This window comes from Panthera tigris, chromosome B4 (genome assembly GCF_018350195.1).
Source record: "Panthera tigris isolate Pti1 chromosome B4, P.tigris_Pti1_mat1.1, whole genome shotgun sequence".
Lineage (NCBI taxonomy): Eukaryota > Metazoa > Chordata > Mammalia > Carnivora > Felidae > Panthera > Panthera tigris.
The window spans coordinates 81304064-81376152 of NC_056666.1; the positions used below are offsets into that span (position 1 = coordinate 81304064).

The 72089-nt window shown below is 37.4% G+C and overlaps 4 protein-coding genes and 1 pseudogene across 4 annotated transcripts; 4 read left to right on the forward strand and 1 right to left on the reverse strand.

The window, feature by feature from the left end:
* The first annotated feature begins 3620 nt into the window (after positions 1-3620).
* On the forward strand, positions 3621-4532 carry LOC102969459 (annotated as a pseudogene).
* A 16897-nt stretch (positions 4533-21429) lies between these two features.
* Positions 21430-22359, forward strand: LOC102969747 (olfactory receptor 6C4). Its single transcript, XM_015537241.2, has one exon. The coding sequence runs from the start codon at positions 21433-21435 to the stop codon at positions 22357-22359; it is 927 nt and encodes a 308-aa protein (XP_015392727.2). The 5' UTR covers positions 21430-21432.
* Positions 22360-31927: 9568 nt separating this feature from the next.
* Positions 31928-33814, reverse strand: LOC102970030 (olfactory receptor 6C2-like). The gene is made up of 2 exons (XM_007081581.2): positions 32905-33814; positions 31928-31989 (listed from the first exon to the last, which is right to left on the reverse strand). Exons 1-2 carry the CDS (start codon positions 33812-33814, stop codon positions 31928-31930), a joined length of 972 nt encoding a protein of 323 aa, XP_007081643.2.
* A 6501-nt stretch (positions 33815-40315) lies between these two features.
* Positions 40316-41242, forward strand: LOC102953584 (olfactory receptor 2AP1-like). Its single transcript, XM_015537242.1, is given in 3 exon segments — positions 40316-40941; positions 40943-41103; positions 41106-41242. Coding segments are annotated over 3 exon segments (924 nt in total).
* A 21963-nt stretch (positions 41243-63205) lies between these two features.
* LOC102953878 (olfactory receptor 6C4-like) lies at positions 63206-64135 on the forward strand. Its single transcript, XM_007081452.2, has one exon. It carries the CDS (start codon positions 63206-63208, stop codon positions 64133-64135), a length of 930 nt encoding a protein of 309 aa, XP_007081514.2.
* Positions 64136-72089: the final 7954 nt, after the last annotated feature.

Genomic DNA, 72089 nt, shown 5'->3' on the forward strand with positions numbered 1-72089 from the left:
CGAGCACTGGGTGTTGTATGGAAACCAATATGACAATAAATTTCATTTTAAAAAAAAAGATTAATTATTTACTCTTAGGTACAGATGAAATAGCCTGGTGTAATTATGGGCGATTATGAAAAAAAGTGACCATTTATCTTCCTGATGCCTAAAATTGCCTCAATACATTGAGGTCCTTAATTGAATATTTAAATCCTAAAATGTAAATAGATTGGTGATGTAAACTTTAGATTACACTTTAAGCATAATTAATCAATCAATGTCAAGGACAAAATGCATGGTCTCATCCATCCAATAAAAACTTGCTGATTATCTGCTATGTTCCAGGCAAAGCTCTAGTCCTGGATCTACAGTGGTTTACAAAATAGATATGGTCTGTGTTCTCATGGAACTTGCCGTCAATTAGGGGATAGGGATAAAAAGTAAAAGAATCTAAAATTACCAATTATACTTTAATTATACTCTAAATTAAATAAACATATCTTTTGTTTTAGCAGTGGGGACAGAATATAAATAGAATTTCACAGGAAGGCATCTTTTTTTTTTCAATATATGAAATTTATTGTCAAATTGGTTTCCATACAACACCCAGTGCTCATCCCAACAGGTGCCCTCCTCAATACCCATCACCCACCCTCCCCTCCCTCCCACCCCCCATCAATCCTCAGTATGTTCTCAGTTTTTAAGAGTCTCTTACGCTTTGGCTCTCTTCCACTCTAAACTCTTTTTTTTTTTCCTTCCCCTCCCCCATGGACTTCTGTTAAGTTTCTCAGGATCCACATAAGAGTGAAAACATATGGTATCTGTCTTTCTCTGTATGGCTTATTTCACTTAGCATCACACTCTCCAGTTCCATCCACGTTGCTACAAAAGGGCCATATTTCGTTCTTTCTCATTGCCATGTAGTACTCCATTGTGTATATAAACCACAATTTCTTTTTTTTTTTCAACGTTTTTTTTGTTTTGTTTTGTTTTTTTGTTTTTTTTGTTTTTTTTTTGGGGGGGACAGAGAGAGACAGAGCATGAACGGGGGAGGGGCAGAGAGAGAGGGAGACACAGAATCGGAAACAGGCTCCAGGCTCCGAGCCATCAGGCCAGAGCCTGACGCGGGGCTCGAACTCACGGACCGCGAGATCGTGACCTGGCTGAAGTCGGACGCTTCACCGACTGCGCCACACAGGCGCCCCTAAACCACAATTTCTTTATCCATTCATCAGTTGATGGACATTTAGGTTCTTTCCATAATTTGGCTATTGTTGAGAGTGCTGCTATAAACATTGGGGTACAAGTGCCCCTATGCATCAGTACTCATGTATCCCTTGGGTAAATTCCTAGCAGTGCTATTGCTGGGTCATAGGGTAGGTCTATTTTTAATTTTTTGAGGAACCTCCACACTGTTTTCCAGAGTGGCTGCACCAATTTGCATTCCCACCAACAGTGCAAGAGGGTTCCTGTTTCTCCACATCCTCTCCAGCATCTATAGTCTCCTGATTTGTTCATTTTGGCCACTCTGACTGGCGTGAGGTGATATCTGAGTGTGGTTTTGATTTGTATTTCCCTGATAAGGAGTGACGTTGAACATCTTTTCATGTGCCTGTTGGCCATCTGGATGTCTTCTTTAGAGAAGTGTCTATTCATATTTTCTGCCCATTTCTTCACTGGGTTATTTGTTTTTGGGTGTGGAGTTTGGTGAGCTCTTTATAGATTTTAAAGGGCTAGGGATACTAGCCCTTTGTCTGATATGTCATTGGCAAATATCTTTTCCCATTCCGTTGGTTGCCTTTTAGTTTTGTAGATTGTTTCCTTTGCTGTGCAGAAGCTTTTTATCTTCATAAGGTCCCAGTAATTCATTTTTGCTTTTAATTCCCTTGTCTTTGGGGATGTGTTGAGTAAGAGATTGCTATGGCTGAGGTCAGAGAGGTCTTTTCCTGCTTTCTCCTCTAGGGTTTTGATGGTTTCCTGTCTCACATTCAGGTCCTTTATCCATTGTGAGTTTATTTTTGTGAATGGTGTGAGAAAGTGGTCTAGTTTCAACCTTCTGCATGTTGCTGTCCAGTTCTCCCAGCACCATTTGTTAGAGACTGTCTTTTTCCATTGGATGTTCTTTCCTGCTTTGTCAAAGATGAGTTGGCCATACGTTTGTGGGTCTAGTTCTGGGGTTTCTGTTCTATTCCATTGGTCTATGTGTCTGTTTTTGTGCCAATACCATGCTGTCTTGATGATGACAGCTTTGTAATAGAGGCTAAAGTCTGGGATTGTGATGCCTCCTGCTTTGGTCTTCTTCTTCAAAATTAGTTTGGCTATTCGGGGCCTTTTGTGGTTCCATATGAATTTTAGGATTGCTTGTTCTAGTTTCGAGAAGAATGTTGGTGCAATTTTGATTGGGATTGCATTGAATGTGTAGATAGCTTTGGGTAGTATTGACATTTTGACAATATTTATTCTTCCAATCCATGAGCACGGAATGTCTTTCCATTTCTTTATATCTTCTTCAATTACCTTCATAAGCTTTCTATAGTTTTCAGCATACAGATCTTTTACATCTTTGGTTAGATTTAATCCTAGGTATTTTATGCTTCTTGGTGCAATTGTGAATGGGATCAGTTTCTTTATTTGTCTTTCTGTTGCTTCATTAGGAAGGCATCTTTGAAGGGGTTATATTTAAGCTGGCACCTGAAAAATAAAATCCAGCCATTCAAGAATGCATTCAGAGCATTTCAAGAAGAGAGAAACCATTGCAAAATCCCTGGGATGGGAAAAACTTGACATCTTCAGGAAACTGAAGAAGACTAGTACAGCTGGATAAGCAAGAGATGAATTAGAATTACACAGCCATGAGATCATGAAGGACCATATAAACCAAAGTAAGGAGTTTGAATTTTATCCCACAGGAAACAGAACCCTATTGAGTGGCTTTAAACACAGAAGGGGATCTCATGCATTTTTTCTTTAAGAAAGCTCTATGCCCAATGTGGGGCTTGAACTCATGACTCCAAGATCAAGAGTCACATGCTCTACTGGTTGAGCCAGCCAAGTACACCTCATGTATTGTTTTAATTCTTTAATGTCTACTTGCTTATTTTGAGAGGGGGTTGGGGGAGGGAGGAAAGAGAGAATCCCAGGTAGGCTCCATGCTGGCTGTCAGCCCAGAGCCCAAAGCAGGACTCAATCCCACGAACCTTGAGATCATGACCTGAACCAAAATCAAGAGTTGGACACTTAAACAGACTGAGCCACCCAGGTGCCCCATGTATTATTTTAAAAGATCATTCTGGTTCTATCTCTAGAATGGACTTGCAAGAGTGTTTTTGTGTAGTTTAGAAAGAGAAGAGAGCAGAAAGGCATTAAATACTTTAGATGAGAATTTGGATTACTACAGTGAGTAGAAAGCAGAGGCTGAAAGATTTAACTTCAGAACTTTAACCAGTCAACCCTGTTTGCCTCACATGGAACTAAGATGACAAGCATATCTTCATTAACAGGTGGCACATAAAATAAAATCCTGGCTCAGCTAACATTTTCAACTCAACCCACTGCTAACTTGTGCTGACAGTCTCTCTCTCTGATCTAATTTCTCTCTTATTTTCATACACAGACCAAGCCATAGTCAGGAATCCGTGATGAAAAATTATACAGCAATAACAACATTCATCCTGGTGGGACTAACAGATGACCCAAATCTACAGATTCTGCTTTTTATTTTTTTGTTTCTAATTTACTTGTTAAGTGTTGTAGGGGATCTGACCATCATCACTCTCACCTTGGTGGATTCCCACCTTAAAAGTCCCATGTATTTTTTTCCTCTGGAATTTCTCCATCTTGGAAGTGTCATTTACAACTGTTTGCATTCCCAGATTCCTCTACACAATGGCATCTGGGGACAATAACGTTACCTACAGTGCATGTGCCACTCAATTATTTTTTGTTACTGTCTTGGGTGTAACTGAGTTTTTTCTCCTGACAACCATGTCCTATGACCACTATGTTGCCATCTGCAAACCCCTGCATTACATAACCTTCATGAATAACAGGGTCTGCATCAAGTTCCTGATTAGAACCTGCATCATTGCTCTGATCATTGTCATCCCACCATTTGGCATGGGCTTGAGCTCAAGTTTTGTGACTCCAATGTCATATATCACTTTGGCTGTGATGCTACTTCCATCCTGAAGATTACCTGCTCAGACACAGAGTTTATAGAGCAATTTGTCTTGGTCCTGGCTGTGCTGACACTCATTTTCACCTTGGTGTGTGTAATTCTGTCCTACACATACATCATCAGGACCATTCTCAGATTCCCTTCTGCCCAGCAAAGGAAAAAGGCTTTTTCTACTTGTTCTCCCCATATAATTGTGGTTTCTATTACTTATGGAAGATGCATCTTTATCTATATCAAACCTCATGCAAAAGAAGGGGTTGCTATTAATAAGGTGGTGTCAGTGCTTACCACCTCCATTGCCCCAGTGATGAATCCCTTCATTTCTACTCTGAGGAACAAGCAAGTAGTACAAGCTTTCAAAGACATGATCTGAAAGGTTACATCTATCTCAAATAACTAAAGGACTAGTGAGGACAGAATGACAAATTATAGAAGAATTCTTGACCTCTGTTTTATTTTTCCCTAATTGTATATTGTTCATAGTTATATATATACAGCCCCATTCTGCTACACCTAGTGCCCACTATTGATACACACATTAATTTTTTAGTTCAATCTATTCTGAGAAACACATGGGAATAATTCTGCAGTAAATATTTATAACAATACACCTGCTTTTACTTATAGGACTAAGAAATTTGACAGCATCAATTACTATCATATGAGTGCTCAGCTACCCCTCTTGTACTGATATGTCCTGATCTGAGTGCCTAATTTCTTAGGAACATCAGTGATGAGAATCTAGGTCTAAAGGAATGACCCTGCTATCACTCTATTGGATAATACTCATTACTCTGTCTCTCTCACTTTTCAGGGAGATATAAATGTAGGCTAAAATTTTCCTCTAAAACCATTTGCTTAAAAGTTGTACAACTTTTTATAAAAACCCAGCCTTTTTTCAAAATAGAATTTCATATTCTTATCATCTGTGTGTCTCTGTGTATGTCTGTGTGCATTTGTTTTCCTTTTTGGAATGTCATCTTAACAGGCTTAAAAAGATTAATGGGACAGATAAAATGTAAGTGACAGCTTAAACTTGCATTCTATTCTGTTATCCAAGTTATTCACTGTAATGATTTTTTTTACATTCAAAAACAATCCAATCTCAAACACAAAAGCTTACAAAATTAACCAATGAATAAAGAATAATTTTTAAGTGCCCAGTTTTGGCCTTTCAAGTTGGTGCCTCTTCCCCACTACCCCTTTCTTTCATCATAATTTTCTACTGTTCATCTGATGCTCTAGGAAGACATACGCTGTACCAGGAATCAGAAAGTCCAAGTTGCAACTAGGCTTTTACTACCACCAATTCAGACACATCTTCTAACTTTCCTCATCCCTTTCAATGTCAGGAAGGGACAAAGTAGGGAGTAAGGTAGCTAGAAAACAGGCAAGAAATTCCAGGGATACTTAGGAGTAGAGGGATATTCCAAGCTGATTTAGAAGACGAAGAAACTGGTATATGGATCAGCAGTCTTGATGCCAGAGGTAAAGAATTAATGAGTCTTTTCTTATACTAAAAATTACATGGGGGGAAATGAATCTTCATTCCCTCAATCCTACTCACACTCTGTCCACTGGAAATCACTGGATACAGAAAATGCTTTTTAAAATAAAATGAGAAAGAAAGACTTGTGGGAATTCTGAGCAGTGGGCTAAGCAAAGCTTGATTATTAAATGAGATTAGCAAGCTAAAAGAGTAATTAAAGGACATATTTAGTTTGCTAAGGATAGATAAAAACAAAGGGTATAGCTGAAGATAATGATTTTTCTTATCTTTTTCACCAAACTTTGAGAATGAATAACCCCCTAACCATATGACATATTTGTTGTTATTATTTTATTAATTGATCTCTACTGCTCTAGACACTAGGCCCTCTCTTTCACTAAACACTAAACTCCATAAAGTCAAAGATTGTGTCTACTTTTACTTACCAACAGTATTTTGAATGGAGTTAAATTTTACTCCATGCACCTCTTCCATTGAGCTGAAGATAGCCTCAGCCATTGTCCCCCTAACCCCAACCCAGGTAATACAAAGGTCCTTGGTCTTACCAAGGCCATGGAGAAGCTCTTCTAGGCAATAACCAAGAAAATATCCACTGGCCCCACCTGCATGTCCTTTCATGTTCACTAGCTCTTCTGTTTCCATGCCATGCTTGTAACTGGAAATCTTTGGGAAAGAAAGGGCCTAGGAATCTTAGGCCTAGGATCTAGTACCATGTAGTGAATCCCATTGAGTTGTAGCCGCCAGGGAGGAATGCATAGGCTGCCTTCTATGTGGAGTACCCACAAAATCTATTTAGTCTTTTTTTAATCTTTGTACTATATTCTCAGTAGGTTCAGGCTTTCAGAAATAAAAGTTATAAAACCCTTAATTCATTATCTCAAAAGTTATCTTGCCACACACAATTCATCTTTCCACATCCTATCCAAGACTCTTCTCCACCCAGTACAAACACACAAGTCTTAGCTCTGTGGTATTAGTGATTAGTGATTCTCTCTAAGACATAATTAAACTAGATCTTATCCATGTCAGTAGTAAGGTGGAGGAAAGAACACATAATTCAAGATTGTTATGGAAGTAAGAAAGTATATATTTAAAGTTCATAACACTTATTAGGTACTTCAAATGGTGAAAACACATGTGGAATGAAATAAGTTAAAGGAAAGAGAGGAATCCTTCCATATTCCTGCCATATGATTATGTGGCCTTTTCTAATTAATGACAGTTAAGTGTATCACATGGGCACCACATAGTCCTCCCTGCTCCCTTTGTGTACAAGAAACTTTTGCTCAATCCCAGATGTACCACTTGCATCTTATGATGTACTGCTGTCAGGCCTGCTCAATATTATAACATGGTTGGTCTGTCCAAACTCAGTTCTTGATTGGTAATTCCAGAAGCACGACCACTTGCTATCCCATGGTCATATGCTCTGCACCTAGAAAGGTCAATTAGCACACCAGGAGTTTTTTTCAAAAAATGTGTAACTCTCCAGTGAAGATGGTTTAGCCTTGTCTCTCAGAACCCCACAAACCTTTGTTATGATTCTCACACTGAACCCAGCATATGCTCTACATGGCATATTTTCCAGCTACTGAAGGCTTGATCTTTAATATTCCTTGCACTCTCACTATAAGAGATGGGAGCCTCTATGCAAGCTACTAGACAGGCCTTCAGGCTTTTTGAACACTTATTAATCATGCTCAGCTTTTTATTATCTTCTTCTAAAATGCCAATAGCACTTAGCAATAGCCATCCATATTAATTTTTCTCTTGTTGCATAACAAATTACCACAATTTTTATAAGTTAAAACAGCACACTTTTTTTAAGTTTACTTATTTATTTATTTTGGGAGTGAGAGATCAAGCATGAGTGGGAGAGGGGTAGAGAGAGAGGAAGAATCCCAAACAGGCTCTAGGCTGTCATCACAGAGGCCAATGCACAGCTCAAACCCATGAAATGGTGAAATCATGACCTGAGCCAAAATCAAGAGTCAGATGCTCAACTGATTGAGCCACCCAGGTGACCTAAAACAGGACACATTTATTATCTCACAGTTTCTATGGGTCAGAAGTCTGAACACAGCTTAGCTAGGTCTTCTGTTCAAAGTCTCATAAGGCTATAATCAAGGCATCAGCCAGGCTGCCCTCTTTCCTGGAGATTACAGTTCTCTTCCAAGTACCTATGGTTATCAGCAGAATTCAGTTCCTTGCTGCTACTGACTGAGGCTCTCAGCCCCTGGAGACTACCTGCAGTTCCCTGCCATGTGACCCACTCCATAAGCAGTTCACGTCACAACAACTTGCTTCTTAAAGGCCAGCAGGAAAAGAATTTTGCTTCAGCCTGCTAAGATGGAGTCTTATATGATGTAACATAATCATGGGAGTGGCATCACATTACCATTGTCATATAACACAACCAAATCAGAGAAGTTACAGTCCCACTATATTTTTCACATTCTATTGGTTAGAATCAAGTAAATGATTTTATCTGTACTCAAAGGGAGGGAATTACACAAAGGCATGGACACCAGGAGGTGGAAATTATTGGGTGTCATACCAGGGACTGTTTTCCATATCATGTGTATTAGGTTCTCCAGAGAAACAGAAACAATAGGATGTGTATAAATAGACATTTATTTTAAGTAATTGGCTCATGCAATTGTGGAGGTATGGTAAGTCCAAAATCTGAAGGTTGGCCAGCAAGCCAGAGACTAAGGGTAGACTTGCAATTCAAGTCCAAAGGCAGTCTGCTAGTAGAATTCCTTCTTGCTCAGGGAGGTCAGTCTTTGTTCTATGAAGGCCTTCAACTGGCTGGATGAAATTCACCCACATTATGAAAGGTAATTTGCTTTACTCAAAGTCTACCAATTTAATTGTTAATCTCTTCCAAAAAACACATTCACAGATGGAACATGTGACTCCTGATCTCAGGGTCATGAGTTCAAGCCCCATACTGGACATAGAGTTTAATTAATAATAATAATAATAATAATAATAAATCTTTTCAAAAGTGGGCAAAGGGACTAAACATACATACCTCTAAAGAAGACATACCAATAGCCAACAGGTATAAGATAAGGTGTTACAACATTGCCAATAATCAAGGAAAATAACAGAAATAATCAAGAAAAGGTATTACAACATCACCAATAATCAAGGAAATGCAAATCAAAATCACAATGAGATATCAGCTCACACTTGGTAGGATGACTATTATGAAAAAGAACAAAAGTGTTGGTAAGAATGTGGAGAAATTGGAACTCCTGTACACTGTTGGTGGGAAGGTAAATTGGTGCAGCCACTATAAAGAATAGTATTTTTTGAGGTTCCTCAAAACATTAAAAATAGAATTACCATATAACTTAGAAATCCCACTTCTGGCTCTTTATCCAAAGCATTAGAAACAAGATCTCTGCTCTTCCATGTTCATTACAGCCTTATTCACCATAGGCAAGATACGAAAAAACCTGAATGTCCATTAATGATGAATGGTTAAAGAAAATGTGTTATACACATACAATAATATACTAGTTAGCCTTTAAAAATAAGGAAATCCTGCCAAATGGAACAACGTGGATGAACTTGGAGGATATTACCTAAGTGAAATAAGCCAGTCACAGAAGGACAAATACTGTGTAATCTCACTTATGTGAGGTATCTCAAATAATCAAACTCATAGAAGTAGAGAACTGAAGGTGCATATCAGAATTTAGGGGGTGGAGAAATGGGAGTTGTTCTTCAATGGGTATGAATTTTAATTTATGAAAATGAATAAGCTCTAGAGATCTACTATACAATGTAATGCCTATACTTAACAATACTGTATTATGCACTTAAAAATTTGTTAAGTGGGTAGATCTCCTGTTAAGTGAGCACTTAACACATTTTTCAAAAAACCAAAGGGATGAGGGGCGCCTGGGTGGCGCAGTCGGTTAAGCGTCCGACTTCAGCCAGGTCACGATCTCGCGGTCCGTGAGTTCGAGCCCCGCGTCGGGCTCTGGGCTGATGGCTCAGAGCCTGGAGCCTGTTTCCGATTCTGTGTCTCCCTCTCTCTCTGCCCCTCCCCCGTTCATGCTCTGTCTCTCTCTGTCCCAAAAATAAATAAAAAACGTTGAAAAAAAATTTAAAAAAAAAAAAAAAAAAAAAAAAAACCAAAGGGATGTAAGGAAACTTTTGGAAATGATGTATATGTTTTTTACCTTGGTTGTGGTATTAGTTTCATGGGGATATGCCTAAGTCCAAACACATCAAATTGTATACATTAAATATGTGCATTTATATACCAATTATACTTCAATAAAGCTGTTTTTAGAAAAGAAATAATTTCTGAAGTTGTATACACAGATTTATTTCCTTCTAAGATATGCTTCTTGTCAAGTACATACTCACCTGCTGCTTTGATATGGATGACTATATCTCTGGAAAACAGAGTATGGTAATTAACTAATTACAACTCTACCATGCAGTCTCCTTAATAAATGACCTTGAATGTAAAAAATGTGAAAAAAAATAGGAAAGCTTCTAGGTGAGAACTAGAAGAATATCTCCATGATCTTGGGATAAAGAATATTTTTTAAGTTGAAAACAAAGAGCACTAATTATAAAAGAAAAGTCTAGTAAGCTGGACTACTTTACCATTACATCAGTTTATAACCTGATGAAGTTCATTTGTCAAGAAACACTAGAGAGTAAAAAAGCAATGCAGAGAGTGAGAAAATATAGGCAAAATATACAACTTACAAAGGTCGCATAGACAATATATTTTAAATGCTTACAAATCAGTAAGAAGACAGATGACTTTAACACAACAGGCAACACATTTGAACAGCTCTTCACAAAAGAGGATATCCAAATGGTTAATACACATATGGATGAAGTATATCCATACAATGGAGTACTCTATAGCAATGAAAATAAACACCTTACTGCCACATGCAAAAACATGTATAAATCTCACAAATACAATGCTGAGTGAAAGAAACCAAACCTGAAAGAATGCATATCATAAGATATCCATTTGTAAAATGCTTAAAACGGGCAAGATTAATCAATGGTGTTAGAAGTCAGGATATGGGTTAACTTTGGGGAAAAGAGGGAGAGTGTTTTGTTTAGGTAAAGGGGAAACTTTCAGGATGTTAGTAAGTTCTGTTTCTTTATCTAGGTGGTGATTACACAGACAAGTCCACTTTGCAATAATTAACTACATTTTCAGCATTTTTCTTCTATATGTCATAATTAAATTTACTGGACAGATAAAGTTTATTTTAAAAGCCAAGGAATAAAATGAAAGAAAAAAGCCTGAAGGCCCAGATTATAAGCATTAATAAACGATGTATTTCTGGCAGAAAAAAAAAGTTCAGATGGAAATTAAACCACTTCAACATTTGGTACAGCAACTTATGGAAAGATCTTCAACTTGAGCTGAGTATCAGAGACCATATTTATGCACCGTAGAGCCAAGAAATGTGTTCAGCAAATTTTTCTAGGACAGATATGTTTGGTATGATTATAAAATTTAGGAATTTTCTAGCATTGTGCCTTGACAAGCTTCCAACAAGAGTTTTTGTGGATGTTAATATTTACCTTTCTAAATTGGATATGAAAGAGAATAGTTCTTTAAGCTGGAAAATGCTAATTCCTCCTGAAAATAATGTGCTTATGCAGTTACAATGAAGTAATGCTGTAATAAATGATGATTGATTTTGGTATTGATAAGTGTATTTATATAAATATATAAGTCACACAGAGAAAGACAAATACTGTTTGATCTCACTTTTATGTGGAATCTGAAGACACTGAATTCATAGACACAGAGAGTAGAATGCTAGTTGGCAGGGGCTAGGAGAGGGAGAATTGGGGGAGTATTCATCAAAGGGTACATGGTTTCAGGTATGGAAGATAAATAAGTCCTAGAGATCTACTATAGAGTACAATACCTCTAGTTAATAATACTGAAAAATTTGTTAAGACAGTAGATCTTATGTTAAATATTCTCAGCACACAGGAAGGAAAAAAACAGGGAAAAAGGGTACTTTTAGAGATGATAGTAAAGTTCATGGCATTGTTTATCATGACATTTTCACGAGTGTATACTTCAGACTCATCAAGATGATTACATACATATAGCATTTTTGTATGTCAATTATACCTCAACATAGGTAAATAAATAAATACATACATGCATACATACATACACAAAAATAAAGAAATAAATAAATTGTCACCTTAGAATCTATAGTGCATGAAGTATCCTTAAAACCTAAAGATTGGGGTGCCTGGGTGGCTCAGTTGGTTAAATGACTGACTTTGGCTCAGGTCATGATCTCTCTGCTCATGAGTTTGAGCCCCACATCGAGCTCTGTGCTGACAGCTCAGAGCTTGGAGCCTGCTTCGATTCGGTGTCTCCCTCTCTCTCTGCCCCTCCCCTGCTGGCTCTCTCTCTCTCTCTCTCAAAAATAAATACACATTAAGAAAAAAACTAAAGATTACTTCTAGTTCCAGCAAAGATGGAGTAGAAGCATTCTTCACAGATCTTACAACTAAAAAAACCTTCAGAGAGCACAACAAGCAAGCATAAGAAGACTGTGAAACGTGAAAGAAGAAGGAAGACTACCTAGGGACCTCAAGAATTGAGAAACACCACGACAGTGAGACCTCTGGGTATTCTATCACCTCTTGTATATCCCACACAGGGAAATTCAGAAGCTTTCAATCCAGAACCACCAACAAGCATAAAAATATAAAAATTCCTCAAAAAGGCTGTTTCTCCTAACCAAAGGACCAGGAAAAAGGTGGCCTAACAATGGAGAACCCTTGGAGAATAGCTGCCCTACTCCAGCCAAACAAAAACACACTTCAACCTCTGCAGCTTCAGAGGAACCAGACAGGGAGCTGATCTTCAACTCCACGTTCCCACCCTGCATAAGTGGTATTGCAGTGATTTCCTCTACCTAGCAATGATGCCAGGCCTGAGAAGATAGCTGACTGTCGCAGGTGGCTCTCTAATTCCTCCATCACCTACTGTCATCAGAGCCAAGAGAGGAGCAGGTGGTCCATCCCCTACACAATGAAAGCAGCTCACTCTGATTTCCCAGGCAGGATGCTGTCAGTGGGCTGAGTGGGAAGCTAATCTTTCATTCTCATCCCATGGAAATAGGCAATGCTTCCAATCCTTCTGCAGAGTAGTATCATCAGGTAGGTGGTGAGCCAGCCTCCACTCCCACCTGGAGGTGGTGTTATTTGAGGCTACACTCTACTTTCTTCCATCCTTGCAGTCACTGAGGTCTAATTGGGAACTGAAACTCCACACCCACCTAAGGGCAATAAGACCGAATGACTCAGTGCAAACCTGGTCTATTCAACACTCCTGTCCCCTACAGTGTAAGCGGGGCCAGTGTGGAGCTGAGCCTCCACTCCCATCTGGCATTAACAAGACAGAATGATGTTGTGTGAGGTAGAGGTAGAGGATACTCCACTGCCCCTTTCTCTGTGTGAGCAAGGCCCAGTGGGGAGCTGACCCTCCACCTCTACCTACCATCAATGATGTGGGATGAAGTGGTATGAGATGGACTAGTTGGCCCCTCTGGCCAGACTTCCCCTGGCCAGCAAAGATGAGCATGAAACTGGGAAGCCCGACCCTGCAGCAACAGTAGTGTGAGTCAGATCTGTGCTTGCCTCTCCCTGATGGTAGCAGGGCCTGGTTTAAGTATATACTCCCACTGACAAAAAGACAGTATGAATCAATGCCCTACTCTCAGTGTGAAGGTGTCACCAAGGCTGAGAAGGAAGCTGAACTTCCACCCCACCCATCTGCATGAGGCAACATGGGTAGAAAGTTCCACTTTTTTCAGGATGGTGTTGGCAGGGCTGAGCCAGAGACCAAACATACACACTCACCTGGTCTTGTGCTTCACCTCAACAGAGACTGGCTGCTGAAAAATATATATTACATAGGATTCTGAATATTGTAATTAAGTATCAAAAATATCAAAAGTACAATCCAAAATTGCTCATAACACAAAGAACCAAAAATACCACAACTTGAATGAAGAAAGATAATCAACAGATGCCAACACTGGGATGAATCAAATCTGGGGATTATCTAACATGAATTTTAAGGCAGCCATCATAAAAATGCTTCAATGCAGCTGTGGATTCTCTTTTAAAAAATGAAAACATAGATATCTCACAAAGAAATTAAAGTTATAAAATGAACTAAATGGAAATACAGAACTTAGAAATACAATAACAAATTTTGAACATTCACTGGATGACCTCATTAATATAGATGACTGAAGACAGATCAGTGAACTTGAAGACAGATCAGTAGCATTTACCCAATTGGAACAACAGAGAGTAAATACAATTTTTAAAAATAAAAAAAGCTTCAGGCATCCATGGGACAATTGGAAAAGAGCTAACATTGCTAAATTGGAATCCCAGAAGGAAATAAGAGAGCTGAGAAACGATTCTAAGAAATAATTATTGAACACTTCCCAAATTTGGAAAAACACATAAACCTGCAGATTCAAGTAGTCAAGCAGATTTAAAACAGAAGAAAGCTAAAGCAATGCACACTAAGACACATCACAATTGAATTTCTGGGTGCTAGTTATTTAGATGTGATATTTACTCCATCGTGGCACTTCTTTTTTGTGTACTTTTCTTCTGCATGCTAAATTTAAAAAGAAGATTTATTTTAAAAACAAAAGATTAAAGAGATTTTCACATGTAAAAAACTAAAAAATTAGCCACGAGAAGAACCAGACTATAATAAATTATAAAAGGTCAATGGACTATAATGGCAATATCCTGTCTATACTATAGTTTTGCAAGATGTTACTATCTTGGGAAACTAGTAAAGGGTACACCAGATTTCTCTGAGGTATCTCTCTATATTAGGGTGAAAATGGAAGAAATAACATGAAAGAAAGAATGGATAACAATTAAACTGGTAAATATATAGGTAAATCTAAGTGAACATCTGCAAAATCAGTAACAGTCATATACTATGGGGTTTTAACAATATATAGAACATAAAAATATAAAACAAAAATGTCACACTAATTAAGATATATGAAATGGAGATAAAGCCCTACATTCCTTTTGCTGACTGGGAGGAGGGTAAAGATAATAACTAACTATAGACTTTGATAATTTTTTGTGCCCCTAACAACTAGCCCTCAAAACTAACAGAATAAAAATTGGTAGACATGTAATGAAAAAATGGTTAAATCTATAATTATGGGGGAATTTTTTAAGCCATAAAATCAATAGTAGGACATGACAAAGAATATACAGATTTAAGGCACAAGATTAAAATCTTGACTTAATAAAAATATGGAAAGTATATTGTACCCAACAAATCCAGAATCCACTTTCTTTTCAAGAACAAACAACAACAAAAGAACAAACAGTACATTTTTATAATGAAAGGATCAAAACACAAATCTCAATAAATTTCAAAAGATTGGAAATATGGATTTGTTCTCTGCCCACAGTGTAATTAAGCCAGAAATCAATATCAAAAGTATAACCAGAAATTAGTAATACATTTGAATATTTTAAATGCACTACCAAATAACCTGGATATGTTTCCTGAACAAACCTCTCTAAAAACGCTGTAGCATGCATGTACAAAAATGCTCATTGCAACTTGTTCAAAATTTCCCTGAAACAGAAACAACCTAAATTTCTATCAGCAGTAAAATGGATAAATAAGGTGGGTTTTTTTATGTTTATTCATTTATTTTTGAGACACGAACAGCACAAGTGAGGGAGGAACAGAGATAGAAACCCAAGCAGGGTTGGCGCTGTCAGCACAGAGCCTGCTGCAGGCCTTGATCTCATGAAACGTGAGATCATGACCTGAGCCCAAATCAAGAGTCAGATGTTTAACCGACTGAGTCACCCAGGTGCTCCAAAAATGGATAAATAAGTTTTACAATAAATTCATACATTGTGGTACAATGCTGTTGCATGTGTTTATAAAGCATCTTTGATACTTCCTGGTGGGCATTAATAACATAAGTTTGTGTGGTGGTGTTATGTGTGCCTAAGGCAATGCCTGTGACTCCCAGGATTGTGAGCAAAGTAAGCACAATTAGCAGGAAAAGAGCATGTTGGTGTTGAGACTGAGGGAAGTTCTGTTGCCCAAAATAAAACATTGGCATAAAAGGTACACAGAGTACAGGTGATGTTAGGAGGAAGGCCTGAGAATGGGATATGACTGGGGTATATAACAATGAAACCAAAGACCTAACAGGAGTGACTATTTTGACAGAAACGTCTTGTACAGGAAGGTTTCTATTTATAAGGTGCCAGTAAGCCCAATGATCAGAACAAAGTAAGGGGTCTTAACTGCCAGAAGTTGAGCATAAATACAGTTGCTGATGGCAGTGACAGTCATTTGGAAAACCATGTATTAATCATGTAATTTTAGCAAGGTTTCTTTAAGTAAGCTTCCTTGCACTTAAAGCCTTTAGCCTGAGGCTGGCACGGGGGTAGAGTGAAGGGGGTGGGTAGTTTTACTGAATGCTTTTTCAAGAGCCCAACACAGTGAATTCTGAGAACTGAAGTGTGTGCCTTGGTTACTATCAATAATGCCTGGAAGTCTGAAGAGAATAAGAAGTGTCTTGTTGGTACCTTGTGTTGTGGCTTCAATGGTAACATGTCTATAAGGATAGACGAGTAATATTCCCTTATAAATGTACCACCACGGTCAGAGAATAGTAAGTATCTTCTGCAGAGGGTCAGCGACCCCATAAAATCTATTTGCCATTGGTTAACGGATAGTCCCCAGGGAATTAAGGCTCATCAATTATATAGACAGTGGCACATTTTCCCATATAAGGTACATTAGTCACTACGTTACCCATGGCAGAGGAGAGGGGAAGTCCCTTTCATTCTTCTCAGGACTTCAAGGCATTAGCTTCTCCATGGCCTGATATTTCATAAGCCTACCAGTCCAGAGTTAGTGGCATCAGATCTGAGGCTGTGCCAATATGTGTCTCAGAAATCAAAACCAATTTATCTACCTGTGTATTATAATGAGTCCCTGAAAACTAAATTTTAGTATGTGGAGAATATGTGTGGCCTTGATTTGCATTTTGATGATCTATGAGGCAAAAAATCCCTAAAGTTCTTTACTTGAAAGATAGGGGGGGAACACCTCAGATAAGGAATTATTATTGCTGCCATTAGTCAAACCAGATGACCATATCATTGGCAATGGCACTAAAGTCTATAAAAATGTGAGGAAGGGGCCAAGTGTTGGCCAGAACATTGTCTAATGCTAACATAACTGTGCTGACCCACAGGTTCCATCCTTGCTTGATTAGGGATGTCCCAGTTAGGGAATGGAATGCAGTAGCTCTTCAGTAGGTTCTACCATGCATGATGGTGGTGCTAACATCTATAAAGAATACAAACTCCCTTTCCTACTCACTAAATTAATCCCAATGGGGTTGTTAGGTAGCCAACGGATAGGAGAAAAGGGTGACCTCTTCAGGCACTGTTGCATCTAGCAAAGGACTGATAATGTGGAAACCACTTCCTCTTACAGGTGGGATATGCCAGAGGGCCCAAGTTGGCTCCATAAGTAGCATTTTCCTTTTAATAATGAAGCATCTATGCCAAGTTTGTGGAGTGCTGACTCAATGACCACAGGCACAATGGGCAACTGGGTCCAGAGAGTCACAAGCTCAGGACATGTGAAAGCATTTATCTCAAGAAGAGCACACAATGCAGCCAACAGTTGCCATCCCAATGGTGTGTAGGATTCGGCCAAGGAAAATAGTCTCTTGCCAAAAGTCCATGAACAACTTATGACCACCATAGCTGATCCAAAAACCCCAGAAGGAATGTGAGGAGGTTGTTGAAGCCTCTACAATGAAGGAGCTTTTGCGGGGGACACAAATGAGAGTGCCTAATGTATTGCAATTTAATTTTTTTAATGTTTATTGATTTTTGAGATAGAGCACAAGCAGGAGAGGGACAGAGAGAGAGGGAGACACAGAATCTGAAGCAGGCTCCAGGCACTGAGCTGTTACCATAGAGCCTGATGTGGGGCTCGAACCCATGAACCATGAGATCATGATCTGAGCTGAAGACAGACACTTAACCGACTGAACCACCCAGATGCCCCTGATTTATTGCAATTTAGACAGATTCTAGAGCCTTTTGTCATTGGATAGCCCATTCAAAGTAAGCCAATTTAGGGGCATCTGGATGGCTCAGTTGGTTAAGTGGCCAACTTCAGCTCAGGTCATGGTCATACAGTTCATGAGTTCAAGCCTCACGCCAGGCTCTGTGCTGACAGCTTGGAGCCTGAAGCCTGTTTCAAATTCTGTGTCCCCCCCCCACCTCTCTGCCCCCCCCCCCACACACACACACACTTGCACTCTGTCTCTCTCTCAAAAATAAATAAATTAAAAAAATATTTTTTTCAAAAAAACAAAGTAAGCCAATTTGTGAGTAACAGTATAATGAATCTAAATAAAAAATGTAAATGTAAAAGATGTTGTTTCTGAAACCCAAATAAACACAGTAAATGTTGAGTCTACTTTATTTTTTTTTTAATTTTTTTTAACGTTTTATTTATTTTTGAGACAGAGAGAGACAGAGCATGAACAGGGGAGGGTCAGCGAGAGGGAGACACAGAATCTGAAACAGGCTCCAGGCTCTGAGCGGTCAGCACAGAGCCCAACGCGGGGCTGGAACTCACGGACCGCGAGATCATGACCTGAGCGGAAGTCGGCCGCTTAACAGACTGAGCCACCCAGGCGCCCCTGTTGAGTCTACCTTAAAGTAGTAAGTGCCGATGTCAGTGAGAAGTCGGTTCCTTACTGCATCAGGTATGGATCATCCCTGAGCTGACAAGTAATGTCCAGAAATTTTACTTAAGTAAGCAGGACTTGAATTTTATAGGATGCAATGGCCCAACCCTGACTGGAGCTTGAATTTCCTTGCAGAAAGACATTATGTTATCAACCTAACACCATACCTGTGTTCTTGGAATAAGTTGGACGTAGTTAAGATGTGTAAAGGAATGAACATTGGCAAATGTCTCATGGGGAGGTGAGTGAAAATGTATCATTCCTTTAAAAGTAAAGAGCTATTCATAGAATACAACATATGAGCCAAATCTATAACAACAAAATATTTTCCAGTTGCTGATTCCTATTAATTTTAGTAAAATTAGTAATGCAGATCTTAATGAAAACTATGATGGCATTAAGGTTATGGTAATTCACTGCGAAGTGAATTCATTTATATCACATTTGACCACTGGCCAAATTGGGTTATTAAAGGGAGAAATAATAGAAGTGATGAGTAGGCCAGGCACACCAATCCTCAGGGGTCTCACTCCATGGCTCTCAGCTTCACAAACCTCATGTCTGTGGCAGATTCTCTCATGGAACCCTTATCGTGGTCTCTCTGGACCTTCTCTCCTCAGCCATATGTTTACAACTTGTTCTTAAAACTGTCAACAATTGCGGTTCATTTGCAGCTTTTGAACTTAAGTCCATAGGGCATGTTTAACTTCTTCAGGGAATTGATCCCCATGTGCCTGTTCTGAAAAGAGCAGATAAAACCTGCAGCATTCTGCCTAACACAGAAACTGCAAAGAAGCCCATATCCTGCCTTCTAAGAACTTCAAAATCATCTCTCTTAGAAAAGAAATATTAAGGAATTTTCCATCTATCAAAGTCCACTTTTCTAATTCTATCATTGCTGTAGTAGGGGGTTATTCATTTATTTGTTTTTCTTTTATTATACATGTGAAGGACTGTATTTCTCAGGAAGTATCATTTGATTCTGGTTTGCATTAATAGAATGGAAGGTAATATGCTTCCTAAGTTAAGCCCCAAAGACTTGGGTACTTTCATTAAGAGAAAAGTGGAATGCTTACATGTGGAATCTAAGAAACAAAACCAACAACAACAACAAACAGAAACAGACTTATAATCTACAAAAGAAACTGTAGATTACCAGAGTGGGGAGAGAATAGGGGGAGGAAGGTAAGAAAGGTAAAGGGTATTAAGTGGGACTAACTTCCAATAATAAATCACAGGGATGTAATGTACAGCATAGATGATAATAATGTTTTTAAGAACTTTCATGGTGGCAGACAGTAACTAGGCTATTTTGGTGATCATTTCATAATACATTAAAAAATTATCAAATCACTATGTTGCACACCTGAAAATAATGAATATTGTAGGTCAATTATTATTCAATTTCTTAAAATAAAGAAATAGCCACATATGGCCAGTGACTCCTGCAACAAAAAGAGAGAGTGAAGGGGAGAATGTTGACAGGAAGCCAATAGACAGCATGTCAAAATTTATACTACTCAAGACTCACAGGGCACATTTCACCCTTGACTTACCTCTTAGGATCAACAAAATAAACGTCCCACTACAGTCATTCAGATTGTCAAGGGTATGAGCACTGTATGTTTTTAAAGTCACTGATGTTATTATTCTATAAATGTGGATCATGAGGTCAATCAGTCACGAAAATCTGGATGAAAATGCAGTACTTGCCACAGACCAGAGGTTAGTACAAACAGGGAAGGGAGGGCTGTAGGGGAATCCAGGTCAATGTTTAATAATGCCTAGTGCCTCCAACAGCATAAGGAAGTATGGGGAGATTGATAAGAATGATTGTGAGGATATGATTTTTTTCTTACCCATATGCATGTGAATTAGAAGGGCCTTTTACATTGTCTTTGCTTCTGACTCAGAAAAATCTAAAAATGTATGCAGGATACCACTGCCAAAGTTTCCTTCCTTGGGGGTTACCAATTTATCTACAAAGGACTCATTGTCAGAAACAAAAAAGTCCCTCTTCCTTGTCTCTATACCAAGAAGAGAGAAACTGTCATCCTTAGTTTGCCACTAAGAAATCTTTAAGACTTTGAGCAAAATCCACACTGAGATGCTTCCTGTGGGTATCTCAAGATCTCTATTCTCAGAGATATATTCCAAATATACATGGCAGAGAAACATATAAGAAATGCTAATAAATATGATTTATTGACACCATAGCCTTGTTCATGTACCAAAATATGCTCACAATATGAGATATACTGAACCAAAGATCATAAGTCTTAAAGGTCTATTACAAATTTATGCTTCAAAAGAAATAGGGGTGCAGAATAAATCACTTATACATCAAAACCTTCAACCATATCCATGTGGGGAATTTCCTATTGGTTGCTGAATCAAGGAAGTCAGAGATTTGGACAATTATGGAGATGAGGATCTATGGAAGATAGCCAGAGAAGTGTCAAACGGTACAGAGAAGGGGAAAGAGCACAAGGAGGAGAAAAGGAATCACAAAAAAACAGAATCTGATAGAAAAACTTCCACCAAGAGTACAGAAGTATGAAAAACTAATGGAGTCAGAGGAAAGTGACTTAAATATGGAGATTTTGTAAACACTTGGGGATTAAAGGATAGGTTCAAAATATATTCTCCTGGGGGAAAAATGAGTAATTATTCTGTAACAGATTCTGTTAAGTGTCCAAAAACATATCAACTGGGGAATTAAAAAGACTTTAGGATTAAGGTCATTCACATCGAAGATATTGGGCTTCCATGGAGCCAAGGCCACTGCAATGTGATACTGGTTTGGGACAACTGAATAGAGAGTAATATATGACATGATTCATTACTATCAGCTTTGTCTCTCCTACCCTGAGAAAGCTCATTTTTCATCAGTCACCTTTTTCCTTCAGATCTCCAAAGTGTCAACAATGAAAAATAGGACGTTTACTGAGTTCATTCTGTTGGGCTTCACAAATCAACCTGAGGTCCAAATTGTGATATTCATCTTTCTGCTCCTCACCTACATGTTAAGTGTCCTAGGAAATCTGACTATCATCATTCTCACTCGGGTACACCCTCACCTCCAGACCCCCATGTATTTCTTCCTCCGGAATTTCTCCTTCTTAGAAATTTCCTTCACATCCATTTTTATTCCCAGATTTCTGACCAGTGTGACAACAGGAAATAAAGTCATCAGTTTTGCTGGATGCTTGATTCAATATTTTTTTGCTATATTCCTTGGGGCAACAGAGTTTTACCTCTTGGCTTCTATGTCCTACGACCGCTATGTTGCCATCTGCAAACCCCTGCATTACCTGACCATCATGAGCAACAGAGTCTGCATACAACTTGTGTTCTGCTCCTGGCTAGGAGGATTCCTAGCTATCTTACCCCCAATCATCCTGATGAGCCAGGTGGATTTCTGTGCCTCCAATGTTCTGAATCACTATTACTGTGACTATGGGCCCCTTCTGGAGCTTGCCTGCTCAGACACAAGCCTCCTAGAATTGATGGTCATCTTCTTGGCAGTTGTGACTCTGGTGGTTACTCTGGTGCTGGTGACATGTTCTTATACATACATTATCAGGACCATTTTGAGGATCCCTTCTGCCCAGCAGAGGACAAAGGCTTTTTCCACTTGTTCTTCCCACATGATCGTCATCTCCCTCTCTTATGGCAGCTGCATGTTTATGTACATTAATCCATCAGCAAAAGAAGAAGGCGCTTTCAACAAAGGAATAGCTGTGCTCATTACCTCAATTACTCCCTTATTAAACCCCTTCATTTACACTCTAAGAAATCAGCAAGTGAAGCAAGCATTCAAGGACACCGTCAAAAAGATTGTGAAGCTTTAAAAACAGAATACATTTCAATCAAAGGCATATATCCTAATTTCAAGGTATCTGCAGCCTAGTATGATAGAAAGGTATATAAACTGTATACTTACGTAATAAGCTTACAAAAAATAAAATAAAATTACGTGGTAAGGGCTATTAGAGAAAGATAAATGAGAATCCACAAAAAGAACAGTTAGAGAGAATTAACTATTTTCCAGAAATCACTTGAAATTCAAGAGGCAAAACATATTGCTTATTTAGAAGAGTGGAAAAATAAGAATTTAGAGGAAGAGAGGCCAAAATCTAGGATTGCCATTTTTCTTCATCATGAGGCCCTAGAAACTATGCTTCCATCAAAGTATCAATAATTTTTATTCTCCTCCCCTTTTCATTCACCTTTCGCTGTAGCCATTACAACTTTTATCCTTCCATAAAGGAAAACAAAAAGGATATACATTTGGTCCATTTTCTCCAAATGAAGTGAAAACCCTCAAGATTTTTATCAACTTACCCATCCATTTTCTAGAAGTTATGGTTCCAAGAGTATTCTAGAGCCAAGGTTAAAAGTCTTCCACTTCTACACAGGATCTATTGCTTTTCTTCACTGACATCTTTTAAAGTTAATGACTGAGATTTCCCATTCTCTCTCTTTGGTAGTTTTGGTGATTTTTTTTTTTTGCTATTATATTTTCACATTTTGTTTACTTTTATTAGATATCAGAAAGGACACCTTCTGTGATATGACTCCATTCTTTTAACTTTCCCCCAAGTTTTTGCTTTTGTTTATAACATAATCCAGGGATGCCTTTTTCATAAACTGCAAATGAATACAAAGTATTAATATGGTTTTATATCTAGAATGTTCCAAATTATGAGTGTTAGCAACCAAATGGGAATAGAGACTACCCTACCAAGGACTCTATACATGGATTTAAGGTGACAACAACTTGAATATGAATTGGTGATGGGCCTAAACTTCAAAGGAACTAAGAACATTTTTGGAAATCTGAGTACTTGTAAATATTTTAGTAATATCCTAATGCATTGTAGAATGCTGGTTACTGTTTGAAGCACCAGTGAAACATCATCTGATGTGTTCACATGCTTTATATGTGGTAATATTATTTGGTGGAATGATGCTTCTTGGGAATTTAAGAAACAAGCTGCATTGGACTTGTTATGAGAGAAAATTTCCAGAACCATAAAAATATTGAAGAGCGCATCATATTTTGAATAAAGCATCTTTTATGTAAAGCCATTGCTATTTTGAATATCTGGATTTCTTTGGGGACTAAGATAGAGATTGGTGATGCCTTTTAATTTATTACAAATTGTTGGGGAACATCATCAAAAAGACATGACCACAGATTGACCCGCGAGCTGGACCCATACTTGGAGGCTCCTCCCTCCCTCCCCTATCCTTGGAATGTGGGCTCCACTTGCCTTTCCCACTCCCAGAGGCTGCTCCAAGAACACAACCTTGAGATAATGACATGGTGTGGAGAACACCTGCACGTTATAAGTGACTGAACCCAGTTAAAGCCTATTTATAAACTTTTAAGAAGCAGTGGGCAGCTGTGAGGATCCAACTGCCTTGCTGCCACCCAAGGCAAGCCTCATACGTAAATTCCCTTTGCTCATTAAAACTGCCACCTACCAACCTGGAATGGCCTGCTTCTTTCTTCAGTCTCTCCTGTCGCGACCGGCGCGACAAACACCGAGGTCAGGGTCCTGAGGGTAGGGGAATGCAAGAAAAAAGAGAGAAGAGAAAGTTTGGGAACAGGAGGGTCCCCTGGGCTGATGGCCCAAGTGACGGCTTTATTGTTGCTGTACACAATCTTTTATAATATAAGACTCTTATGGATCAGGTCATTCTAAGAATAATCAGGTTTCACATAATCGCTGCCAACCAAAACATTTAGTTCTGTGTTTCTTGTGAATTTTCTAGACGGGTCACAACAAGACCTTGTTGATAAGATTGCTAGCAAAACACAATTCCCATGTTTGTTTCTATCTGACTCGGGGTAGAAAAAGGGAGGTAGCATTATTGCCAACACCTGCAGACCACAGGCTTCAGGAATTAACTTTCTCAGCCTTGACAAGGCTTTCGTATGCCCTTGAAAGTGGGGGAATGGGAGGGGGAACCACCGGGTTGGCTTGAGTCAACAGGGAACGTTGCTCGACCAGGTCTCAGCCTGGCGCAGGCCCGGCCTCCCACATGAATGGGAGGGGGAACCACCGGGTTGGCTTGAGTCAACGGGGAACATTGCTCCACCTGGTCTCAGCCTGGCACCGGGGCTGGCCCCCCACACTCTCCCTGCCTTCTGAGTACAGAGGCCAGCTTCAGATTTCACCCAAGAAGCTCCCAAAAGTGTTATGAACCAACACAAATTTACTGAGCTATTATCAAATGATATAGAAATGTTATCAAATAGCCACCTTTCAATCATTATGTTCCCACAGATCCACACTTTTACCCAAATCTATGGTGAAGTGGAAGATAATGCCATATAGTGGTCAAAAATATATGCTTTAGTTAGAATCCCAGATTTGTGTTTTACAACAGTTGCCTTGAGATGGTTTATGACCTCTCTAAGGCTTACTTTTCTCAAATTCTAAAATGTGGATAAATAGTTATGTCTATTGTATATGATAGTTTTGAACATTAAATGATATAATAGGCATAAAACATTTTAAAAGCTAATACTTAAATGTTTAATAAGTGATACCCATTTTAACAGTATGATAATGGTGAACAATACCTTCTCAAGAAAGTGGGGCTTAATTAGTAAAAGAGATGCTAAACTGATTGGTTTAATATGACTGGGACTATATAAACGTTGGCCATTCTAGGTGTAATCCCTCTGCACCAAGGTCAGCTTGCTTACATTTCCCTTATGTCCAGTTGCATCCTAGGATAGCCAGATCAATGAGGGTCTTATCCACACTTCAGATAAAGCCAATCAGAACATTTGGCAACAGATTATTAGGACCTAGCTACCTCAACTCCATGTGCCCTAGAAGCACACAAGATAAGGAAGGAGGATACTTGGTGTGAGTCAAAGTTGAAGAACACTTTAAGGACTTCACCCAGGGGCGCCTGGGTGGCTCAGTCGGTAAGTATCTGACTTTGGCTCAGATCATGATCTCACAGTTTGTGGGTTCGAGCCCCACATCGGGCTCTGTGTTACCAGCTCAGAGCCTGGAGCCTGCTTCGGATTCTGTGCCTCCCTCTCTCTCTGCCCCCTCTCCTGCTCATTCTCTCTCTCTCTCTCTCTCTCTCTCTCTCTCTCTCTCTCTCTCAAAAATAAACAATAAAGATTTTAAAAAATTTTTTTAAAAAGGACTTCACCCAGCCTTCATAATATCAGCATTTAGAAATTAATTTGGAAAGAAACATATTACCTTCTAAATGAGCTTGTCAAAAAAAAAGACAACTTCTGAAACTGTTCATTAAGCTGGCTTTATGCTAGCACATACTTGGAATGTAATCCAAGTTATAGATAAACAGAGGAATGCGTTTATCGATTCTGCAGCTAAAACTCTGGAATGTTCAGTTTCTAAATGTATAAGTTAGTGGGCATTATCCCTCCTGTCACCACTGGACACAAGAATCAAAAGAAACAGTTTTAGCTACCAGTATTCTCAGGATAACATTAGAGCAGAGTTAGAGCAAGGAAATAATAGAAACACATGAGAGCTGACCCACCACACTTCAGCATTGGTTCCTCTATCCTCTATTCCTTCATCCCCAGCGGTTATGGACTACAGATACAAATCTAAATACGTAGTATTCTCCCAATGCTTCCCCTTGCAAACAGTTAAAATAAAATTCAAAAGAAAAAAAAAGAGTATTTTTTAAGATGGCAAGTTAGGTAAGAACACTTCTATAATACTTGGGCCATCTGGCCTAAGGATCTTCTTTGTCATTTCTCTAAATTTATCCAGAAGGTCACAAATCAGGGTCTAAACTTCTATTCCTATACATCATTAGATAGTAGAGCTAAAGCCTATACATATGTAATGAGTTCAGAAGCCAAAATCACCACCCATGTTAGGAATATATCCACTGGCAGCGAGGTGCAAAATTACACACCACACAACATATGATGCAAAGAATTACTGGAACAGAAACATTAATAATTTAAAGTAAGTATCATTTATCAAAAAGATATGAATGATACTGTCAAAATCAAGGACAAAGCATTATTTTAAAAACTGGGTGAAAAGACTGTTGAAAAACATAATGAGTGAAATAAATAATAAAACAATGAGGATAAATACCTGGAGAGATAAAACAAAAACAAAAATAGTGAGCTAAATCAGATCTGATGTGTTCTCCCATAAAGCAAAAAAAAAAAAAAAAAAAAAAAAGATAAAGAGACTAGATAGATAACTGAAAACAATAAAGTTACTATATTAGATAGAAAAACAGGTAGTTAGGTAATTAGACAACAAAAGATAAGTGCAGATGCCAAAATAAACCTATATAATAAAAGTTACAGGTAGAGAAGGGGGTGGAATAATAGGAAATAATAATACATTTCCTATAATAGAGAAGGCTGGATATTTCTAAGTATGCTGAAATGGGATCTATAAGGAAAATATACACCTTAAGAAACCAGACTTTTGGGGGGCACCTGGGTGGCTCATTCACCTGAGCGTCAGACTCTTCAGCTCAGGTCATGATCTCACAGCTCATGGGTTCAAGCCCTGCACAAGGCTCTGTGCTGACAGCATGGAGCCTGCTTGGGTTTCTGTCTCCCTCTCTCTCTGCCCCTCCCCCACTTGCTCGCTATCTCTCTCTCTCAAAAAAAATAAATAAAATTAAAACTAAATTAAATTAAATAGGGCTACTTGGGTGGCTCAGTTGGTTAAGCATCCAACTCTGGCTCAGGTCACTATCTCATGGTTTGTGAGTTCCAGCCCCACATCGGGCTCTGTGCTGACAGCTCAGAGATTTTGGCTTCTGAACTCATTACATATGTATAGGCTTTAGCTCTACTATCTAGTGATGTATAGGAATAGAAGTTTAGACCCTGATTTGTGACCTTCTGGATAAATTTAGAGAAATGACAAAGAAGATCCTTAGGCCAGATGGCCCAAGTATTATAGAAGTGTTCTTACCTAACTTGCCATCTTAAAAAATACTTTTTTCTTTTGAATTTTATTTTAACTGTTTGCAAGGGGAAGCATTGGGAGAATACTACGTATTTAGATTTGTATCTGTAGTCCATAACCGCTGGGGATGAAGGAATAGAGGATAGAGGAACCAATGCTGAAGTGTAGTGGGTCAGCTCTCATGTGTTTCTATTATTTCCTTGCTCTAACTCTGCTCTAATGTTATCCTGAGAATACTGGTAGCTAAAATAAATAAAATAACAAATAAAAATATTTTTAATAAAAAAATAAATTAAATAAACCAGGCATTTTTATTTCTTTTTTTTTAACTTAAAATCAAGATTAACATATAGTGTAGTGTTGGTTTCAGGAGTAGAATTTAGTGATTTTTCACTTACATATAACACCCAGTGCTCATCACAAATGCTATCCTTAATGTCCATCACCCATTCAACCCAAATACTACCAACACCCCTCCAGCAACCGTCTGTTTGTTCTCTGTATTTAAAAGTCCCTTTGGACCTGAATGTGAGACAGGAAACCATCAAAACCCTAGAGGAGAAAGCAGGAAAAGACCTCTCTGACCTCAGCCGTAGCAATCTCTTACACGACACATCCCCAAAGGCAAGGGAATTAAAAGCAAAAGTGAATTACTGGGACCTTATGAAGATAAAAATCTTCTGCACAGCAAAGGAAACAACCAACAAAACTAAAAGGCAACCAACGGAATGGGAAAAGATATTTGCCAATGACATATCGGACAAAGGGCTAGTATCCAAAATCTATGAAGAACTCACCAAACTCCACACCCGAAAAACAAATAACCCAGTGAAGAAATGGGCAGAAAACATAAGTAGACACTTCTCTAAAGAAGACATCCGGATGGCCAACAGGCACATGAAAAGATGTTCAACGTCGCTCCTTATCAGGGAAATACAAATCAAAACCACACTCAGATATCACCTCACGCCAGTCAGAGTGGCTAAAATGAACAAATCAGGAGACTATAGATGCTGGCGAGGATGTGGAGAAACGGGAACCCTCTTGCACTGTTGGTGGGAATGCAAATTAGTGCAGCCGCTCTGGAAAGCAGTGTGGAGGTTCCTCAGAAAATTAAAAACAGACCTACCCTATGACCCAGCAATAGCACTGCTAAGGAATTTACCCAAGGGATACAGGAGTACTGATGCATAGGGGCACTTGTACCCCAATGTTTATAGCAGCACTCTCAACAATAGCCAAATTATGGAAAGAGCCTAAATGTCCATCAACTGATGAATGGATAAAGAAATTGTGGTTTATGTACACAATGGAGTACTACGTGGCAATGAGAAAGAATGAAATATGGCCTTTTGTAGCAACGTGGATGGAACTGGAGAGTGTGATGCTAAGTGAAATAAGCCATACAGAGAAAGACAGATACCATATGGTTTCACTCTTAGGTGGATCCTGAGAAACTTAACAGAAACCCATGGGGGAGGGGAAGAAAAAAAAAAAGAGGTTAGAGTGGGAGAGAGCCAAAGCATAAGAGACTGTTAAAAACTGAGAACAAACTGAGGGTTGATAGGGGTTGGGAGGGAGGGGAGGGTGGGTGATGGGTATTGAGGAGGGCACCTTTTCGGATGAGCACTGGGTGTTGTATGGAAACCAATTTGACAATAAATTTCATATATTAAAAAATAAATAAATAAAAATAAAAAGTCAATAGGGGCACCTGGGTGGCTCAGTTGGTTAAGCGTCCAACTTTGGCTCAGGTCACGGTCTCACGGTTCGTGGGTTCAAGCCCCGCATTGGGCTCTGTGCTGACAACTCAGAGCCTAGAGCCTGTTTTGGATTCTGTGTCCCTCTCTTGCTCTGCCCCTGCCCTGCCCTGCCCATGCTTTCTCCCTCTCTCTCTCCCCCTATCTCTCCCCCTCTCAAGAATAAATAAACATTAACAAATTAAATACAAAAGTCAATAATATTGTTAAAATTCAGAATCAACAACTGGTGATATGGGGAAATTGAAGTATTAATACTAGGAATATTAGTTTGAATAAAGAACCACCTACATTTTATTCTAAATAAATAAATAAATAAATAAAATAATAATAAATAAAAGTCCCTTTGGTTTGTCTCCCTCTCTGTTTTTATATTATTTTTGCTTCACTTCCCCTATGTTCATGTTTTGTTTCTTAAATTCCATATATGAGTGAAATCATATATTTATCTCTCTCTGACTGACTTATTTCACTTAGCAAAATACACTCTAGTTCCATCCACATTGTTGCAAATGGCAAGACTTCATACTTTTTTGAATGCCAAATAATATTCTATTGTGTATTATTTATATATATATATATATATATATATATATATATATATATATATATATATCACATCTTCTTTATCCATTCATCACTCAATGGACATTTGGCCTCTTGCCATACTTTAGCTGTTCTCAATAGCGCTCCTATAAACATTGGGGTGCCTGGGTCCCTTCAAAATAGCACACCTGTATCCTCTGGATAAATATCTAGTATTGCAATTGTTAGATTGTAGGGCAGTTCTATTTTTAATTTTTTGAGAAAACGCCATACTGTCTTCCAGAGTGGCTGTACCAGTTTGCATTTCTACCATCAGAGCAAAATGGTTCCCCTTTCTCCACATCCTCACCAACATCTGAGGTGCTCATTTTAGCCATTCTGACAGGTATGAGGTGGTATCTCATTGTGGTTTTGACTTGTATTTCCCTGATGATGAGTGACCATGAGCATCTTTTCATGTGTCTGTTAGCCATCTGGATGTCTTCTTTGGGAAAGTGTCTCTTCGTGTCTTTTGCTTATTTCGTCACTGGATTATTTCTTTTTTGGATGGTGAGTTTGATAAGCTCTTTATACATTTTGGATACTAACCCTTTATAGAATATGTCACTTGCAAATATTTTCTCCCATTCCACCAGTTACCTTTTAGTTTTGCTGATTGTTTCCTTCACTGTGCAGAAGCTTTTTATCTTGATGAGGTCCCAGTAGTTCATTTTGGCTTTTGTTTTCTTTGCCTCCAGATATATGTCTAGTAAGAAGTTGCTGAGGCTGAGGTCATAGAGGTTGTTGCCTGTTTTCTCCTCTAAAGTTTTGATGCTTCCTGACTTACCTTTAGGTTTTTCATCCATTTTAATTTTATTTTTGTGTATGGTGTAAGAAAGTGGTGTATGGGGTAAGAAAGTGGTCCATGTTCATTCTTTTGCATGTCACTGTCCAGTTTTCCCAACACCATTTGCTGAAGAGACTGTCTTTTCTTTTATTGGATATTCTTTCCTGATTTGTCAAAGGTTAGTTGAACAAGCATTTGTAAGTCCATGTCTGCATTCTCTATTCTGTTGCATTGATCTATGTGTCTCTTTTTGTACCAATACCATACTGTCTTGATGATTACAGCTTTGTAATATAGCTTGAAGTCAGGAATTGTGATGTCTCCAGCTTTGATTTTTATTTTCAACATTACTTTGGCTATTCGGGTCTTTCTAGTTCCATACAAATTTTGGAATTGTTTGTTCTAACTCTGTGAAGAATGCTGATGTTATTTTGATAGGGATTACATTGAATATGCAGATTGCTTTGGGTACTGACATTTTAACAATATTTACTCTTCCAATCTATTGCTGTGTAACATATCACTCTAAGTTTTAGTGGATAAAACATTTTTTTTTATCACTTGCAGTTCTAGAAGTGGACAGGAACAGCTGGGTGGTTCTCACATGGGTCTTTCATTTAGCCGTAATCGTTGGTGAATTGATTTGGAATCATGTGAAGACTCATCAGAGCTGACGTCCAAGGTGGGTTCTTCATCAGATGTCACCAAAGCTACAATGGCTGAAAGAGATGGGACCTTATCAGGTATTTCTCTCCACGTAGCCTCTCTGCAAGTATTTCACTCCTCACTGCATGACAATCTCAGGGTATTCAAACTCCTCACATAACAACAGATTTCCCCAAAGCGTTTGTTCCAAAAAAGATGAGAGCTACAGATCTCCAAAGACCTAATTTCTGAAGTACTACACCTTCATTTCTACTACATTTTCATGGTCAAAATCAAGTCATAAAGATAGTCAAGATGAAAGGGGAGAGGAAAGAAACTACAACTTCTGATCTGGAAAGTAATGAAGAACTTGCAAGTATCTTTAATCCACCAGAGTCATGAATCTAAAAATGCCCTCAAGAGCCAAAGCAGCTATTTACAATTTGTTCATCCTTCCACCATTCTACCCTTTTCATAATCTCAGCCCCTCTGGTCCTCATTGTTTCAGCCACAATCTGATGCCCTCAAGTCAAGGATTCATGTGTTTTACCTGCCTTCAGTAATTGCTTTTGGAACAATTACTCAGAAGACAAAGCCTATCAATTATCATAAAAGACTATTTGGTTACATTTTTATGTTAATGATTTTTGCACATGTTTTAATAACTTCAGATTACAAGAGACAAGGATTACAATTGAACAAGGATTACAATTTTGTTCAAATCCACATGTTTATTGTGAGGCAGCATTAACAAAGTGGAGTTGAATGTGAAGGGAACTTGTGTTTCCTAAAAATCAATGTTCTTATGCTCTTGAAAAGAAAATATTTTGAAAGAGGCAGTGTTGCAAGGAAGGGAAAGCAGTGACAAGAATGGAATAGATTCAACACACAAGAGTAATGGTAAGGTATACATGACAAGATTAAAAAGAGTTAAGAGGCACCTGGGTGGCTCAGTTGGTTAAGCATCTGACTCTTTTTTTTTTATGTTTATTTATTTTTGAGACAGAGAGACAGAGACAGAGTGTGAGTGGGGGAGGGACAGAGAGAGAGGGAGACATAAAATCTGAGGCAGACTCCAGGCTCTCAGCTGTCAGCACAGAGCCGGATGCAGGGCTCAAACTCACAAACTGTGACATCATGACCTGAGCTGAAGTCGGATGCTTAACTGACTGAGCCACCCAGGTGCCCCAGCATCCGACTCTTGATTTCAGCTCAGGTCATGATCTCATGGTTCACGGAATCAAGCCCCACATTGGGCTCTGCACCGATTGCTCCAACCTGCTTGGGATTTTCCCTCCCTCTCTCTCTGCTCATGCTTTATTTATAAATAAATAAATAAATAAATAAATAAATAAATAACATTTAAAAAGAGTTGATTGAAATGTAAATTAGGAAGACATACACATTTCAGAAAAGAAGAAAAATATCCATCTACATAATGCTGCACCTATCACAATTTTTCCTTAGATTATCTTCCCAATTTTCTTTATTGTTCCTCAATATTATGAGAATTGCACAACTCCCATAACTTAATAACCATCTATATACTAAATCAATAGATTGTTTGTAATATATGATATCATGTCAGTATATGATAAACTGTTTTTGTTTCAATTTAAATTCCCAATATGTGAATCTAATATTTCTTTGAAAGAAATGCAAGTCTTTTAAGGATGTCATGGAAAGACCGCCTTACTTGTGTATTTCTCAGAGTATAAATGAAGGGGTTCAACAAAGGGGCAACAGATGTAGTGAGCAGAGAAACTGCCTTATTAATGGCCACTTCATCCTTAGCTGAAGGTTTGATATACATAAAAATGCAGCTGCCATAGGTGACAGAAACCACAATCATGTGGGAAGAACAGGTGGAAAAGGCTTTTTTCTTTTGCTGGGCAGAAGGTAATCTTAGAATTGTCCTAATGATGTATATGTAGGACAGAACTATACACACAAGGGTCATTATGAAGGTCAACACAGCACAGACTATGACCAGCTGCTCTATGAACCACGTATCTGAACATGAATTTTTCAGTAACGGAGAAGCATCACAGACAAAATGGTCAATATCAGAGTCACAGAATTCCAGATGGAGGCTCAAACCAAGAGGTGGAAAGATAATCAATAAGCCAGACACCCAACAAGACAGGATAAGATTCCAACAGACTCTGTTGTTCATGATGGTCACGTAATGCAGGGGCTTGCAGATGGCCACATAGCGGTCGTAGGACATCACAGCCAAGAGGAAAAATTCTGTAGCTCCAAAGAGAACAATAAAAAAGATTTGGCTGAAGCAGGCCTTGATGGTGATGGTTTTGTCCCCACTTGATATCATGTACAGGTATGTGGGGACACAGGCAGTTGTGAATGAGATTTCTAAGAAGGAGAAATTTTGAAGAAAAAGATACATAGCTGTTTTTAAATGAGAATCCACCAAGATGAGAGAAATTATGGTCAGATTCCCAATTACACTTATCATATATGTGATAAACAGAAAGATAAAAACCAGAATCTCTAGTTGTGGGTCATTTGTCAAACCCAGTATGATGAACATTGTTATTGCCGAATGGTTTCTCATCATTGACTTCATACTACTGCCCAATCTTCACATAAAAGTCACAGAAACCGGATCTGAGGAGCAATGTCACAATATGACAGGATCAGACAGTGACTACCAATACCAAGCAAACCAAGTCACATTCATTTCCTTCTGTAACTTGATAATCAGGTTTTGATGAGGTAATTGTCTCAGCTCCACTGAAATATACCACTGGGAAGCTAAGCTATGGGAAGTTTCTCTTGAAAATTGCTGCTACTGAAATTGCTTTTAAATATTCCAGGTCTCCCAGTTCACAGCACTTGTTTCCAACATTTTTTAAGCCCATACTTTGGTTGAGATTTCCCCTATTAGATCAGGAGTTGACTGCTTTGAGCTATACTTTGATGGGTCATAGAGTCCCTTTATTCTAAAACTTTTGTACTCAAAAGCTAAATCTTAAAACTGCTTTGCTTTATGTTTTGGTGCCTGATAAAATGCAAAATATATGGCGGATGTTGGTTATGCCCTACTTAGATTCTCCAGATCCCTCTCCTAGTGAACTAAGCATTATTTAAAGGTCAACTAGATTTCTCCCAGAAACCAGTCCTTCAATAGTCCTTTCTCCTGACTTTCTAAGTTTGTCTGTTATCCCTTTATTTTCCCTCCCTGTCCTCAGCAGAGAAGGCTTTAATGAATGATTATTTTAATATAATTTGAAAACCATGGGTAAAATTACAAATAGCGGAAGGATTTATCAAAACATACTTTGCTTTCCCTCCTTCATAACCAACAGAAGTGTGATACATGTTTCAGTAATGCACAGGCATTAACTGTATGGACCTTGAAACAGTTTGGGATCAAATCATATCTGTTTTCTACTAGCTGAGTGACCTTAGGCAAGTCATTTAATCTCTCTGTTCTCCAAATTCCTAATACGAAGTAGAGTTAACAGGAATACTACATCATAAGATTACTATGAATTTTAATTAAGTAATATAGGGGTACCTCTTTGGTTCAGTCCATTAAGCGTCCAACTCTTGATTTCAGCTCAAGTCGTGATCTCATGGTCATGGGATTGAGCCCCATATATGAGGCTCCACTTTCAAATATCAGGCTCCACACTGAGTGCGGAGTCTTCTTGGGATTCTCTCTCTCCCTCTACCCCTCTCCGCCACTCATACTCATGCACTCTCACTCTCTCTCTCCAAAAATAATAAATAAATACATAAATACATAAAATCAACTCCCATGAACTACAGATTACTATACTACCTTGCCAGGTTACAGATATCATGATAGAAAAAGGGGCATTACCCTGGGTTTATGAGACAAATGGTTTGCAAACAGGTGATACCAGTACTGGAAAATGGTGGATATAAAAAAAATAGAATGTTTACCAGTGGTAATTGAGACATATGGGATATAAATATAGATAGATAACCAGATAGATGGATGAGAAGAGACAGACAGAGAAATGGAGAGGTGTAGAGAGAGTGATTATAAACTTGTTTCTGCCAGTCAAATCACTGTACATGGGATTTCACCAACTTAAAGATGAATTGGATGAATCCTTCCCACATTTTTGATCTGGTGACAGTTGGCTTGAAAACGTGCCAGTACTCACCTTTGACATTCCTCATTGTATCACCAGGAAGCTATACCTCAAATGACCTTAGTGAGCCTCAGAGTTGAGCAAAAACATACTAATAGTATCAGCTAAGTATATTCCTAATCCCTGGCCCCCCAAGAACCTATATTAACCATATATGTATACACATGGTTTCTGAATTTGTAAAAAATACTATCCTAATTTAAAATTGGGAAACATTTCTATGCTAGGAAACTGGCAGGAAAATAATAAACTTTAAAGAGCAAGGAGGAGTTCAGAAGCCTCTCTAGCTCTGCAAAAGTAGGTGTTCTGATTTTCCCTGGGCAAACATGTTTTTACACTTATGACCCTGTTTATTTCCTCCATCCAAACACGCATGCTGAAAACTACTTTAAAAAGTCCTTGGAGGCCCTGATTCAAAGTCTCTAATGAATTTAAAGTATAATTTACTTTGACAAAAAAAATCCTAAGCCAAGCACAATGGGGATAATGTCTTTAGAGAGAAAAAGAGGCAATAATAGCAATAAACACAGTCCAAGCATAAAATAATAAGATTGCACTGACAAATAAGCTATCTGTTCTTAGTCATTTGTTTACACATGATTCATACAAATGTAATGAGTAAGAAGAACAAGAAGTAAGCCTTCTTGTCTAAATTACATACATAACAAATATTACAGAAAAATTCAGACAGATATGAAAAGTGAAAAAATTCATAGAAACTGCAACATCCAGAAAGAAACATTACTATTCTAATGTTCGTCCTTCCAAATATTGCCCATAGTAATATGCAAGTGGTGTATGTACTACTGCCAGTTTCCTATACAGGATACCTCTCAGGAACAGCCAAATGGAAGAGGTTCATGGGGGGTGGGGGGATCAGGAAGGCACAGAGTTTCCATGCCCTGTCCTAACACACCACCCTCCTGGCACCTCAATGTGTTCACCAACACAGAACCTCCCCAAATAACCTTGTTCAACTTTTTAATAGTACTTAATCTCCATCCCCCTCTGCCCTCCTCAAAGAACAGTAAATGGGGCTAAAGTTTCCAGTCCTCTAGTCATGTGGTCTTTCTGATGACCAGCCACATTCTAAGGCTAAGTAGGGTCCTCATCCTAAGTCACCTTACTAGCATAAATTCAAAGTAAAAGACATCCCTATCAATCAGGAAATTCCAAGAGTTTTAGGAGCTCTGTGCCAGGAAGAGGGACAAAGGCTAAGTATTTCTTATATATCTATCTATAAGGCACATATATCCACAAGGTGAAATAGCCAGATGCAACACAGAGTAAAAAGATTTTAATATCTGTATCTCAGTAATTAATAGAACAAAGAAATGAGTAAGTAAAATGAAGATTCAATCAATATAATTGATAATATATATATTATCAATATAATTGATAATATATATATACATATATATATATATATATATATATATATATATAAAATAGATGCTTGTAGAAAAATGCACCCAAAAGCTAAGAATACATTTTTATTTTTGCTTTCATCTCTATAAACATATTTGAGAGAAACAACTGAACTACTTCCAGATACACTTTTATAGTGATTCCATCACTGGAGAAGAGAAAATGGGAAATATTTGTGGGGCATATACTATATACCAACTACTGGCCTTTAACAATTACAAGCCTACTTAATGGGCATTATGATTTCCGTTTTACAGAATAGGAAAGAGAGATTCAGAGACATGAAATTTCTTGTGTCATTCAAGAGAGAGTGGGTCACTGTGTTATATTTGGTTAAATTAACTGCTGTGAAGGCACCTTCGGGTGGCAAAAGGTTAGCCATATATTGTTGCGACCGGCACAACAAACACTGAGATCAGGGTCCTGAGGGTAGGGGAATGTAAGAAAAAAAGAGAGAAGAGAAGACAGTTTGGGAACAGGAGGGTCCCCTGGGCTGATGGCCCAAGTGACGGCTTTATTGTTGCTGTACACAATCTTTTATAATATAAGACTCTTATGGATCAGGTCATTCTAAGAATAAACAGGTTTCACATGATCACTGCCAGCCAAAACATTTAGTTCTGTGTACCTTGTGAACTTCCTGAACGGGTCACAAGACCTTGTTGATAGATTGCTAGCAAAACACAGTTCCCATGTTTGTTTCTATTTGACCCGGGGTAGAAAAAGGGAGGTAGCATTACTGCCAACACCTGCAGACCACAGGCTTCAGGAATTAACTTTCTCAGCCTTGACAAGGCTTTCGTATGCCCTTGAAAGTGGGGGAATGGGAGGGGGAACCACCGGGTTGGCTGAGTCGACAGGGAGCCATTGCTCAACCCGGTCTCAGCCTGGCACCGGGGCCTGGCCTCCCACAATATGTGTGTGTGTGTGTGTGTGTGTGTGTGTGTGTGTGTGTGTGTGTGTGTACACACATATATAAAACAAGTTCTTCATTGCCTTCAACCGAAAATGTTCAAGCGTTTTCTCAGAAGTAACTCACAGGCCAATATAAGACTCCTACCTCAATCTGAGCATTCCACTTTTATCTATTCTGTATTTTATTTCTGCATGGGTATTGCAAAAAAAAAAATGAAAATTACTGCTTACTATCTTTAGCCAATAGTCTATAGATGGGCTAATTACAACTAGGTTAGTGATGTTTAGAAAATGGGACTTTTTTCAGGACTGTGTGGCCCGCAAATGGTTCTGGCTAAGTTCTTTATCCATGGTCAAGTGCAGCTATTCCCACTCATGGGGAAGACAAATGTATGACTCCATAGTCTTCCTCTTCTCTGCAGCTGTAGCTCCCTTGCTCCTCCCAACCCCACCTCTAAGCTAGTCTCCCTGGACCCTCATCCCTTAACTATATGTTCAGAATTTGTTCCCAAAATTGTCAACAAAGGACATTCATTAGCCTGTTCCAAACAAGGATTCCAGAGGCAACTTGTGTTCCTCATTCTGTTGTTTCCCCAGTGCATGCTCTCAAGAGAGCAAATATAACCTGTGTCACTCTGAGTAAATTATAAATCTGCGGTGGGAGGGGGAGCACATAATCTGCCTTCTGAGATCATCAACCTCATTTCATCCAGAAGAGAAAAATCAACAACCTCATTTCATCCAGAACTACTCTGCTCCTCACCCTTCTTTTGATCTCCTATTTTTTGGTCCACTTTAAGAAGATAGACTACCCAAAAACTCTGATTCAGCTCCTGTCTGAATTAGTGGAAGAATAGAAACAGGTAAATACCCACTATACTAATAAGGGACAACAGAAGACTATTTCTACATGAGAAGCCCCGGAAGTTTTTGTTATTTCCATGAAATGCAGGATAGGACTTGGTGGCAGATAATGTAGAAAATGCGAATATATTATTTTTTAATCATGTGGCCTTACAATCTTTATTCACCTCTAAGAATTTCACCTCATAGAATCCCACTATGACTAGTATGATAGTCAAGTGAAGAAGTATGTTCCCTGTTTATAACTTCATTGATTTTACTTCTCTGTGGTTGTGAAGCCTGAATCTGATACAGATGTGAACATTCAGCCACTCCCTGAAGATTGCAGGTTGGTAACCAGGAGGGGAAAGGCATCCAGAACATTGTGTAACTTCTCTTGATCCCTGATTCCAACTGTGGAGTGCAAGCCATTAGTGGATTGGAATCAATTTAATGGGTTGCAACCAGCATTTGAAATAAAAATGTTTTAAATAGAATAAAACAAAAAATAATATCACATTGTATCCCATATAGTAAGTAAGAAGTGTTCTGTAGAACTATTACTGAGGTTAGATACAGATGTATGCCAGAAAATGATATAAAATGTAGAACATATTAAAAAATTCTTGAAAGCTACTGCTTTATAAATGTTTATAACAACACACAGAAAACTTCTTGAATAAATCAGTAAAGACACTCCTACATAATGTGACTCTTAAATCACATGAGTTCACAAATCAGTAGAGACTTGAAATGCTCTTGAAATGCTTAAATATAGCATCTCCTAGAAAACCCTGGAGGCTCCAGGGTGGCTCAGTCGGTTAAGCATCCGACTTTGGCTCAGGTTATGATCTCAGGGTTCATGGGTTCCAGCCCTGTATCAGTCTCTGGGCTGACAGCTCAGAGCCTGGAGCCTGCTTCAGATTCTGCGCTCTCTCTCTCTCTCTCTCTCTCTCTCTCTCTCTCTCTCCCTACCCCGCTTGCACTCTGTCACACTCTCTCTCTCTCAAAAATAAACAAAAAAAAGAGGGGCGCCTGGGTGGCTCAGTCGGTTAAGTGTCTGACTTCGGCTCAGGTCATGATATCATGGTTTGTGAGTTTCGGCCCCACACGGGGCTCTATGCTGACAGCTCAGAGCCTGGAGTCTACTTCCGATTCTGTGTCTCCCTCTCTCTTTGCCCCTCCCCCGCTTATACTCTGTCTCTCTCACAAAATAAATAAACTTTAAAAACAAATTTTAAATAAATAAAAGACTACTATAATTATATGAGAAAAAAAGAAACAGCAGAAAGAGTAAGAAAAACAGCAATTCTAAGAAAAGTTAAGTAGACAAAGTAAAGCAATGTATAGAATCAATGGGAAGTATGGAAAGTGAATACAGGGGGAGAAAATAGTAACTAGTCTGGAAGGGAGCAGCTGCTGGAAGCATTCCTTTTCTAACTCATTCCACAAACTTTCTGAACATCACCTGTGAGGAAGAGACTTGCCTCATGTTGGCACTGGGGAGAGTACCATGTGGGAAAATAATGGCAAGAACTTCTCTATACAGGGCAAACGAGACTGGAAAGGATACAACACCATTCAAATGGGCCACTGGTCTGGGTCAAGTCATCAGAGGAAAAGTTCACTGTCCATCACTCTTTGTTCTCTTCACATTTCACCTGTCCATTTCAGAGCACCTCTTCCTTTCTCACCTTTTATTATCATCACTTTTTTCTCTTCAGACTCAAAATTTTTCAACAATGAAAAATAAAACCAGGTTGACTGAATGTATCCTGCTGGATCTAATAGATGTCCCTGAACTCCAGGTGGTGGTTTTCACCTTTATGTTCCTTGCTTATTTACTCAGCATCATCAGAAATCTGACTATCCTCATCCTCACCTTGCTGGACTCCCACCTTCAGACTCCCATGTATTTCTTTCTCTGGAACTTCTCTTTATTAGAAATGTGCTTCACAAACATTTTCATTCCCAGGGTCCTGATCAGCATCACAACAGGGAATAAGAGTATCAGTTTAGCTGGCTGCTTCACTCAGTATTTCTTTGCAATATTCCTTGGGGCAACAGAGTTTTATCTTCTGGCTGCCATGTCCTATGACCGCTATGTGACCATACGCAAACCCCTGCATTACATGGCCATTATGAGCAGCAGAGTCTGTACCCAAATGGTTCTCTACTCTTGGCTGGCTGGGTTATTGGTTATTATACCACTAATCCCTCTGATGAGTCAACAGGACTTTTGTGCATCCAACAGTCTGAATCATTATTTCTGTGACTATGAGCCCCTTCGGAAACTCTCCTGTTCAGACACAAGCCTCATCAAGAAGGTTGTCTTTCTTGTGGCATCTGTGACCCTACTGGTCACTCTGACTGCTGACTCTCTCCTATGTGTTCATAATCAAGATTATTCTGAAGCTCCCCTCTGCCCAGCAAAGGACAAAAGCCTTTTCCACCTGTTCTTCCCATATGACCATGATCTCTCCCTCCTATGGAAGCTGCTTCTTCACATTCATTAACCCCTCAGCAAAAAAAAGAACACATTTAACAAGGGAGTAGCTCTACTCATTACTACAGTCACACCTTTATTGAACCCCTTCATTTATACCCTAAGGAACCAACAGGTAAAGCAAGCCTTCAAGGATATAGTCAAAAAGGTTGTGAATCTTTAAAGAATTTCAGAATTGAAGCTTTAATGGTTGAGTGCTTACTGTGTACCAAGCCCTCTGCCAACTTACTACATATCCAAGAAAGAGTTAAATTCCAGGCCAGTGAGAGGGACCTGGAAATAAATAAATTACAACCTGTTAAGTTTTCATATAAAGAAATTATTAAGGCTATTTTATAGATGAAAAAGTAGCACAATCTGAGCTATAGTCAATAAATGTTTTCAGAGGGGATACCATTTAAACTCAGTCTTAACAAGTAGGAGTAAGTCAAACAAGCAAAAATAGAGAAAGAGAAATCTGGGTAGAAGGAATACTATTTTTAGGAGCACAGAATTTCAATCCAAAAGGATTGAGTAAATGTCATTAATTTCAATGATACAAAAAGAAGGGGGAAAAGGTTTGTGAAGATGATAGCTATAGTTTTGAATTAAGTTAAATCTCATTTTGCATGAATTAAATGCCCATAATGTCAAAGCATCTGGAATTCAAGCCAGATCTAGGAATTTAGCAGAAGTCAAGCAGATCTAGGAATTTTCAGAAGTCAAAGAGACACACATACCTTTTTTAAAAGAATGTATTCCCCATCTCTTATCTTTTAATAATTACAAAGGATTAAATTATTTGATTTTAAGTCTTTAATCCTATTAAAATGCAATTAAGAGAGGTGGTGTACTGGTGCACTATAGTAGCGAACATCTCCAAATCTCAGTGGCTTAAATAACAAAAGTTTATAATCTTTCATCCTATATATCCTATGTGGATCAGCAGTGAACTCTGCTCTTGTGCTCTTCCCACATCTGCTTATTAGGCTGCCATCTCTAAGTGCCATGCTTTAAGGAACACAACAGGAAACACAGAGACACAGAATGTCTCAAACCTGTAATTACATGCTCCACTCAAAATCCACTGGTTAAAACAAGTTAACAACTGCAAAGCATCCAAGAAGTGTGATCTCACACACACGTGAAGGGACAAAAGACCATAAGAACTTGTGTGCAAAGGTGAGAACACTCTATAGGCTAGAATATGTGACATTCTTTCCAAATGGCAGCCAAGTTGAAACAGGATTGGCTACAGAAATTTGGCAGAGCTAACTACTGCCATGAAAATTGGAGTGAGACAGAATGAGAAAAACAGCTTCTTGAGGTTTGATCTTTTTAAAACATAAATCTTATCATGTCATTCTCTTTCTTAAAACCCTCTGATGGCTTCTCATTACTTAAATTCCAAATTCCTTACTATAACTTACAACGCCATTACACGAACTGGCTCTGGCCACCCTGCCCACTGACTAAGAAACCAAGCCCTGAAGAGGTTATAATTGGAATTGATGTTCCTTCCCCAAAGAGAACTTCAGGACTATATGCATCCTGTTATTACTCCTTGTCTACCTTAACCACCACCAGAATTATAAGCTATCTATCACCCTTCATTACCCCCAAGTGATCTGTCATTTTTTTAATCCCTTTAGATCCTCAACTTCTCCTCTGAAAATTCTCTTCACATCAGTCCTTCTCTAACTGAAACCTCCTATCCTTTGAAAACCTTCTTATGCAGTTCCCTCAAGCAATGGCTGTTTTCACTCCACATATTTCTGATGCTGGAGATGGAGTATGTGCCTTCTTGCTCCCCATTGACTCTTACAGATTTTTGCCTCCCTTCTCCTCAAAAATTGTAGCTCCCTTAAAGCACATGCCATCAGACTATACCATTCCTTGTTCTCCCTCAAATGCCCTTGGTTCACTGAAATGTTAGCAACTGGCTTACTTCTACCACTTAAACTGCTTACCATTCTTGGTGACTTGAATAACTACATAGATGATCCAGACAAGACTCTGGCCTCTTGATTTTTGACATCATCACTTCCAGTGGCCTTGTTAACCACCCACTCCCACATTATTACCCTAGACTTTGTCATTTACAATAACTACACTACCTCTAAAACCTCAATTCCAAGCTACCTAGCATGACTGTAACTTTCAATCTTCCCAAATCACTCCCTCTTTCCTTCCTTCTTTCCAAAACTTCTTCAACCCCAAATGGCTTCCCAATGATTCTACCATCATTCATTATTTAACACTCATAACTCCTTCTCTGGCTTGTATTCTACAGTTCACAACCAATCAAATGGCCCTTTGCATGCACCCTCAGCTCTCTTTCCTCTCTCTTCCTCCCATTTCCCTGTTATTCTTGATAGAAAAACTTCTCAGAAGGTTGGGATATTCACTATGTACTTCTTCACATTCCTTTTTAAATCCAGTCTAAACAGTCTTCTGCCATCACAGGAATGAACTGCTCCTGTCAAGGTCAACCACAACCTCAATGTTGCCAAACCCACTGGCTATGTCTTAGTTCTCATTTTATGTAACATAACAGCAGCATTATACAGTGTATCTCCCTTTCCTTCTGGAATCACTTTCTTCCCTTGGCTTCTGAGATATCACACTCTGTTTTCCTTCCTACTTTCACTACTTACTCCTTCTCAGACTTCTTTGCAGTTTTTACAAGTTATTGGCTTTGGAGCTATAAAAGTGAGACTACAAGTTAAATTGCTGTAAGAGGGGCGCCTGGGTGGTTCAGTTGGTTAAGTGTCCGACCCTTGATTTCAGCTCAGGTCATAATCTCACAGTCATGAGATCAAGCCCTGTGTCAGGCTCCATGCTTGGCTTGGGATTCTCTCTCCCTGTGCCCCTCTCCCCCACTTGCATACTCTCAATCTCTCAAAATAAGTATGTAAACTTTTTTTTAAATGAGTTGCTGTAAGAAATTGAAAATCTCCATGGTCTAGAATCTCTTGCCATATTACTAATCCAATGGTCAGCCCTCATCTCACATTACCTACCAGCAACATTTGACATAACCAATCACTTTCTCCTCTATACACTTGCCTCCCAAGATACACAATTCCCTTAGTTTCCTCCTACCTCACTGATTGCGCATCTTAGTCTCCTTTACGGTTCCATCTCTTCTCCAATCTCTTAAAGTTGAAGTGCACATCCCAAGGTTCAGCTCTTAGTCCTCTTCTCTTCTCTATCAACATTCATTCGAGAATGACAGCAGCAAAATGGTGGTATAAGAATTTCTAGGGTTCATCCTTTCCCAGAAGCATCAATTTGAACAACCCCATGTGCAAAAATACGTTCAAAGAACTAAGAATTCCAGGTAAGGATTTACAGCACCTAGATGAAGCACAGAAATAAGAAAAGACACACTGAAAGGATAGGAAAGCAATTTCACATACCCCCCATCATCCATCCCCCAAGACTGGGCAACCCAGTTGACAGAGACACCCTTCCCAAGGGAAAGAGAGAGTGAAGTTAGTGCACAGCTTCACTGGTGATGCACCACTGGTACTCACCAGCACCAAGCCAGCTTTCATAACTCTTCTTCTAGACCAGTTCATACAGACCCATGCACCCAGCCCACCCTAGAACCAGGCCAGCCCCACGTACCCAGCCTCCAGGCTATCTCTCACAGACCCATGCTCCAGCCAGCCCACAGACACAGGCGCATCCCAGTGGTCCCAGCCCCTGGTCAGTTCTTCAAACCCAGGATTCAATCCCACCCACACAGACCCAGACCCCAGGAACACTACTACAGACAGGTACTAAGGCTCAACCCAGGAAACTCAGCCCCACTCTCACAGACCCAGGCACCAGTCCAGCCCACCTGATGAACCAGACAAGAGTCTTGCCTGCCAAAGGGACTCCAGTAGATGGCCCACCCAAATCTCTAGATGGGCTGACTGGTGAAGAGTTTTCCTTGCCAAAGCCAGCCTATAAAGACTGAAGGAAGTGCCTACTTCCTCAAATGTGCAAACACCAACACAAGGCCACAAGGATAATGAATAATCAAGAAAACATGACACCACCAAAGGAAACTAATAAACTTCAATAACTGACCCTGAAGAAATCCATCAACTGATAAGGATAAAGAAGATGTGAGATAGGGGCGCCTCAGTGGCTCAGTTGGTTGAACATCCACTTCAGCTCAGGTCATGATCTCACAGTTCATGGGTTCAAGCCCCATGTCAGGCTCTGTGCTAACAGCTCAGAGCCTGGAGCCTGCTTCAGATTCTGTGTCTCCCTCTCTCTTTGCCTTTTCCCTGCTCACTCTCTTTCTCTCTCTCAAAGTAAATAAACATTAAAAAGTTTTTTAAAAGTTTTAAAAAGATATAGGATATATAGATACATATACATATATAACATATATAACAGAACATTAGTCATAAAAAAAGATGAAATCTTGCCATTTTCAATGGCATGGATGTCACTAAACAGTATAATGCTATGTGAAATAAGTCAGTCAGAGGAAAACAAATATCATATGATATCACTCATATGTGGAATTTAAAAAACAAAACAAATGAACATAGGTGGAAAAAAGAGAAGCAAACCAATAAACAGACTCTTAACTATGGAGAACAAACTGATTGTTACTGGAGGGGTAGTGGACATAAGGGATGGGTTAAATAAGTGATGGGTATTAAGGAAGACACTTGTGATAAGCATCAGGTGTTGTATGTAAGTGATGAATCACTAAAGCCTACTCCTGAAACTAATATTGCACTGTATGTGAACTAGCTGGAATTTAAATAAAAACTTGGAAAGAGATGGGGCACCTGGGTGGTTCAGTCAGTTAAGTGTGCCTCTGTTGATTTCCGCTCAGGTCATGATCTCACGGGTTCATGAGTTCGAGCCCCACATCAGGCTCTGCACTGGCAGTGCAGAGTTTGCTTGGGATTCTCTCTCTCCCTCTCTATCTCTCTCTCTCTGCCTTTCCTCTGCTGTGTGTACTTGCTCTCTTCTCTCTTTCTCAAAATAAATTTTAAAAAAAACTTGGAAAGAGAAAAAAAGAAATGGAGATCTATGGTCTGTCTGGCAAAGATTCAGAATAATCATCTTAAAAAATTTAGTGAACTACAAGAAACCACAGATTGACAATTAAAAGAAAATAGGAAAACTATGAATGAACAAAATGAGAAGTTCAACAAAGAAATAGAAACCTAGAATCTAATATTACTGAACCAAAGAATTCAATGGAGAGCCTCAAAATCAAGCTTGACAAAGCAGATGAAAGAATTGTGAACTTCAAGACAGTTCACTTGATATTATCCAGTCAGAGAAGCCAAAGGACAAAGAATGAAAAAAAGTGAAGAAATGCCTACATGAATTATAAGATACCATCAAGACAAACAATCTACACATTATTGGAGTTCCAGAAGGAAAAGAGAGAGGAAAGGAGGTAGAAAGTTTATGTAAATAAATAATGGCTAAAAACTTTCTAAATCTGGGGAGAGAGGTGGACATCCAAGTTCATAAAGCTCATAGATCCCCCAAAATTTCAACCTAAAATGATCCTGCCAAGACACATTATAACAAAATGATAAAACCAAGAACAAAAAAAGAAGCTTAAAAGCAGAAGAAGAAAATAATCCTCAAAAATTAGGGAATCCCTGGAGCAACTGAGTGGCTCAATCAGTAAGGCATCTGACTTTAATTTCAGTTCAAGTCATGATCTCATAGTTCTTGAGATGGTTCATGAGGTCGAGCCCCATGTCAGGCTCTGCACTAATAACACAGTGCCTGCTTGGGATTCTCTTTCTCCTTCTCTGGTTCTGCCCCTCACCTGTTCTCTCTCTCTCTCTCTCAATATAAATAAATAAACATTAAAAAAAACAGGGAATCCCCATAACACTATAAGCAATTTTCCAGCAGAAATCTTACAGGCAAGGAGAGAATGAGATAATATACTCAAAGTGCTGAAAGAAAAAAACTGCCAACTGAGAAAACTTTATCTGACAAGTTTGTCCAACAGGAATGAAATAGAAATAAAGACTTTCCCACCCAAGAAACAAAAGCTGAGGGAGTTCATACCACCAGATATGTCTTAAAAGAAATACTAAAGGAGTTCTACAAGCTGAAATGAAAGGATATAACTAATAACATGAAAAGACAGGAATATGTAAAACATATAAAAGGTAAAGGTAAGTGTATAGTAAAATTCAGAACACTCTAATACTATAAGACAGTGATATGGTAATCACTTAACTCTAGCATAAACATTAAATGACAAAGGTATTAAAAATAACTACAGCAGCAATGATTTCTTAATGGATACACAATATAAAAGAAGTAAATTATGACATTAAAAACATAAAATTGGAAAGGGAGTAAAAGAGTATAGTTCATGTATGTGATCAAAGATAAGCTGTTATTAGCTTAAAATAGACAGTTATGTCTATAAAATGTTTTATGTTAAACCTTATGTTAACCACAAAAATATACACCAGGTACACCAAAATATAAACAGAAGAGAATCAAAACATACCACTATAGAAAAGAACAAGACAGGAAGAAACAAGAGAATGACAAAACAACCAGAAAACAATTAATAACATGCATTATTGGGTCCTTACCTATCAATAACGACTTTAAATATAAATGGATTAAATTCTCCAACCAAAAAGCTGAATGGGGAAGGGAAAAAAAGGCAAAGCTACATTACTGTCTACAAGGGACTCACTTAAGCTTTAAGACAATACATAGTCTCAAAGTGAAGGAATAGAAAAAAATCTTCCATGCAATGGAAACCAAAAGAAAGCAGGGGTAGATATACTTATATAAGACAAAATAGACTTTAAGTGAAAAACTAACAAGACACAAAGGTCATTATGTTATAATAAAGAGGTCAATTCATCAAGAAGATATAACAATTATAAATACATATGCACCCAACATCAGAGCACATAAATATATAAAGCAAAAACTGAAGAAAGAAATAAACAGCAACACAGTAATAGTTTAAAAACTTTAATATCTCATTTTCAACAATGGATAGATCATCCAAAGAGAGATCTTTCAGAAACACCAGATTTGAACTAAATTATAAACCAAATAGACTAGACCTAACAAATATATACAGAATATTCCATCTAATAATAGCAGAATACACATTCTTCACAAATTTATACAGAACAGTTTTAGGATAGATCATATGTTTGGCCAAAAAACAACTCTCAACAAATTCAAGAAGATGGAAATTGTATCAATTATCTTTTCCACCCACAATAGTATGAAACTAGAAATCAACAAGATAAAAGCTAGAAAATTCAGTGAAACATGGAAATTAAACAATACACACCTAAACAACCAGTGGATCAAAAAAAAAGAAATTAGATAATGCTGAAATACAACATTCTAAAACTGCAGCAAAGATGCAGCAAAGCAATTCTAAGAAAATTTGTAACTATAAATGCACACTTTAAGAAAAAAGAAAGATCTCAAATAGAAAAAACTAACATTACACCTCAAGAAACTAGAAAAAGAACTAAGTCCAAAATTAGCAGAAGGAAGGAACTATCAAATATCAGAGCAGAAATAAATGAAACAAACCAAGAAAAATAGTAGAAAAATTTAACCAAACTAACGGCTAGTTTTTTAATAGATAAATAAAATTGACAAGGCTTTAGCTACACTAACCAAGAAAAAAGAGAGAGGGCTCAAATAAATAAAATTATAAATGAAAGAAGAAACATTACAATTGACACCACACAAATACAAAAGATTAGAATAACTACTATGACAAATTATATGCCATTAAAATGGACAACCTAGAAGAAATGGATAAATTCCTAGGAACATTCAGTCTACCAAGACCAAATCATAAAGAAACATAAAATATGAACAGACCAATAACAAGTAATCAAAAACCTCCCAACAAAAAAAGCCCAGGACCAGATGGTTTTATGGGTGAATTCTACCAAACATTTAAACAATTAATGCCAATCCCTTTCAACCCTTCCAAAACATTGAAGAGGATGGAACACTCCAAATCCATTTTATGGGGTCAGTATTACACTGATAGGACACTACAGAAAAAGAAAACTACAAGCCAATAACCCTGATGACTTTAGATGCAAAAATTCTTATCAAATGCTAGCAAACTAAATCAACAGGACACTAAAAAGAATCATATACCATGATCAAGTGGGATTTATTCCTGGGACACACAGGTGGTTCAACACAAACAAATCAATAAATATGATACAACACATTAACAAAAATGAAGGATAAAAAGTAATATGACCAGCTTAATAGATGCAGAAAAGGTATTTTACAAAATACAACATACTTTCATGATAAAGTTCTCAACAAAGTGGGTAAAGAAGAAACATGCCTCAACATAGTAAAAATCATATATGACAATCCCACAGCTAACATCATATTCAACAGTGAAATGTTAAAAACTTTTGCTCTAAAATCAGGAACAAGACATGGTGCCCGCTCTCACCACTTTTATTCGCCATAACACTGGAAGCCCTAGCCAGAGCAATAAACAAGAATAACAATAATAATAACCAAGAGAAGAAGGAAGGAAGGAAGGAAGGAAGGAAGGAAGGAAGGAAGGAAGAAAAGAAAAAAGGAAAGCAAAGGTGTGAAAATCAGAAAGGAAAAAGTAAAATGATCTGTTTGCAGATGACATGATCTTATATATAGAAAACCCTTAAGACTCCACCAAAAAACTGTTAGAACTAATCAATAAATTCAGTAAACTTGCAGGATACAAACCAACATACAAAAATTAGTTGCATTTCTCTACACTAACAATGAACTATCAAAAGAGAAATTAAGAGGGGCACCTGGGTGGCTCAGTCGGTTAAGTGGCCAACTTCGGCTCAGGTTATGATCTCACGGTCCATGGGTTCGAGCCCCGTGTCTGGCTCTGTGCTGACAGCTCAGAGCCTGGAGACTGTTTCAGATTCTTTGTCTCCCTCTCTCTGACCCCCCCCCCATTCATGCTGTCTCTCTGTCTCAAAAATAAATAAACATTAAAAAATTTTTTCAAAAAACAAAAAGAGAGAAATTAAGAAAATAATCCCATTTATAATGGCATAAAAGTCAATAAAATACTTACGAACAAATTTAACCAGGATATGAAAGAACTACATGTTGAAATTATGTGACACTAATGAAAGAAATTGAAGAAGACATAAATAAATGATAAGATCCTCTGTGTTCATGGGCAGAAAATAATTAACATTGTTAAAATATTCATACTACCCATAGTAATCTACATTTTTGATGCAATGACTATCAAAATTCTCCCTGGGCTCCAATATACAAATCCAGACATATCAGTCTGACTATAAACATTATGCTGCAGTAACAACCTGGACAAAGACAAAGCTTTATTTCTTGTTCATTATGTACGTCCATTGTGGAACAACTGAAGCTCTGCTGCATATTATTTTTACTCACGTATCCACACTAATGGAGAAGCTTCTGTCTGGAACACTGTGATAAAGTAATTCATACCCTTTCCACTCACATTTAATTAATTAACATTAATTAAAGCAAGCCGTAAGGCCAAGCCTGATGTCAACAGGGTGGGATATTATAATACCCAGAAAGGAATAACAGATATTTTTGAATAACAATAGTATGTCTGTCCTATCACACAAACTGAATAGCTTCACTTTGGACACTCAACACATACATTAGTTGCTCTCAACTTCCTCAATCTTTCATTTAAAACATCATAATCTTTGTCAAAGTCAGAAATAACTTGGAGAAGGAGGCAGCATGTCTAGGGCTGGGCTTTCAGCCAGCAAAGAAATTGGTTACATACCGGGGAACTGAGGAAAGTAAATATACTAAGAATAATAGGAACCAGTTTTCTCACTATCATAAAAGTGAGTTACAAATACAGAAAGTTGGGGGCTAGACTTAATCCAGTGGTGTTGGATTAGAATTGACATGAACTCATGGTGTTTAATATATATAAACAAAGAGAGGAAGAGTTATGAATATGTATCTGTGTGCACACATGTACATGTGTGTGTCAATATATATATTTCCTAGCTTTGTCTGTTATAAGCAATGGCACTCTGGTAGCAATGAGAACACCTCACATCTAAACCACCCAAATCTTGGTTTCTAAAAACCATCCTCCACCAAAAGAAACTAGGGCTCTTAGGATGAATAACTGATTTCAGTGCTAGTAAAAAGAAAGTACAAGTAAGATAGGACATCTTATTGTATTATAAAATAAGAAGTCTCCCAAAGAAATTGGGAAAAACTAAAAAATTCACAGAAGCCAGTTTGTAGGGGCTCCCACTGACCAAACTTGGGGCAACTGGATCATCACAATTAATAATGACTCTAATGTGTGTACAAACCTACTGGGAACCACAAATCAAAATCCAGTAATAGATATGCAAAGAATAAAGAGAAAGAAATCCAAATATATCACTACAGAAACCCAACAAACCATGAAAGTCAGCAAAAGAAGAATCAGAAAAAAACTACAAAAAACAACCACAAAACAAGTAACAAAATGGCAATAAATACATATCTATCAATAATTACTTTGAATTTAAAAGAACTAAATGCTCCAATCAAAAGATATAAGGTGACAGAGTGGATAAAAAAAAACAAAGAAAGTGGATAAAAAAAAAACAAGACCCATCTATATGCTGCCTGCAGGAGACACATTTCAGACTTAAAGATGCCTGCAGACTGAAAGTGAAAGGAAAAAGAAACATTCATCATGCAAATGGATGTCAAAAGAAGCCCAGGGGAGCAATACATATACCAGACAAAACAGACTTTAAGATAAAGACTGTAACAAGAGACAAAGAAGGACACCATATAATCATTAAGATAACAATCCAACAAGAAGATACAACAATTGTAAATATTTATGTACCCAACATAAGAGCACCCAAATACATAAAGCAGTTAGTAACAAAGATAAAGGAACTGACTGACAGTAATACAATAGTATAGGGGACCTCAACACCCTATTTACATCAACTGACAGATCATCAAAACAGAAAATTAACAAGGAAATAGTGGCTTTGAATGACACACTGGACCAGATGGATTTAACGGATATAATCAGAACATTCCATCCTAAAACAGTAGCATAGACATTCTTTTCAAGTGCACATGGACATTCTCAAAAATAGATGACCTGTTAGCCCATAAAACAAGTCTCAACAAATTCAAAAAGATCTGAGTCATGCCATGAATCTTTTCTGACCACAACTCAATGAAACTAGAAATCAACCACAAGAAAAAACCTGGAAAGAACACAAATATGTGGAGATTAAATAACATGCTACTAACCAATGAATGGGTCAACCAAGAAATGAAAGAAATTAAAAGTTACGTGAAAACAAATGAAAATGAAAACACATTGGTCCAAAACCTTTGGGATCCAGCAAAAGCAGGTCTAAGAGGGAAGTTTACAGCAATTCAGACCTACCTCAAGAGGCAAAAAAAAAAAAATCTCAACAGCCTAACCTTACACCTAAAATATCTAGAAAGAAAACAACAACAAACAAACACAAAACCAGGAGAAGGAAGAAAATAATGAAGGTTAGAGCAGAAATAAATAATATAGAAACAAACAAAAAAAAGAACAATAGACAGATCAAAGAAACCAGGAGTTGGTTATTTAAAAAGATAAGCAAAATTGATAAACCTCTAGCCAGACTCATTAAAAAAAAAGAGAGAAAGAAAGAGAGAAACCAAAAAACAGTATCAGAAATGAGAGAGGAGAAATAACCAACACCACAGAAATAACAAACAGCTGTAAGACAATAGTATGAAAAATGATATGCCTGTTCAACAAACTGAACAACCTAGAAGAAACAAATAAATTCCAGAAATATATAAACTACCAAAACTGAACCAGGAAGAAACAGGAAATTTTAACAGACTGATTACCAGCAATGAAATTGAATCAGTAATCATAAAACTTCCAACAAACAAAAATACATAACCAGAGGACTTCATGGGTGAATTCTACCAAGCATTTAAAGAGTTAACATCTATTCTCACTCTTCCAAAAAATAGAAAAGAAAGGAAAACTTCCAAATTCGATCTACAAGGCCAGCATTACCCTGATACCAAAACCAGATAAAGGTACCAAAAAGCAAAAAGAGAACTACAGGCCAAAATCTCTGATGAACATAGGTAACAAAAATCCTCAACAAGATACTAGCAAACGGAATCCAAGAATACATTAAAAAAATAATTCACCACGATTCATTGGGATTTGTTCCCAGGAGGCAAGGGTAGCTCAACATTCACAAATCAATCAATGTGATAAATCACATCAGTAAGAGAATAGATAAGAACCATATGATCATTTCAATAGATGCAGAAAAAGCATGTGACAAAGTACAACATCCATTCACTCTAACCCTCAACAAAGTAAGCTTGGACGGAAAATACCTCAACATAATAAAGGCCTTAGAGGAAAAATCCACAAGGAACATCACACTCAATGGGAAAAAACTGAGAGGTTTCCCCCTAAGGTCAGGAACAAGACAAGGATGTCCACTCTCACCACTTGTATCCAACAGAGTACTGGAAGTCCTAGGTGCAGCCATCAGAAAACAAAAAGAAACACACCCAAATCAGCAAGGAAGAAGTAGAACTTTCACTATTTTCAGATGACATGATACTCTATATAGAAAATCCCAAAGACTCCACCAAAAAACTACTAGAACTGATCAATGATATTAGTAAAGTCACACGATACAAAATCACTGTACAGAGATCTATTGCATTTATATACACCAATAATGAGGCAGCAGAAAGTGAAATCGAGGAATCAATCCCATTTATAATTGCACCAAAAATATAAGATAACTAGGGACAAACCTAATTAAAGAGGTGAAAGACCTGTACCCTGAAAACTATAAAACATTGATGAAAGAGGGGCACCTGGATGGCTCAGTCGGTTAAGCATCTGACTTTGGCTCAGGACATGATCCTACAGTTCATGAGTTCGAGCCCCACATCAGGCTCTGTGGACAGCTGAGTGCCTGTAGCCTGCTTTGGATTCTGGGTCTCTCTCTCTCTAACCCTCCCTCACTCGAGCTCTCTCTCTCTCTCAAAAACAAATAAAACATTTTAAAAAATAAAAAATAAATAAAACACTCATGAAAGAAATTAAAGATGACACAAAGAAAAGGAAAGACATCCCATGCTCATGAATTGGAAGAACAAATATTGTTAAAATGTCTATACTACCCAAAGAATCTACACATTTAGTACAATCCCTATCAAAATACCAACAGCATTTTTCACAAAGCTACAACAAACCATCCTAAAATTTTTATGGAACCACTAAATATCTCTAATAGCCAAAGCAAGCTTGAAAAAGAAAAACACAAGTGGAGGTATCACAATTCAAGACTTCAAGTTATACTACAAAGCTACAGTAATCAAAACAGTATGGTACTGGCACAAAAACAGACACGTTGATCAATAGAACAGAATGGAAAATCCAAAAATAAACCCACAATTATATGGCACATTAACCTTCAACAAAGCAGGAAAGACTATGCAATGGGAAAAAGATATTCTCTTCAACAAATGGTGTTGGGAAAACTGGACAGCAACGTATGAAAGAATGAAACTGGACCACTTTCGTATACCATGCACAAAAATAAATTCAAAATGGATGAAAGATCTAAATGTGAGACATGAAGCCATTAAAATCCTAGAAGAGAGCACAGACAGTAATTTTTCTGACATCGGCTGTAGCAACATTTTTCTAGGTATGTCTCCTGAGGCAACAGAAACAAAAGCAAAAATGAACTGTTGGGACTACATCAAAATAAAAAGTTTCTGCACCTGAAGAAAACAATCAACCAAATTAAAAGGCAACCTACAGAATGAGAAAAGGTATTTGCGAAGTATCTAAAATATATAAAGAACTTATAAAACTTATCACAAAAAAATAAATAATGCAATTAAAAAATGGGCAGAAGACATGAACACACATTTCTCCAAAGAAAACATCCAGAGGGCCAACAGGCACATGAAAAGATGCTCAACATCACTCATCATCAAGGAAATGTAAATCAAGACTACAAAGGGGGGCGGGGCGCCTATGTGGCTCAGTCAGTGAAGCATCTAACTCTTGATTTTGACTCAGGTCATGATCTCATGGTTCGTGAGATCGAGCCCCACATGGGACTCCACGCTGACAGCACAGAGCCTTCTTAGGATTTTCTTTCCTCCTCTCTCTCTGCCCCTCTCCCCTTAAAATAAATAAACTTTAAAAAACTACAATGAGATATCACCTCACAACTGTCAGAATGGCTAAAATCAGAAACACAAGAAAGAAGTGTTGCCAAGAATGTGGAGAAAAAGGAACCCTCTTACACTCTTGGTGGGAATACAAACTGGTGCAGCCACTGTGGAAAACAGTATGGAGTTTCCTCAAAAAGTAAAAATAGATCTACTCTATGATCCAGTAATCACACTACGAGGTATTTACTCCAAAAATACAAAAACATTATTTCAAAGTGATACAGGTATCCCTAAGTTTATGGCAACCTTATTTATAATAGCCAAATTATGACAGCAGCCCAAGTGTCTATCAATAGATGACTGGATAAAGATCTGGTGTGTGTATATATATGCAATGGACTATTATTCAGCCATAAAAAGAATGAAATCTTGCCGTTTGCAACAACATGGATGGAGCTAGAGAGTATAACACTAAGTGAAATAAGTCAGAGAACAACAAATACCATATGATTTCACTCACATGTGGAATTTAAGAAACACAACGTATGAACAAAGGAGAAAGAGAGAGAAACCAAGAAACAGACTTCTAACTACAGAGAACAAACTGATGGTTATCAGAGAGAAGGTGGGTGGGGGATGGATGAAATAGGTGAGGATGATTAAGAGAGATTAAGAAATATCTTAATGAGCACCGAGTAATATATGGAATTGCTGAATCACTATAATGTACACCTGAAACTAATATAACACTGTATGTTAACTACACTGGAATTAAAATAAAATAAAATATTTAGACTTTGATAATGGATTTGAATAAGTTTGAGCAAGAGTGTCAGTCAGGAAGTAGAAGAGGGATTTTTTCAAGACTGAGGAAATGGAAGAAGGATACAGGGCCTCCAGTCTTCCATCTCAGAATAGTTATCAGGGCACAAAAGACTGACGGGAAAGAAAAGGGGCTACTGGGAAAAATATTAACCTCTCCTCCATATCTCATGTTATTTGACGAATATGAAGATCACCACAGCAACAGAAAGCAAATGCCCCAAGTGCTACTATCTTACCTTGGGAAGACATACAGTGTTCTATACATCAAGCAAATAATTACGTTATATTGTCTAGAGTTATACATAAATGTAATAAAGGTATCTTATTTAGCATTATGCACAGCATGTAGTAAACTGCTCAAAAAACATGTTGTTTTCTATTGCCTGTTATTATTTTTAATTACTATCATTACTGCAGTTTCCACAAGCCTTTTGTACTACGCTGATGTTCTCCTATTAGCTTCCTCAGAGTCCCTTTGGACTTCTTCCCCAACCCTTTATTAAAAGTTCAATTCCAGAGTTTTCAACAAAATAGAGTTTATTAGTATGCTCTAAATGTTGGTCTCCTGGGATCTTTACCTTCTGTCCTCAAATGATCGTGCTGAGGTCTCTTCTGAATAGAACACTTAAAATGTGCTTCATTCTGCTATAAAATCATAAGGAGCACATACCCAGGCTCAAACAAATCAGAACAAAGGAAAAAGGCTTTGAAGAAGGATGCTTCCCGTTATCACTACTTAACTATGCTTAATTTAAATAAATCTTATCTCAAGGGTGTCCAGGGTGCATTTTAAATTAATGTAGAATGAAAAAGTGGCACAGTTAAGCTGATATAGAGCAGGATGAGTAGGGTTTTTCCTACTAAATTTTCATAAGTTTGTGAAATTTGTGGACAATTAGGTCAATAAGTACAGGTGGGAAAGCAAACAAGTTCAATTTTATGCCATCATTCATCCACTTCAGACTCCTAAATTGTGATTCATCCCACGGACATGTATGGGTAATATCTCACACTTGCCCTGAAAGTCAAGTGTAAGTATATTTGCATTTTATAGCTATATCAATGTTACCTGTTTGTGCTTATGGAGCATGAAATCATATGAGTGTGGGGGTTTTTATTAAAAACTAACTTTTCCCATTCACTAGGTTGCCTTTTCATTTTGCTGACGGTTCCAATCTAGACAGTATCACGCTAAGTGAAATAAATCAGAGAGAGAAATACAAATACCATATGATTTCACTTATATGTAGGGTCTAAAAAACAAACAGAAACAGACTCATAAATAGAGAACTAGTGGTTGCCAGCAGGGAGGATTGGTAAGATGGGTCAAACGGGTGAATGGGATTAAAAGGTACAAACTTTCAGTTATAAAATAAATAAGTCATGGAGCTAAAAAGTAGAGCATAGGGAATATAGTCAATAATATTGAGAAAACATTGTATGATGACAGATGGTAACTATACTCATTGTGGTGAGCACTGAGTAATGTATAGAATGGTCAATTCACTATGTTGTATATGAGACTAATATAACATTGTATGTCACCTAAAATTCAATTTTTAAAAATAATTTATAGCATTCATGCAGTACAAAGTATAAACAGACAGCTTCCCCTATGTCCCTCACTTCCTCATCTAACTTCATAAAGATAATACTGATCCTTTACTCTCCCAGATCTATGTGACTATGCATATAAAAATATACTTTTATAAGATATAGAGATATTGAGATATATCTTTTTTTACCCAATGGGGATCACACAATACACTATAGTTCAGCAGCTTGCTTTATTCACATAGCAATATAAAAAATATATCTTTCCAAATGAGTTCACATAAATCTTTGCCATTCATTTTTATTGGCATTTTGTAGTTTGGATATCCCAAAATTTTTTCATCATTTCCCTATTGGTGGAAATTCAAATTGTTTCCAACTTTTTACATCTACAAACAATATTATAAAACTATTGAAGTGAATTTATTACAGAATTTATATGGAATGTAAATGTGAACTTTTGAATGACAACATAAAGCTGTTCATCAAAGACCGAAAATGAAGGCAAGGAAGCGCAAGAGCTTGGACATTCACATCATTGGATGACATTAGCTCATTCTACACATCCTCGAGATTAGTACATCCTTGGGAACAACAGCAAAGATGGCTCTCTGGTGTTCCAGATAGGCACACAGCCCAGGTGTAGAGGGCTTAGGATTCAGGGTCTTAGGATTTCTTTATTTCAGGGAACCTAGAAGATCAGAACAAAAATAGGATGCCCAAAGACATTTGAGGCTTCTTTCTTAGGACAATCACTGACCTTTTTGAAAAAGAATATTACAACAAAATATCTGGAATTCCTGGTTCTGTATTGGGGCCAAGGAAATGACTCAGCCTGTCCAAGAGGCTTAGATAGACAGGATGGGGGAGTCCAGGTACAGATGAACACTTCTCCCTAAGAGTAGAGTCAGTGTTAAAAATTTAAAGTAGTTCATGAAAGCCCCCCTGAAATCATTTGATGTCTGAGGTTTCTCTTTCCATGAGAGACAGATAAGTATCCTGAAAACAAAGCATGAGGGAGTTGTGTGCCCAAACTCTACATTTATTAAAGCATTTCAAAATTCAATAACAAATAAAAGAAATACAGATTTTTCTTATTTGGTGATGGAAGAGCACAAACTATGAAAAAAATAATCTCTAAAAAATAAAAATAAAAAAATAAAAAAAAAAACACCTTGCCAATAGAGGTCTGGCTCTCAGCTCAAAATTGCAGCAGAACCAGGCAACACTCATGATGTGTCATGATGTGTTCCACTCATCAGTGGAAGAGAGAAGGGAAATGGAAAAAAATCAATTTTTGTATTCAAGCAACTTTATCCTAAACTAGCTCTTGGAAGTTCCTGTTAGTTACTAGACCAAAAAGCAAAAACATATATACAATTTATGTGGTAAATTACCAAAGAGAACAAACTAAGGAGGGGAAGAGAAAAAAGAGCACTATCTTTTTTTCATTTATTTAACAACTATGTATTTTGACCATACTGTGTGTTTTTGCCACTGTAATTGGAGAATAAAAGAATACCAAAAAAGAGGAATAATATATTTATAATATGCCTAGCATAAACCAACACTACAATCATTCAATAAGTGTTGGTTCTCCTGTCCTTCCCCTGCTCTTAAGGAATTTATAGTCCATTCTTAGAAAGATGGTGTGTGTGTGTGTGTGTGTGTGTGTGTGTGTACACACACACACACACACACACACAGATAGATAGATACAGAGATAGATATATACAGATATATATGCTTAATTATATATCTGCTTAATATATATCACAAAATAGTTAATGCCTGAATAAAATGCATCATTTACATTAATTCTTATCTTAGAATCAGGCATCTCTCTGCATTTATGCTGTGTCACAGATATTCAGATGTTCATTTTGATGTAAAAATTCCGCAGAGTATAGCCACAATGGAAAACAGCATGGTGGTTCCCCAAAAAACTAAAAATAGAATTACCATATGATCCAACAATACAGGCTGCTAGGTATATACCCAGAAGAACCGAAAGTAGGATCTCGAAGATATATTTGCACACTCATGTTTATAGCACCATTATACACAATAACCAAAATAGAAGCAACCCAAACATCCATCAATAGATGACTGAGTAAGCAAAATATGATATGTATACATGATGCAACATTATTCAGCCTTTAAAAAGGAGAACATCCCTTGAGAAAATTACACTAAGCAAAATAAAACAGTCACAAAATGACAAATATTGTATGATTTTATTTATATGCGCTAACTAAAATAGATTCATAAAAACAGAAAGTAGAATGGTGCTTGCCAGAGGCAGGAAAAAAGGGGGAAAATGAGTTGTTAAATGGCTATAGCGTTTCAGTTTTACAAGATAAAAAGTTCTGGAGATCTGTTGCACACTGAAGTAAATATACTTAACACTATTGAACTTAAAAATGATTAAGATGGTAAATTTTATGTTCCATGTTTTTTACCACAATTTTTTTAATTGCACAAAGCATCTCACAAATGCTAATGACACTCTTTACAGGTTGTCTTACTCAGATGATAGTGCCTTGCAAATGGACTCAGTTTACTGATTTTCTGTCTCTATTTGCACAAGGAGATCTGCCAGAAGTGGAGGAAGAGATAAATTCCCATTTCTATAGTGTCTTGGCTATAGAAACAGAGAAAGACTCTAGTAGCTTGAGCCAGGTGTTTTTCAGGGTTAATGTAAGGACTATCTTCTTATTAAAAGTTTTCCTGAAAATACTAGAAATCTCCTTTAGGATTTATATGGATAAATATACAGGAAGTTAAATTTAGATCAATGGTCTACAAACATAACTTTTTCAACTACCTTCTGAAAGAAAACTTGGGAGTGATAAAACTGTCAGTTTTTATAAAATAACATTTTTTAAATAAGAATTAATGTAATTATGCATTCTATTCAATAATTAACCATTTTCTATTTTATGTATATGACATCTTTCTAAAAATAGACTGTAAGTTCCTTAAAAGCAGGGGAAGGGCAAGAGAACCAACACTTACTGAACCCTGACTCTTAAGAGTTACTATTTTTCAAAATTAAATTTCTTGACATTTAACCAAAAAACCTATCAAGGAGTTTGGAAATTTAAATAGGCTTTATCAGAAGGAAAAAAATAAGACGCTGAGATATATTTTAACATTCAAAATTCCAGCAGAACCAGGTAAGACTCATGATGTGTCCTGATGTGTTCCACTCATCAGTGGAAGAGAGAAAGGAAATGGAAAAAAATCAATTTTTGTATTCAAGCAACTTTATCCTAAACTGGCTCTTGGAAGTTCTTGTTAGTTCCCTAACTTCCCCTAAGCTTAATTTGAGGGGAATATGTCCAAAAGAAAATGTATTATAGAGAGTTAAAAATATGGGACTGAAAATGAAACAGGAATCCAGGCCTAACAGTATGAGGCAAGTATAAGACAGAATCGTTTCACACATTTTAAAACTAAAGCCAGCAACAACTTCTGAAAAATGTGTTTAGAGGAATGTAAAGCCAGAGTAAGAGAACATCATTAGAATCTCGAGAAAGGATGAAAAATTAGGAAGAAGCCATTAGTTAAAGGCAGAAATTAAGAAAATATTAGAAGGAAAAAAATCAAAGACAATATTGAGACAAAATATAAAAATACAGAATTTTTTTAAGAATATGCAATCTCTGCTTAATAAATATGTTAAAAAACAAAGAAGCATGTCTGGTGCATGTGTATTATAAAATAGAAGAATTTGCAGCTATGTGTGCTTGGCCAAACCACTAAAATTTTACCAGCCTCAGTTTATCATCATCACCACTATTTATCCTCACAATATCATTAATGCACATTATCTCATCTGTAAGATTCAGATAATAGTTCAAATCATTCTGTTCCTAAATGAGGATGGGAAAGCAGCACAACCTGGTAGTTGAGTGTGCAGACTAAGGATCAGGCAGTACTGGGACATAATTCTGGCCCCACAAGACACTAGTGGGATTTGGAACAATTTATCAACTGCTCCAAAGCTCCCTTTCCTCATCTGCAAAATGGAGATAGTAATGGGTTACCTATCTCAAAGAGTTATTATGGGAATCAAATAAAATAATGACAAGGTTTGGCAACTCAAGTGATGACAGTTATTATCATAGTTATAACCAAGTAAATGTACATAAAATGCTTTTTAATGGAGAAGATGGTAAAATAAATATATTTGTTACTTGTTTGTATTTTCAAGAGTTCGAAAGAGACTGGCCTCTGACACAAGAAGAGTCATCTACTCTTTTGAAAAGAGGTATGAGAAGATGAGTACAGGGACAGAAATGTCTTGATAAAAGAAAGGTAGATGTGGAGGATGATGCCAGAGGAAATTTTACTTATTAATAAACTGTAAGTATGTTACCTGCTGAAAAAGGCTCTGAGAATTTGAGAACTATAGAGAAGGTTAAATAAAATTTAGTCTGAATTTTAAATTTAAGTTAAATTTTATCATAATAGCTATGTAACTATTCAGAACAATGTTCTTCACCTATAAACTAAAATACTCAACTAAACTACTCAAATAAACTAAAAAATACTCAACCTCGTGAAGTATGATATAACTAGTCGCAAGCAACTTCTGCATGTTGCTGTCCAATTTTCCCAACAGCCTTGTTGAATAAACTGTCTTTTTTCCATTGGATATTCTATCCTGCTTTGTTAAAGATTAGTTGACCATATAGTTGTGGGTCCATTTCTGAGTTTTCTATTCTGTTCCATTGACATATGTCTCTGTTTTTGTGCCAGCACCAAACTCTTAAATGAGGTTTGCAACTTCTGATTTCAGTTCTCTTTGTCTAGCCAGAGTAAAATTACATGGTTACTAGTACCAACAGATATGAAAGAAAATGATATCAGGTATCTTCTTGGATATATAGCACCTGGTCCACTGCTAAAACCATCTAAGACAGGAGTCCTGAGACTGAAAGAAAGCTGACACTGGCAGCAAAGATTTACGGACCGATGATGTTAGTTACAACAGTCCACAAATTCAAAAAATTGAAGGGAAGTTGAGGGCATCTTTGGTTACTGCAATTATAATGGGAGTGCTGATTCCCTCCTAAAGCCTCCTCAACTGTGAACTAACACAGCTTTTCTTCTCACACTGAGACCAAGAGAGTGATGGAAATGAGACATCACTGCCAAGTTACCAGATATAGTGAAAGATCAAAAGTAGACTCAATGTTCAAAGTGAAAATAAAAACAGAAAATGGAGAGAATGATAACTTGAGAGTTGGTTTAGAAGGTAGGCTAGGAAAGTACGTGAAGAGCCTAAAATGGAACCAAGGAGAAAATTTTCCTGCATGAAAATTTAAAATAATAATTCTTGTGAAGATCCAGCCTCTCTGTCCAATAGAAAATCTCTCATTTGAATCAAATTGACAAAAAATAGATATTTGAACCAACTCAACAGAAAAGACTTAGCTTCTCCTAAATGTTCCTGAGCTCCTCTTCAATTCTCATCACTGATTTATTTCCTCTGTACCTTTATAGGCAGCAAAGGTTAGCAATGAAAAACGAAACCTTTCTGACAGAATTCATTCTGCTGGGACTATCAGACATCCCGGAGATCCAACTTGTAATCTTTATATTTCTCTTCCTCACCTACATATTCAGCATCATTGGAAACCTGACAATCATCACCCTTACTCTACTGGATTCCCACCTCCAGACTCCCATGTATTTCTTCCTCCGGAATTTCTCCTTCTTAGAAATTTCCTTTACAACCACTTTTACTCCCAGGCTGCTCTTCAGCATCACAACTGGAAACAAGAGCATCAGCTTTGCTGGCTGCTTCACTCAGTATTTCTTTGCCATCTTCTTCGGAGCCACAGAGTTTTACCTTCTGGCGGCCATGTCCTTTGACCGCTATGTGGCCATATGCAAACCCCTGCATTACATGACCATTATGAGCAGCAGAGTCTGCATCCAGCTGGTCCTCTGCTCTTGGTTGGCTGGATTCCTAATCATCATATCCCCAATCATCCTGACCAGTCAGCTGGATTTCTGTGCCTCCAACATGCTGAATCATTATTACTGTGACTATGGACCCCTCCTAGAAATATCTTGCTCAGACACAAGATTCCTGGAGCTGGTTGACTTTATCTTAGCAGTTGTGACCTTGGTGGTCACTCTGGTGCTGGTGATTCTCTCCTACACAAACATCATCTGGACCATTCTCAAGATCCCCTCAGCTCAGCAAAGGAAAAAGGCTTTTTCCACGTGTTTTTCCCACATGATTGTCATCTCCCTCTCTTATGGCAGCTGCATCTTCATGTACATAAAACCCTCAGCTAAAGAAGGAGTTGCCTTCAATAAGGGGGTAGCTGTGCTCAATAACTCAGTTGCCCCTTTATTGAACCCATTCATTTACACCTTAAGGAACAAACAAGTAAAACAAGCCTTCAAGGATGTGGCCAGAAAGATTATGAGTATTTAGTGAATGTAAAAACCTCAAACTCAAAGGAAAATCTGAACAATATGCATGAAATTTCTCCCCATGAAAACATAGAGAAAGCTTCTCTAATCCTCTCCTTATTAAAGCAATGCTTCAAATGAATTCATTGTAAAGAGGTACCAAAGTTATATTTCAAACTTGCCAATGAGGGGAAACTCTTCCCAAAAAAATTGTTCACATATTTATTTCTAGTTAATAGATTTTTTAACTTGACAGTTTAAAATGTTGCAAAAATGTAAGATAATTCAACTCTTCACATTATTTTGAGAATATAGTTATTTAAAATAAAAATACATTATTTGTGCTAAGAAGAAATGTATTTATTATAGTTATCTTAAAGCAAATTAATATATAGTTTTTTTTAAGTTCTGTTTTAATTTCTAATATGATTTTTAAAGATATAAATGTAACCCCTTAGTAGATAAATTTTTATAGGAAAAAGATGTCACTGGATAACATTGTTAGTCTGGGTACAAGAAGGGAATAGCTGAATAAAAATTACTAGGATGTCACAAGACTGACGATCCTGGGCTTCTGGTAAAGTTTAGCTGTATATGTGAAGCTCTTACTTTAATCAAAGTCTTTCAGAAAGTTGTCCAAATTATCAGAAATACCACACTCTTTCCAGAAGAGGCTAGTAATTACATCTTTCAATAAAGTTCCATTCTTGCAATAAAGGGCATCTTTTCTCAAGTTTGAGACAATTTCCTTTCTCATCCTTATTGCTCTGACAATTCTGAAACTGTCTCCTTTAGGGTTAGGAGTTCCAGTTGTAGGGTTTCCAGTTGTAGGGTTAATATTTCTCACTCTATCTCTCTTTCCAGTCAGGAAATTAAAATGAAAACTATTACCAAAGGTATCCCTAACAGAGTGAATATCCAGTCTCCTCCTAAGGGACGATTCAGAAGAGTGGGAATCATGAACCAAGTCAGCAAGAGTCAAAACCTATAGGACTCTATGAGTGTGCCTTAGCATTAGCATCATTTTGATGAACCTAAGGAGGCTGAGATGAAAGGGATGCCTAAAGATGGGCATGCCTTAATTAAGAAACAGTATCCAAAGTTTTTAAGAATTGGTGTTTTATTTTTATTGTATTTTCTTTTTATTTTCTATATATTAAATGTACTAGATATAATCTGCACTACTTCCCAATTTTTTTATTCTTCCAAGATTTTATTTAAATTCAAGTTAGTTAACATGCAGTATAAGTATTGTTTTCAGTAATAGAATCCAGTTAATCACTTCCATGTAACACCCAGTGCTCATCACAAACGCCTTCCTTAAAACCCATCATCCATTTAGCCCATTCCCCCACATACCTTGCCTCCAATAATCCTGTTTGTTCTCTATAGTTAAGACTCTTTTCTGGTTTGCCTTCCACTCTGTTTTTATATTATTTTATTTTTCCTCCCCTTCCCCTATGTTCATCTGTTTTGTTTCTTCAATTCCACATATGAATGAAATCATATAGAACTTGTCTTTCTCTGAATGACTTACTTCATTTAACATAACACTCTCTAGTTCCATCCATATCATTACAAACGGCAAGATTTCATTCTTTTTGATTGCCAAATAATATTCCATTGTATATCTATACCACACCTTCTTTATACATTCATCAGTCAATGGACATTTGGGCTCTTTCCATAATTTGGCTATTGTTGATAGTGCTGCTATAAACATTGGAGTGCATCTGCTCCTTCGAACCAGTATTTTTGTATCTTTTGGATAAATACCTGGTAGTACAATTGCTGGGTCATAGGGTAGTTCTATTTTTAACTTTTTGAGGAATCTCCATACTGTTTTCCAGAGTGGCTGCACCAGTTTGCATTCCCACCAACAGTGCAAGAGGGTTCCCCTTTCTCTGCATCCTCACAACACCTGTTGTTTCTTGTGTTGTTAATTTTAGCCACTCTGACAGGTGTGAGGTAATAGCTCATTATGGTTTTGATTTGTATTTCCCTGATTATTAGTGATGTTAAACATCTTTTCATGTGTCTGTTGGCCATTTGTATGCCTTGTTTGGAGAAATGTCTGTTCAAGTCTCCTGCCCAGTTCTTAACTGAATTATTTATTTTTAGGGTATTGAGTTTGATAAGTTCTTTACAGATTTTGGATACTAACCCTATATCATATATGTCATTTGCAAATATCTTCTCCCATTCCATCAGTTTCATGTTAATTTTGTTGATTGTTTCCTTCACTGTGCAGAAGCTTTTTATCTTGATGAAGTCCCAAAAGTTCATTTCAGCTTTTGTTTCCCTTGCCTCTGGTGATGTTTCTAGTAAGAAGTTGCTACTGACAAGGTCAAAGAGGTTGCTTCCTGTGTTATCCTCTAGGATTTTGATAGTTTCCTATCTCACATTTAGGTCCTTCATCCCTTTATAATTTTTTTTTCATTTTTAATTTATTTTCGTGTCGGGTATAAGAAAATGGTCCAGGTCACCATCCAGTTTTCCCAACACCATTTGTTGAAGAGACTGTCTTTTTCCCATTGAATATTCTTTCCCATTTTTTCAAAGACTAGTTGACCATATAGTTGTGGGTCCATTTCTGGGTTCTCTATTCTGTTACATTGACCTATGTGTCTGTTTTTGTGCCAGTATAGTACTGTCTTGAGATTACAGCTTTGTAATACACTTTGAAGTCTGGAATTGTGATGCCTCCAGCTTTGCTTTGCTTTTTCAGGATTACTTTGGCTATTCAGGGTCTCTTCTGGTACCATACAAATTTTAGAACTGTTAGTTCTAGTTCTGTGTAAAAGCTGTTGGTGTTTTAATAGGGACTGTGTTGAATGTGTAGATTGCTTTGGTAGTATAAACATCTTAAAAATGTTTGTTCTCCAATCCATGAACATGGAATGCTTTTCCATTTCTTTGTGCCTTCTTCAATTTCTTTTATAAGTGTTCTATAATTTTCAGAGTACAGATATTTTGCTTTGGTTCGGTATCTAATTGTTTTGGTCAATTTTAAAAGGGATCAATCCCTTGATTTCTTTTTTGCTGCCTCATTATTGGTATATAGAAATGCAACTTATCTCAGCACACTGATTTCATATGCTGCAATTTTGCTGAATTTATGTATCAGTTCTAGAAATCTTTTGGTGGAGTCTTTGAGTTTTCTACATAGAGTACCATGTCATCTATGAAGAGTGAAAGTTTGACTTCTTCCTTGCTGATCTGGATGCCTTTTATTTCTTTTTGTTGTCTGATTGCTGAGGCTAAGACTTCCAATACTATGCTGAACAACAGTGGTGAGAGTGGACATCCCTTACCTTAGGGGAAAAGCTCTGTTTTTCCTCATTGAGGATATTAGTTATAGGTCTCTTTCATATATGGCCTTTATGATGGTGAGGTATGTTTCTTCTACCCCTACCTTCTTGAGGGTTTTTTATCAAAAAAGGATGCTGTATTGTGCCAAATGCTTTTTTTCATCAGTTGAGAGAATCATATGGTTCTTATACTTTCTTTTATTAATTTTATCACATCGATTGATTTATGAATATTGAATCAGACCTGCAACCCAGGAATAAATCCCTCTTGATTGTGGTGAATAATTCTTATAATGTACTGTTGTATTCGATATGCTAGTATCTTTTTGAGAACTTTTACATCTATGTTCATCAGGGATATTGGTCTGTAATTCTCCTTTTTAATGACACCTTCATCTGGTTTGGAATCAAGGTAATGCTGGCCTCATAGAATGAGTTTGGAACTTTACCTTTCATTTCTATTTTTGGAACTGTTTCAGAAGAATTACATTTCAAAAGAATTAAGTATTAACTCTTCTTTAACTGCTTGGTAGAATTCCCCCGGGAAGCCAAGGGATTAGTGTTTCAAAGGGTAAAGTGGAGAAGACAAAGAAACCTATATGATGTTAAGGTATCCACATCTATTTAAAGTGGTAAGATCTTGATTCTAGGTAGCCCAGGAAAAGTTAAGCATATATATTGTAATTCCTCAGAACTTACTTTAAAAAAATTAAACAATTATGGGCACGTGGGTGGCTCAGTCGGTTAAGCATCTGACTTCAGCTCAGGTCATGATCTCACAGCTCATGCATTTGAGCCCCACATTGGACTCTGTGCTGACAGCTCAGAGCCTGGAACCTGCTTCTGATTCTGTGTCTCCCTCTCTCTGTGTCCCTCCCCTACTCATGTTCTGTCTCTCTCTGTCTCTCTCTCTCTCAAAAATAAATAATCATTTTTTTAATTTTTAATTAAACAAAGAGATACAGAAGTCTTAGCCTCAGCAATCAGACAACAAAAAAGAAATAAAAGGCATCCAAATTGGCAAGGAAGAAGTCAAACTTTCACTCTTCACAGATGACATGATACACTATGCATAAAACCCTAAAGACTCCACCAAAAGACTGCTAGAACTGATCCATGAATTCAGCAAAGTCACAGGATATAAAATCAATGTACAGAAATAGGTTGCATTTCTATATATCAATAATTAAGCAGCAAAAAGAAATCAAGGAATTGATCCCTTTTATAATTGCACCAAAACAATTAGATACCTAGGAATAAACCTAGCCAAAGAGGTTAAAGATCTGTACTCTGAAAAACATACTGATAAATGTATAAAGAAGGTATGGTATAGATATACAATGGAATATTATTCAGCCGTCAAAAGAAATGAAATCTTGTCATTTGCAATGACTTGGATCGAGCTAGAGTGTATTATTCTAAATGAAATAAGTCAGTAAGAGAAAGACAAATACCACATGATTTCACTCATATGTGGCATTAAATAAACAAAACAGATGAACATATGGGAGGGGGGAAAAGAGAGAGGTATACAAACCATGAGAGACTCTTAAAGATAGAGAACAAACTGAGGGTTGATGGAGGAAAGTGGGTGAGGGATGGGCTAAGTAGATAACAGGTATTAAGGAGCGCACATTTTATAATGAGCACTGGGTGTTACATATAATTGATCAATCACTGAATTCTATTGCTGAAGCTATATCGCACTGTATGTTAACTAACTAGAATTTAAATAAAAATCTGAAAAAAAATAGATAGTCAAAATCATAATAAAGAAATGAACTTCAGTGGAATATTAAAAATTTTTTCAAATAATGCAAAAGTAGGCATGAAATGAGAAGTGAAGGACTAAAACAGAGGAAACAAATGTAAATAATTACATTTAAATTTAATGTAATTATTGATATGCTTGGAGTTACTTCTAAAAACACACCAATAATTACATTAAAAGTAATTGATTAAAAAAAAGTAATTGATCCATACATGCCATTTAAAATAGAGATTATCTTCCAAAACCAGATAAACACCCCACTAAAAAGGAGAACTACAGACCAATTTCCTTGATGAACATGGATGCAAAAATCCTCAACGAGATACTAACCAACAGGATCCAACAATATTAAAAGAATTATTCACGACAATCAAGTGGGATCAAGTGGGATGCAAGACTGGTTCATAGCCACAAATCAGTCAATGTGATTCATCATGTCAATAAAAGAAAGGACAAGAATCACACAATCTTCTCAACAGATACAGAGAAAGAGTTTGACAAAATACAGCATCCTTTCTTGATAAAAACACTCAAGAAAGTAGGGATAAATGGATCATACCTCAAGATCATAAAAGCCATATATGAGAGACTAACTGCTAATATCATCCTCAATGTGGAAAAACTGAGAGATTTCCCTCTGAGGTCAGGAACATGACATGGATGTCCACCCTCACCACTGTTATTCAACATGGAATTGGAAGTCCCAGCCTCAGTAATTAGACAACACAAAGGAATAAAAGGCATCCAAATGGGCAAGGAGGAAGTCAAACTTTCACTCTTCACAGACGACACGATACTCTGTATGGAAAACACAAAAGATTCCATCAAAAAAATGCTGGAACTGATCCATGAATTCAGCAAAGTCACAGGATATAAAATCAATGTACAGAAATTGGTTGCATTTCTATACACCAATAATGAAGCAACAGAAAGAGAAATCAAGGAATTGATCCCATTTACAATTGCACCAAAAACCATAAAATACCTAGGAATAAACATAACCAAAGAGGTGAAAAATCTATACACTGAAAACTATAGACAGTTTATGAAAGAAATCAAAGAAGACACGAAAAAATGGACAAATATCCCATGCTCATGGATTGGAAGAATAAATACTGTTAAAATCTCAATACTACCCAAAGCAATCTACATATTTAATGCAATTCCTATCACATTCTTCACCGAGCTAGAACAATCCTAAAATTTGTAAGGAACCAGAAAAGACCCTGAATAGCCAAAACAATCCTGAAAAGAAAACTAAAGCTGGAGGCATGGCAATCCCAGACTTCAAAATGTATTACAAAGCTGTAATCATCAAGAGAGTATGGTACTGGCACAAAAACAGACACTCAGATCAATGGAACAGAATAGAGAACCCTAAAATGGACCCACAAACGTATGGCTAACTAATCTTTGACAAAGCAGGGAATAATATCCAATGGATAAAGACAGTGTCTCAGCAAATACTGTTAAGAAAATTGGGCAGTGGCATGCAGAAGAATGAATCTGGATGAGTTTCTTACACCATACAGAAAAATAAACTCAAAATGGATAAAAGACCTAAATGTAAGACAGGAAGCCATCAAAATCCTAGAGGAGAAAGCAGACAAAAATCTCTTTGACCTCAGCTACAGCAACTTCTTACTCAACACGTCTCTGGAGGCAAGGGAAACAAAAGCAAAAATGAACCATTGGGACCTCATCAATATAAAAAAGTTTCTGGACAGCAAAGGAAACAATCAGCAAAACTAAAAGGCAACCAACAGAATAGGTGAAAATATTTGCAAATGACATATTCAATAAAGGGTTAGCGTCCAAAATCTATAAAGAACTGATCAAACTCAACACCCCCCAAAAAACAAATAATCCAGTGAAGAAATGGGCAAAAGACATGAATAGACACTTCTCCAAAGAAGACATCCAGATGGCTTACAGACTCATGAAAAAATGCACAACATCACTCAGCATCAGGGAAATACAAATCAAAACCACATTGAGATACCACCTCACACCAGGCAGAATGGCTAAAATTAACAACTCAGGAAAAACAGATGTTGGTGAGGATGTGGAGAAAGGGGAAATCTTTTGCACTGCTGGTGGAAATGCAAACTTGTGCAGCCACTCCAGAAAACAATATGGAGGTACCTCCAAAAATTAAAAATAGAACTACCCTACAACCTAGCAATTGCACTACTACATATTTATCCAAGGGATACAGGTGTGCTGGTTTGAAAAGACATGTGCACCCCAATGTTTATAGCAGTGCTATCAATAATAGCCAAAGTATGGAAAAAGCCCAAATGTCCATCGACAGATGAATGGATAAAGAAGATGTGGTATACATATACAATGGAGTATCACTCAGCAATCAAAAAAAAAGAAATATTGCCATTTGCAAAAATGTGGATGGAACTAGAGGTATTATGCTAAATGAAATTAGTCAGAGAAAGACAAATATCATATGACTTCACTCATATGTGGACTCTAAGATACAAAACAGATGAACAGAAGGGAAGGGAAGCAAAAATAATATAAAAACAGGGAGGGGACAAACTATAAGAGACTCTTAAATATCAAGAACAAATTGAGGGTTGCTGGAGGGCTCATAGGTGGCTAAATGGGCAAGGGGCATTGAAGAAGACACTTGGGATGAGCACTGGGTGTTATAAGTAGGGGATGAATCACTGGTTTCTACTCCTGAGATCATTATTGCACTATATGCTAACTAACTTTGATGTAAATTAAAAACTAATAATAATAATTAATTAATTAAATAGAGATTGTCAGAAAGGATTTTTTCTAAATAACCTAATAACATGCTGTCTACAATAAACTCTCTTCAAATATTATAGTTAGTAGGTTAAAAGTAAAGAATGGGAAAAAGTATAAACACT

Bases quoted from the DNA above. Each gene is read 5' to 3' on its own strand.
- LOC102970030 (XM_007081581.2), bottom strand. From the start codon at position 33,814: ATGAGAAACCATTCGGCAATAACAATGTTCATCATACTGGGTTTGACA. The intron at 31,990-32,904 runs GACTTGCATTTC...ACTCCACTTTGT, and splicing joins TTTCCATGACATCCTTAAAA to TAATGCTGCCTCACAATAAA.
- LOC102969747 (XM_015537241.2), top strand. From the start codon at position 21,433: ATGAAAAATAGGACGTTTACTGAGTTCATTCTGTTGGGCTTCACAAAT.
- LOC102953878 (XM_007081452.2), top strand. From the start codon at position 63,206: ATGAAAAACGAAACCTTTCTGACAGAATTCATTCTGCTGGGACTATCA.